Here is a 71,807-nt window from a genome sequence, read left to right on the forward strand (position 1 = left end):
TCCTGGATGAAGCAGAGGTGAAGGATCGATATCTCCCCAATGTCCATAGGGCAATAGGAGAGTGTCTGCAAATTTAGGGAGATAAGAGCCCTCATAGTGGTGGGAAGCACCCTAAAAGGAAGTAGGCCATAGTTAAAGGTGGTTGAGGCATGGTTGAGGATGGGGAGAGGCTATCTGAAGAAATTGGGTGGTGGTGACTCGGACATTTGAGTCCTGAGAACATCTTTTAACTTCATGGCCCTGATACTTTCCATCCTCATTATTTCCTGTTCACAGATCAAACATTGTACCTTAGTTACTGAAATAAAATGACTTAGTTATGCAGTCACTGTGAGCTAGAAGAAGGGTTTGCCTCTTCCTCAAGAATTTTCTTCTAGGTAGTTAATTTTTTAAACTTGGTTTTCTCATATATACATACATACATATATATATATATATATATATATATATATATATATATATATATATTTTAAAGATTTATTTATTTTATGCATGTGAGTACACTCTAGCTGTCAGACATACCAGAAGAAAACATCCAGATTCCATTACAGATGGTTGTGAGCCACCATGTGGGTGCTGGGAATTGAACTCAGGACCTCTGGAAGAGCAGTCAGTGCTCTTAACCACTGAGCCATCTCTACGGCCCCAACAGATTTTTTTTTTTTTTTTGGTTTAAATTTTAAAATTATACTTATATATTTTATGTGGGAAGGTTTTGTTTTCATGTATGTCTATGTACCATATGTGTGCCTAACGCCCATGGAGGTTAGAGGAGGATATCAGATCCTCTGGAATTGGAGTTACAGATGGTTGTGAACTACCTTGTGGGTGCTGGAATTGAATCAGGCTCTCTGAAAGAGCAACATGTGTTCTTAACCAGTGAGCCATCTCTCCAGGCCACGGATACACAGTCCGTGGATGGCAGAAATAACTTAGCCGGTGGGGGTGTATACTGTTATGCCTCCCCAGTCCTGTTGATGGTCACTACTGCCACCCTAGGGTTCAGCCACCAAAACTGACAGCACAGTGGAAATCTCAAATTCTATACGTAATATAGAGTTACATATATGCATTTACATATGTATATATAAATGTATTCAGGACTAGTAACAGTATCATGTTCTGAATTAACATCAGCAATAGCTTTTCCAGGTTCTTAAGTAATGTGAACCAAATTGAAGAGACAAAAATATATGGGACAGATTTGCATGCCATCCTTCTGATCTCTGCTAATCTCTGAGTCCTCCCATTTTAATTTATGTGCCGCCAAATCAGGCAGAGGAGCTTGAAATTCTGACCCTCCTGCCTTACCTGTCAAGTTGGGAGATTTACAGTCCTATCAGCCCCTTTCACTGAACTATCAATCCCACCACGTTGAGGATTGAACTAAAAGGTCTCTCACAAGCTAGGCAAGCCCTCTCTGAGTGAGCTATATCCCCAGCTTAACAGCCTCCTTCTGAAACACAAGGAGACATTTAGGGAGTTAACTCTTGCTTTCACTCCCAGCTTTTAACTTCTTCTTCCTCTTCTTCTTCTTCTTCTTTTTTTCTTTTAACTTCTATCACTGGCTTTAGTCTTGGAGATCCAAAGAGTTTGTTGGGGGTGGGGTGGTAGGATTGGAGAGGTGCTCAGCAGTCAAAAGCACTTGATGTTCTCCCAGAGTTCTAGAACCAATGGACCAGTTACATCTCTGCTCCAAGAGGTGCCCTGGTAATCAGGCAACCACACAACAAACCTCACAGAATGGATTTATTGGGAAGGAAAAACCCTGGAGTGCGGCTGCCTCTGCTGGGGAAGGGGGCGGAGACAAGGAGCAGCAGGGAACTGACAGGACCTCTGTAGGGTTTCTTGGGGGGTGCTGTGTGTGGGATTGGTGATATTTTTATGGCCTGATCATAGGTGTTGGTGGGAATTTTGTGCTCAGGGATTGGTGGGACTCTTTTCTTGACCCTGGCTCGGGCTTTTACCCTACACTCATGATTGGCAGCTTATAACTAACTGCCTTTAACTCTAGCTCCAGGGATCCGTCACCCTCTTCTGGCCTCAACAGCACCAGCACAGGAATCATATACTCACAAACACATTCAGAAAATAAAGAGAAAAACATTAATAATTGTTTGGTTTCAGACTCCAGTGTTAGGAAAAGGATGAAGAGAGTTGGGGGGGGGGATATGGTCCCTGGAGGTGCAGCGAGGCCTGGGGGCAAGGAAGATGCCTCTGGGAGGCCCATGTTGGGAATCCCTTCCCCTGAGGGACCAGCCACATGACAGTATAGTACAGAAAAAAGTTTATTCAAGTCATGGGAGAGTTAAGAGGGTAGTAAAGATGGGGGGTTGGGGGGGATAGAGTAGTAGAGAAGAGGCCAGCCATGAGCACGTGGAGAGAGAGGGGGGAAGAGAAGGGAAAGAGGAGGGGTAAGGATGGGGGGAGAGCAAGGCTGCAAGAGAGCAAGAGGCCAAGATGGGGGGGGGGGGCAAGCAGCCTCTTTTATAGTGTCAGGTCACTGGGACAGAGCATACCTGGTTACTGTCAGGTAACTGAGGGGTGGGGTTTACAGAATCCCAATACCCAGGACAAGGGGTTGAGGTGATTTTTAACATACAAAAGCACACCTAGCCTCCTGGTTCTCCCAGAATCCCTCAGTTCCTACTGGTAAACAAAGCCCTCAACCCTGAACTTTCCAGCCCATGGGCTGGGCTTCCCTTCCCCCAGAGGCTCCTCCCTATATAATCCAGGCAATTTGTTCTCTCCTCTCTCCTTCTCTTTCTCTGTACATGTCCTTTTTCTTTCTCTTCCCCTTCTCCTCGTTCTCTTTCTTCTTATGGCGACTTCTCTGGCTTCCTTCCTTGGGGACCAGAGAACTCATTCTAGAACAGCTATCCAATAAACTGCATTTAACATAATCTAATCTGACTTGTATTGGCTCATTTTACAGGCAGAGAAATAACTTGTCAACAACAACAATAATAATAATAACAACAACAACAACTAATTTATTATTTCAATAATAATGAACTATTATTCTCCAAATAACTATTTCTTCTCCAAATAAACCTGGATGAACAAACTCATTTGATCCCGTTAAATGAATCAACCTTAGTTCTACAAAGTCTTTCCCAAGACTGTAACTTAGCTTTAAATCATTTCCTGCCTCATGTTTCCTGGAAGGTGAGTTTCAAAGCCCAAGTCTAGTTTTGTTCACCTTTGACAGACTTCTATTTTGGCAGGCTTTCTCTGGGGTGTGTTGGGGGCCTTGAGCAGAGTCTTGCACTAGCTACTAAGAACTTTCCTGTTGCGTCTCATCTCTAGCTCCCAGGCTGTGTGTGTGCGTGTGCGTGTGTGGTATTCCACGGGAGCCAGCTCTGTCTGTCCTCAGAGCACAGTGGCTTCCTTCTCTACTCCATTTCTTTCTGTTCTCTCACTTTGCTGGGGCCTTGCTTCCCTGTTGGCAGGTGAACTATTTCTGTTATAGTGAGCTCTACCCTTCCCTGAAAACTGGCAGATTCTATCTCCTTTAGGAATCTCCCCTCCTCTCTGTTCCTGGTAGACTGCCCCTGGACTGGATATACATGCTCTGACCATAGGAATCTAGTTACTCTTTAACAGTTAGACTGATCCTCATACCTGCAGGCTCCACACAGCTCCTAAGTGCTAAGCTCACCACCTCACATTCCTCCATGTGGTGTTGCTTTGCTTGTTGCTGACTCATCTAAACTTTGTAGCAGGAGCTCCTCATGATCTCACCTAAGCTCAGACATCTCCTAGCTTAGTTCCCAAAGAACTTAGACCAGTAATTCTCAAATCAAATTCCAAGTTAAGTGGTTTCTTCTCTCCAATTTCTGTAATGATCAAAATTTCAGCCCCTACTCCTTTTTTTGGTTGACCTTGTTTGTACCAGTGACCTAGCTGAAAATAGTTTTCTTCTATATCTTCACTTACCTCATTTTTCATAACTGAAAACTGATGTATATTACAAGACTCTTCTCTTGTTGGGAATGTCCACTAGGCAATGTCCACCCTGATCCCTTGCTAAAGTTCCAATGACAAGGAGTTTGGTTCTATTTATTGGACTTACATACTGAGCATGGGTGGGTGGTTACTGATGGGAGAGAAGATACAAAGATGCCTTGGAAAGTCTTTACCTAGTGGGGATGATGGCTCCCAACTAGCCACATGGATGGAGCCCCCTATCTTAGTCTTCCTTAGCACATACACTTTAGGTCCTCCCTCAGATCACTAGACAACATGCAATTAGGGAAAAATTGCATACGAGTAGGTTGTAAGTGTCTGGATACTCGACACTTAGACCCATGAGCCATCTTACTCATCCTAGTTTATATTTTTTGGATGTGAGTTATTTTGGTGATGTTGGGACTCAAATGACCTGGGTTTTGACAAGCATATATAGTTATATAATTAGTTATCATTACAATGAAGATACAAGCTATTTCCATCCAATCAAAGACATACATCCTTTGTGTCTCTTTTCAGACAATCCCTTCCTCCCATTCCTCATCCTTAGCAGTCTCTAAAGGACACACCCTTTATGTTTACTTTTGTACTTTCCCCTGCAGGGTCTTGTCTGTATTCTCAGAATTTTCTAACTGAATGGTAATTTCCTTAAAGACAAAGAGTTGTAGTCATTCAATTTTATATTGTTTAAGCATACATTCCAAGTGAAGCTGGGCAGGCTTGGTAGGGCTTGTTAGAAATCACAGAACAGGGAGCTGAGGAGTTCAAAGCCATCCTCAACTATATAGTGAATGTGTGGCCAGCCCGAGTTTCATGAGAACCTACCTCAAAATACCAAAACAAACCTAGCCTTCTCTCCCCAAACCCAGATCAAGGTCCACAGATTTATTAAGTACCAGGTCATATATATCTGAAAAAGAGAGTGAAAATGAGGGAGAAAAAAAGGGAAAAACTAGAAGGGCTGGAGAGACTCAGTAGGTAAGGGTGTTTGTTGCCAAGCCTGGTATTATGAGTTAAATATCAGAATCCATTGGCTGAGACAATCAAGTCCTGAAACTTGTTCTCTGCCCTCACATGGTGTGCCCTGACACGTACCTCCTATCCCCACACATCTCTGCCCCCGAATGTGTGCCCTGACATGTACATCTCCCCAGGCCCTCCCCCATGTAGATTTATGTTAAGGCAATACATGATAGACAGGGAGAGGAGGTGGGAAAAAGGAGAGGAAACGGAAGAGGTGGAGTCAGGGAGTAAATCGGAAGAGGAGGAGTCAGTGGAGAAGGAGAGGACAGAACAGGAACAGGAGAACCCCAAGTGAGAGGAATTTCTTAGGAGGGGAATAGAGAGTGTAACAAATTGGCGATTGGGTTGAAAAGGATATTGCAACACCCCCAGGATATAAATAAATGTAAAAAAGGAGGAAGAGGAAGAGGTGGTGCTGGAGAGATAGTTCAGTGGTTAAAAGTAATCATTGTCTTGCAGATTGTGAGAATTCTATTCCAAGGACCCTCTGTAACTTTAGCTCCAGGGGATTCCAATGCCCTCTTCTGGTGTTCCCTGGGTACCAGCACACACATGTAAATACCTACACATAGACACATACAAACATAAAAACAAATCATTTTTTCTTTCTCCTTTTTAAAGAAAGAGCTCCCTAGGAGGGTCATTCTGCTTTGTGTGTAATGCCGAGACTCAAACCCAAGTTTCACCGTGTGTCAGTGCTCAGCAGCTGATCAAACCTCCACCCTCAGACAGGCTCGGATTCAACTACCGGGCAGTTAGCAGAGTACATAGCATTTTAATGAATTAGTCTGAGACTGTAAGAGCATTTTGTTTTTGAGTGAGTTTCATATGAAGCTTAGGTTAGAACTCACTCTGTAGCTCAGACTCCCCTCAAATTTCCATCAACCCACCTGTCTCAGCCTTTCCCGTGCTAGGATTACAAATGTGAGCCACCAATGTTTCAACTATTTTGAGTTACTAATCTGAACTATAGGTATAAACTTAACCATGAAATATATTAAAGTTTGCGCCGGCAAAACTTGTTCTGGGTATGTTTGGGGGCTGGGGAGATGGTTTGGTGGGTAAAGTGTTGTATATGAACTTTACTCGAGGATCCGGCGTCCCACGTGGAAGCCGGTGATGCTCATCTAATGCTCTCATGCTGGAGGAAGGGTGGACGGATCCAGGAGGTCACCAGCCAGACAGGCTAGCCAACTGGAGAGTGAGCTCCAGCTTCAGAGAGAGAACTGCTCTCAAAAAGCAAGGTAGAGAATGGCAGAGGAAGAAAGGCATGTGAGGTTTATCTTTAGCCTTTTTATAAAAACAAACCATTTATCTATTTTATGTATAAGTACACTGTAGCTGTCTTCAGACACATCAGAAGAGGACACTGAATTCTATTACAGATGGTTGTGATCCACCATGTGGTTTCTGGGAATTGAACTCAGGACTCCCGGAAGAGCAGTCAGTGCACTTAACTGCTGAGCCACCTCTCCAGCCCCAATCTAGCCTTTCTATAGGGACATCTGCTCACACATAATGTCCACAGACACACATACATGCGTACATACACAGGTAAAGCTTTGGGAGTGTCAAGGAAGAACTGTGCCATATACAGACACTGCCCTGTTTGTCACTGAGGTTAAAGGTTACTAGAAGATAATTTGTTGGCAAATTAAATAGTTAATGAAAGAACGTTGAGCAAATTTACCTCCAAGGAGACAGACAGATTAAAAAATGGAGTTTTGGTGGTAGTATCTCTGTATGGTAGTAGTACGCTCTGTAGTATTTTTCTGTCTGAGAGTATGCTTTCTTCCTTAACCTTTATGTTTAAGCCTATATTAAAATATCATCAATTAGCTTGGGCTGGAGAGCTGGCTTATCCAGTAAGGACACTTTTTATTTTGCTGAGGATCCATGTTCAGTTCCCAGCACCCACCACAACCAACTGTAACTCAAGTTTTAGCATATCAAATGCCCTATTCTGGCCTTTGAGGCCAAGAGGCACATGCATGACACACACACATACATACATACATACATACATACATACATACATGTAAGACACTCATATACATAAAATTAAATGGTAGATTTGGGGGTGGATGTTGAGACAGAGGTTCACTATGTAGCTCTGACCTGGAACTTACTATGTAGAACAGGCTGGCCTCAAACTCAGAGAGAAGCACCTATCTCTGCCTCCCAAGGGCTGGAATCAAAGGCATGCTTCACAATGTCTGACTTAAATGATAAATCCTAAGACAAAACTAAACAATAATAACAACAAAATCTTTGCTTGAAAACAAGTTTGAGGACACTTTGGAGTCTTTATTCTGTGAAATGATCAGAGGAAGTATGGTGGGCTTCAGGGTCCAGGGTTCTAAACACGTGCTTCATTCATCCATCTTGGGTCATTTCAGAAGTTAACACGGAAAAGGGCCTTACAGGATGGGATCATGGCCACAGCACTCAGAAGGTAGAGTCCTCTGAGTCTGAGGGCAGCCAGGGCTACTCAGAGAAACCCTGTCTCAAAAAACAAAACAAAACAAAACACAAAAACCCAAAACAACAACGATAACACCCCTCCCTTGTATCTATCGTCTGATGAGGTTGTCAAGACACATGAAAGAACTCCAGAGGGATGTGTGAAGATGTACCGAGTATATGGTTAGAAGTGAGAAGAGCCTCTTTTGCATATTTTTGTGTTAGTGAAATTGGCCTCAGGAGATATTCTTGCTTAGAACATGTTGGAAGATAAACTTTGGACAGTGTATTATACTATGCCCTTTGTAATAAATAACCCAAGATAATGTGTTAAAGTTTAGTGGAGATTTAAATTCCTGAGCTGATTAAAGTTAAGGTCTAAAAAATGTATTAATATTCGTTTTGGAGTCCATACTAAAGTTTCATGACTTAAAAAATTACTTATTATTCACCAATTTTGCAGGCGGACACAGAATTAGTACTAATAAAAAACAAACAGCAGCAACAATAACATCAAAAAACCCCAAATTTAACAATCCAAAAACCAAGTCAACTTTAAGTCTAGGTCTCAAGTAGGAAGACTGGTTAAAGCTTATTTTAGCCTGTGTCTCAACAAAACAATGCGGAGCTTTTGGCGGTTGGGAGGTCGAGGTGGAGGAGCAGTTTCAGACTGGTAAATCTGGCTGTGTGTGCAAATGGACGGGGGTGGGGGTGCAGAAGAGAGACTAGAGCAGGGTACATTTGCAGCTATTGCAACATCACCTTGCTAGAGTAAGACGTTTTAAAAAAAAGTCAGACGAGGAGTCGGGTGAATGAGAGAAAGCACACGGTCTACAGAGGCTGCTTGACTTTCCTTCTGTTCTTAGAGCAGCCCCAGACTCTGATGGTGTTGGTCCCTGGGTTCTTGCCAGCTCGTCAAACTGTCCCCACCCCGCCTCACTTTGTCCCTGGGAACCTCCTCCCCCTCGGCTGCAGCACCGCCCTCCGCCGGGTTCCTTCCTCCTCCCCTCCCCGTGGGGCACCGACTCGCCCTTCTGCCACGTCTCACTGATGACATCAACTCAGCCCGCTCGGCCATAGCCAATCCGCTAGGGGGAGTCCGAGCGAAGTCCTAGCCAGCAGGCCAGCGGGGAGGGGAGCAGGAAGGGTGTGGGGTGAGGGAATCGGGACGGGGCGGGCGACAAGCTCGCAAGTACGCATGCGTACAGGGCGCGGGGCCTGGTGGGAAGCTGAGTGCGGGCTGCCCTCGACCTCGTCAGGCTACCCAGCGCGCGGTGTGCTCATGACTCTCTTTCCCAGCGTGCCCCGCGACGCTGCCGCCCTCTGGGCCGCGACAGGCCCCTTGGCCTAGGCTTCCCCAGTTCCTGGTTCGCCGGCGGCCATTTTGGGTGGAAGCGATCACTGAGTGGCGGCGGCTGCTGATTGTGTTCTAAGGGTCGGAGTGGGGTCGACGTTTGCGCTGCCGGGACAGCTTAGCTCATCCCTCCTCTTCCATTACCCGTGGCGCGGAGGCTTGGGGAGGCGGCTGCGTCAGCAAGGGCGGTGGCGGCGGCGGCAGCTGCAGTGACATGTCCAGCATGAATCCCGAATAGTGAGTGCAGGAGAGCCGGGCCGGGCCGGGATGAGGGCGTCCGGTCGGGGTTGAGGGCCGCCGGGCGGCTCGCTGCGCAGCACTGGGAAGGTCGGCAGGGTGAACGGGACCGAGCCGCCCGAGGGCCTCATTGTCTGACGGCCGAGGGCCACAGCGGGGAGGGGTCGGGCCTCCTGGTCGGGTCCCGGGCGCTGCCGGCGGGGAACTAGGTGCGGCTGCGGGGCGTTGGGGAATGGGCCTCGGACAGCGGCCAAGAGGGGCGCGTCTCTGGAGGCAGTGACGGCTGGAGGAGGACTTGTTTTTAAGGGGAGGTAGGTGGGAGAGCTGTGCTAGAGGGCACTGTCAGACCCTGCGCCGGCTCTGCGGAGCTGTCAGCGTCGGCAGGGAGGAAACCAGCTTTACTTGTAAATCCCGAGCTTGTTAGGGCTCTCTCCCGGTTGGGTTTTAGGTAATATGGATGCTTCTTGGGATTGCGTGGACTTGAGGGGAATGAGGAGATGGTGAGAAGCTATTTACAATGTTTAGTTTCTTTTTGGGCTTGTCTCCTGGAAGAGTTCTGTAAGAATTGTGAGATCTGACCCTTCTAAAATCCCGGACGTGTGTGAAATTTTTGTTTTAGGGGACACATGAATCTCCCAGTCACCTTTTGTCTCTAGCAGATTAATAGCAACAACAAAACAACTAAAAATGAACTAGAAATGTCTTCCTGGTACCACCAAGTTAAAGTACAAGTTTTCAGACAATTTTGAGAAGAAACTAATGGGGCCTTTGATGGTAGAGCTGTAGGTTTTAGATTACCTGGTTGAATGCTTGTAGATAGGGAATGAGGTTCCATGACGTGTCATGAAAAGTTAATGCATTCCTTTTTCTTGCTTACTCAAGAAGTCACCATAGCAGATGTGACACACCTGCCACCTTTCATGGGAACTGCTCTTCTCTTTTCTTGGATAGACATTGTTGGGCTCTCTCTTTGAATTTAAATTCTCCTATGGTTTCCATATATGAAAATACCTTGAAGAGATGTCATTTTAATTACACTTTAGTGTCAGAAATCTTTAAGGGAGAGAGGTTTTTTTGTTTTTGTTTTTGTTTTTAATAAGAGAAATTAGTACTGCCCTAAAAGCTGGGCTTATTTGTTGCTTTGGTCAGTTGCCACTAAGTGTGTCCCCCATGAAAGGTCCATCCATCAGCTCAGCTGACTTGTCATGTGTATGTCACATGGCTCTTGCAAAAGACATTCTAAGTTCAAGTTTTCTAAGACTGGTTTAATGCTGAAATGCTTTTTTCATTTATGGTCAGCAAAAGTCTTAGTATCTTGGTAGAATTTTACATACTTTATTTTTATTGTGTGATTGTGTGTGTGATGCAAGCGATTGCAGGTGCACAGGTGCCATGGTGCTTTCTTCAGAGGTCAGGGGACAACTTTTGGAAGCTTGTTCTTCCTTCCTTTGTGGCTTCAGGGGATTGAACTTAGATAAGCACTTTATCCACAGAGCTATGTGGTTGCCCAGGCTTTTGTACTTCTTTAAGAAGTTGGGAACAGTTTATATGGTGACACACTTGCTGTGGTGGTAACCCCTCTCCATGTTCAAAGTTAGTTTAGTTAAGCAAGCTAGATTTTAGGGAAACAGAAAAGAACATGGATTTGTTAGGAAGGTTTCCAATTTCTATTTGAGATTCGTGTTCTAGTTGAGAAGATTCCTATATTTGTTACATATATATTTAAATATTTTTATTCTACTTCTCAAAATTCCTAATGCTACGACCCTTCAATACAGTTCTTCATGTTGTGGTGACATTTTTATCGCTACTTCAAAACTGTAATTTTGCTAGTTAAGAATTGTAATATAAATATCTTATATGTAGGATATCTGGTATGTGACCTCTGTGAAAGGGTCCTTTGACCCCCAGAGGGATTGCCACTCACAGGTTGAGGACTGCTGGGCTAGAGACATTCCCTGGAGCTGGAGTTAGAGTACTTGTGACCAGCTTATATGGGTGCTGGGAGTGGAACTAGAGTTTTCTGCAAGAACAATACATATTCTTAACTACTAAGTGATCTCTCCAGCCCTTGTTATATGTGTATTTTTTAATACTGTAAGAGATTTAAGTAAATGACAAAAAATTGGATACTCAGACTTAGTTTCTCTTTTTATAAAGTAGTATAAAAACAGTCATTTTTACTATCTATTAAGGTTCATGAATTTGTAAACTTTTTTTTGGACAGCTATCCAGATGATGCTGTAAGCAGTGTAAATCATTTTAAAGTAAGCTAGGACTTAGGAGTGTAAGCCTTAACCTCAAGGGGCCTGTAACATAACATACAAAATAGGTTCTATATATGTCAGATACTAGGAGATAGAGCATGCAGATGTGCAGCATGGGTCAGAAGAATGTGGTTTTAGGGCAGAGTCACTTCTGGTTGGATGCTGGGCTTTGGAAGACTGTTAAGAAGACACGTAAGAAAATTACCAGTGTACCAGTAAGGAGGTTCAGCAGATGAAGGCATCTGCCACCTACCTTTATGAGTTCCATCCTTACGACTTACATGGTGGAAGGAGAGAACTGGTACCTGAAGGTTGTTCTCTGGTCTCTCCACATGTGTCCCTTTCCCCCCAGTAATCTAAATATATGGTGTAAAAAAGAGAGTTATTAGTACACAAGTGAGGCAGGGAGGACTTTTCAGGAGGGAAAAGGAAGAGGAATAGCTAATAAATAGCAAGGATAATAATTTTTTTCCTTCCTCCCTTAGTTTTAAGACAAGATCTCATTGTTATGTAGGCTTTCCTGAAACACCCTGTGTAAATGAGGCTGACTTTGTATTTACAAGTCTTCCTGTTTCTGCCTCTCAAGTGCTGACATTACAGATTGGAGTCACCATGCCCTGAATGGACAGTCATTTAGTCATTCTTTCTGAGTTCTCAAGTATGCCAATATCTGGCTTATGTTTGCATTCTATACTATGTAATAAGTTGTCCAAGAGTTTGAGGAAAGGATTTATGAAACTTGCTTAATATTAGAGGTGATGATAGATATTTTATTACTATCATAAGTGTAAGCAATATATGATTAAATTACAATTTGTCTCATTGTACTTTCTCTCTGTTTTTATGATCTGAAGAAAAGCTAATTAGAAAAACTAATTTGGAGGAAACAAAGAACCTGTTATCTTCATGGTATGAATTAAGGGTGATATCTGAGTCACTAGTATTTAGCTGAAAGTGTGACCTGAACTGTGTGGTAAAGTATATGGAAAGGGCCAAAACCTTTTTCCTTGGAGATCTGAAGAAAGCTTTGACTTTTTACACTTATCGTATGTTTGGAGAGGGGGCACATGACTACTATAGTGAGTGTTTGGAGGGCAAAGGTCAACTTGCAGGAATCATTTCTCTTTGTCTACTATTTGGTCCTGGGGATCGATGGTAGTAAAGGCACTGAGATATGTTGCTGGCCTGAGATTTGATTTTTCAGAGTTAGATACTGAAGCAGGCAGTGATTATTCCAACATACTGATTGAAAATATTTAGCAGTGCCAGGAGTGTAGGAGTCTGTACTCTCAGCACTTGAGGCAGTGGTAGGAGGGTCTTTGAAGGTTCCAGGCCACCCCATCTACATTATCAAATTTCAGACTGTCAACAGCTACATAGGGATTTTGTCTTGAAAGAGAGATAGACAGACATAAACACAGACTTAATATCCTCATACAAGAAGTAGTCGTCGTAATCTATTAGCTTCTAGGGAAGTTTTATTTATTTTTTATTAAGAGACAGAGTCTCAAGGATCCCAACCCAGACTCATTTTATAACTGAGGATGACCTTCAACTTTTAATCCTGTCTCTACCTGCTGAGTGCTAAGATGGGAGGTACTGGTGATTGAACCTAGAGCTTTGTGTGTTAAAGGTCAGCATTCTACTAGCTAAGCTCTGTCACTGGCCTTAAACTTTGTGTGTGCATATGTGTCCTCGAACATGAATATGTATGAGTGTTGGGTGTGTGTAGGCGTGTGTTTGTGTATTTGGTGGTCAAAGGTCAACCTTAGGTTTTATTCCTTAGGAGATATCCATTTTTTTAACCTTTTATTATTTTTTATGTGTGTGTTTCCCCTTATTGTGTGTATGCAGAAGAGGCTGTCTGAATTACAGCCAGTTGTGGGCTCTCATGTGGTTGCTAGGAAACAACCTAGGGTCTTCTGGAAGGACAACCAGTGTTATTAACAACAACTGAGCCACTTCTCCAGCCCCTATTTATTTATTTTTTTGAGACAAGGTTTCTCATTGGGACCCGGGGTTCACAGAAATGACTAGGTTGGCTAGCCAGCTAGCTTCAGGGATCTTCCTATATCTACTTGCCTGGTATTGAGATGACAGGTATAGGACACCTCACTAGTTTTTTTGTTTGTTTGTTTTTTAAAGATTTATTTATCTATTATATGTAAGTACACTGTAGCTGTTTCAGACACACCAGAAGAGTGCATCAAATCTCGTTACAGATGGTTGTAAGCCACCATGTGGTTGCTGGGATTTGAACTCAGGACCTCTGGAAGAGCAGTCAGTGCTCTTAACCACTGAGCCATCTCTCCAGCCCCACACCAGTTTTTTTTGTTTGTTTTGTTTTTGTTTTTTAAATAAAGTGGGTGCTTTGGATCTAAACCCGGTCCCCATGCTTGTCAGACATACAATGAAGCATCTCCTAGTGACCAAAGTTTAACGAATTTATATTTACCGTGTGTGTGTGTGTGTGTGTGTGTGTGTGTGTGTGTGTGTGTGTGTGTATGTATGTGTGTGTGTGTGTGTGTGTGTGTGTGTGTGTGTGTAAGACAGCCTTTGGGAGTATGTTCTCTCCTTATACCATGTGGGCCCTAAGGATTAAGCTAAAGTCATCAGGATGGTTTATTAATTAAAGTGACAAAGTAGTATAGTGTGGTAGTTCATCATGTGATTCTAGTTCTTGGGAGGTTGAAGCAGGAAGATTGCCTGAAGTTTGAGGCCAGGCTGGTCTACATAGTGAAGTCCAGACCAGCTTAGGCTTTGTTTTAAATAGCTAACCTAAACCAAATCTCACTGTGTAGATGGCAATGACTGAATACCCATTTTTCAGATGCTCAGATTAAAAGTGAGCAAACTTCTCTGGGCTTGTGTAGAACAGTTTAATGATGGTGATCTTTTCTTCCCATCCTTCCTCCACTTTAAAATGAGACTTTAGATTCCCTGAAAATGTTAGCAGTCTTTCATACTTCACTTTTCTGAAATAATTAGAGCTGTTTCAGTTAAGTGTCTCTCCCTTTTAACTATTTGATAATAAAATTGGGCTAATCAGTTGTCTGTCTGATAGTGTATTAATATCATTCCTGGCTTTCATGTAGTTTTCATTGGAGTGTTGTTTTTTATTTTTACTGTTTGTTTGTGAGTGTGTTTGTGGCTGCCAATCAAATCTAGTACTTGCACATGCCAGGCAGATGGCCTCTGTCATTCTATACTCCAACCATTGTAAAGAAATTGGAAGAAAGAATTGATTTTTTTTTTAAGTGTCTAGAACATCACTATCTGTAATTCTCAGACAGACAGGCAGCTGTTTGGAATCTTTACAAAATGTTCAGGCTGCAAATCTCAGTACCAGGAGAATCAGGAGTTTAAAGCCAGTCTTGGTTCCAGGGCAGCCTGGCCTACAAACTTGTCTCAGAGAAAGAGTAGCAGGAAGGAAGAGAAAAAAAAAACCTGAGTGCCATCATTTGAGCTATTTTAGATGTGACTTTTTATTACTCTCTGTCTGAATTTCACATTGGATTTTTTTTAGTAAGAGACATTAGCAAATTGCTTCCACTGCCTCTTGAGAAGGGAGTGGTCAGCCTATTCTTGTTTTCCTAAGAAGTTGGGGCTGAAATTGCTGCTTTTGTACTATAATATGGTTAAATTTTTTAAAAATTAGTATTTATGTTTATGGGTGTTTTTTCTTCATAGTTGTCTGCACCTAATGGATCCCTGTGTCAGAGTAAGCTAGAAAAGAGAATTGAATCCCTTGGAACTGGAATTACTATATTTGAACCCTGGATCCTCTGGATCCCGAGCTCTTAAATGCTGGGCTATCTTCAGCACTCCTAGAATATAATTTAAAGGAAAAAACTCTGCTTTTTGTGCCAATAGGGATTGAATTTATGGCCTCCAAGTGCATCCCCCACAACTGTAAAATTTTTAAGTTTAAGTCAGATAACATTTAGATAAACATCTACTTTAAATATTCATGGAGTTTTTAATTACACACAAAACTTGTAAAAAAATTATTTTTAATTTATGTGTATTGGTATATACATGTCTGGGAAGGTGTCATATCTGCTGGAGCTGGAGTTATAGGCAGTGGTGAGCTGCCATGTGGGTGCTGTGAATTGAACTGAGTCCTCTGTAAAAACAGCCAATGCTCTTGTGCATCTCCAGTCCCAACACACTTCCCCCAAAACCTTTTTTTTTAAGATTTATTTATTTTATGTATGTGAGTGCACTGTAGCTGTCTTCAGACACACCAGAAGAGGGTATCAGATCCTATTATAGATAGTTGTGAGCCACCATGTGGTTGCTGGGAATTGAATTCAGGACCTCTGGAAGGGCAGTCAGTGCTCTTAACCGTTGTGCCATCGCTCCAGTCCCGCCCCCAACACTTTTGTACTGGGGATTTTACTAGGTCATTTTTCTATGCTAGGCATATATACTCTACACTGAGCTTTGTCCCCAGCTCCCTTTTTTATTTTGACACAGGGTCAAAAGGGGAGTTCAGGCTGGCCTTGAACTCCCTTTGTAGCTGGGTAGGCCTTGAATTTGTGATTCTCCTGTTTTAGCTTTCCAGGTAACTTGAGATTAAATGCCTGCCACCAGGCTCCAATAGAGGGACTTAAAAACAGGAAAGAGGGTGTCGGAGTAGGGACTGATGTTCCTGTACTTTTAGAGTAGGCAGAGGAAGTTTGGGAGTCTTAGGTACATAGTTCTGACAAGAAAGGTTTGTGAAGTTTACATGGTGGTGGTCCATGTCTATAATTGTAGGCTACTGAAAAGGCTGAGGCAGAATTGTAAATTCCAGTTCTAAGTCTTAAAATGTGGAGATGGCAACAGCCACAGAATATGATTTTATAGTAAGGTCTGGGTAGCCTTTGATCTTTCTTAAATATTTTGTATCTGTTTTGTTTTTCTTATCAATTGGCTGAGCGGGAAAAGCCATAGAAACCATTTCACTCTTGAACTCGGAGCAGCTATGAGAACTTATGCAAGACCTTCCCAAGCTTGAACCATTGACTTCATGGGTTACTGAGGGGCTCCCAACACTGCCCTCCCTGAGAATCCTCAGGACTAATGGTTGCTGAAGGAGGGGGTTCATTTTTTTTCCTCTGTGGTGTAAGGCAAAGTGCCTGCCTGTGCTCCTGTAAACAACCCTAATGAAATTCATTGCCACCTCCACCTCCTGTGGCAGTAGAGGGAAGATTAGTTGAAGAGAAGAGGATCCTTGGACCCTTGGGAGTAGGACAAGAAGGGGCCATGTGAATATGACCAAAATAGATGTGAAATGCTGTACTAAAATCCATAATGTGTAATTAATAGATGCTAGTAAGTATTTTTGAAAAGTCAGTCTCCGTTCCAAAGACTTAGTGTCAACATGGTATTCACAATTTCATGTAAAGAAAAGAACTGATTTGGCTAGATTGGCTGGTAAAAAGCCAAAGTGATTCTCCAGTTTCCCAGTTGGGATTGCAAGTGTGCTGTGCTGTGTCTAGCAGTTTTTGTTTGGTTGGTTTGGTGTTGTTTTTTTTTTTTTTTTTTTTTTTCTTTTTGGTTTTTCAAAGCAAGTTTTCTCTATGTATCCCTTATCATACTGAAACTTGCTTTGTAGACCACCAGGCTGGCCTCAAATTCAGAGCTTCCCAAGTGTTGGGATTAAAGGCATGAGCCTCCACCACCGGCTATTTTTTTTATTTTTACTTTTTAATTGAAAATTTTTTATTTTGATTCATTCTTGTTTCCACTAATGTTCCCTTTCTGGTCTAGGATTCAATCCAGATTACTGTGCTTTATTTATATTAGTTGCCTTTGTTCTCTGAGGTCTCTCCTTTTTCGTGGTCTTGGCACTTGTTAGTTAGCTTTTGTCTTTCTGAGACAGAATCTTGCTTATGTAGCCATTGTTGACCTGAAGCAGACTGGCATTTGAAGGAGAACATTCTTTTGCTGTCTCTAGAGTACTAGGATTACAGGCGTGTGCTACTATGCTTGGCTTAATGAGTTTTGACAGTTCTTTATTCAGCCCTTGTTTCTTTCGTTTGTTTTCTTTTTGAGACAGGGTTTCTCTGTGTAGCTCTGGCTGTCCTGGAACTCATTCTGTAGACTAGGCTGGCCTTGAATTCACAGAGATCCTCCTGCCTTGCTTCCTGAGTGCTGGGATTAAAAAGGCATGTGCCAGCATCACCTTGTCAACAATTATTATTTGAGACAGGTTTCTCTTTTTAAAATTTATTTATCTGTTTTTTATGTGGATGGGTGTGTTACCTGTACACACATCTACATCGTGTGTGGCTGGTGTCTATGGAGGCCATAAAAGTTGGATCCACTGGAAGTAGAGTTATTGATAGTTGTGAGTTGCAGTGTAGGTACTGAAAATTGAACCCAGGTCTTCTGGTACAGCAGCCAATGCTCTTAACTACTAAGATATCTCTACAGCCCCATAAGTTTATTTATTTGTTTTGTTTTAGTTTATCTGTATATATATGTATATCTGTGTGGAAGTGTTTGAATGTTAATGCAGGTGCTTGTGGAGGTCTGAGGCATGGGATCTCCCTGGAGCTAGAGTTATGGGTGGTTGTGAGCCAATTTCAAATCCTCTGAAAAAGCAGTATGTGCTATTAATCCCTGAGCCTTTTCTCTAGCCCCAAAATAGGTTTCTTGTACTCAGGGCTGGCCTTAACTCACAAGTTAGCTGAGCATGCCCTTGAGTTTATGGTCCTCTTTTATCTTCTGCAGGCTGGGATTACAGTATGGGCATGTTTCTTTAGGCTGGGTTTATGTAGTAACATTAAAGCCAGGGCTTCATGCATGCCAGGCAGGCATTCTTCCTACTGAGCTATGTTCAGCCTCTTTATGTTGTCTGTGGTGTTTTTCTTTTTTAAGGATTTGTTTATACTTTATGTATATGTTTTTCATCTTCATGTATGTATGTGCACCACATGTGTTGGCGATGTCAGCACAGGCCAGAATAGAGTGTTGGATCCCCTAGAAGTGGAGTTACAGATTATTGTGAGCTGCCCTGTAGGTGCTGGGAACAGAGTCTTAGTCTTCTTCAAGAACAGTGACTGCTGGGCCACCTTCCAGCCACAACCACTTTCCCCTTCTTTGAAACAGGGTCTTACTGTGTAGCACTCTCTGATCTGGAGCTGATTAGATTGCTTTTATCTTATATTGATCCTTGTCTCCTGTCTCTCAAGTGTTGGAATTACAAGTGTAATTAAGACTAAGGTTATAGATTTTTGGGAAAATGCCACAGAAGTCAGTACTTTCTCTATTCATTGCATTGTATCAGAAGTCTTATGATAACCAGTATGGTATTTTACTCATTATTCTGGTGATGCTGTTATTGGAACATTGTTGTATTTGTACCTGGCTGCACTGGAAATGACTTTACCTTGGGAGAACTGCTAATGCTCTTTAACGCTTGTGCCCTTCTGGAGTGCCTTTCCCCTTCTCTGTTTTATTAGACACTGACCAGATTTGCTCCATCTCCCAGGGAAGAAGGGTTTAAAGCAATTATTGGACAGAGTATGCTAAAACCAGCAATGTAATGCCAGGTGTGGTACATAGCTGAAAAACCAGCTCTTGGGCAGGATGGGTGAACAAGAGGTCTTGGGCAGCCTTTGCTTCATTTGGAGTCAGAGACTAGCCTGGGCTACATGAGTCCCCATTTCATAAGAAATTCCTCCAAAACAACAACAAAACCCACCTAATTTGAAGCCACACAAATACCTTATTTTTCTCTTAAGTTTTACCTACTAATTTTAACTTTGCCTGCAGGTTTTCCTCTTGGTGATCTACTTGTTTTCTGTTTTCCTTCTGTTTGTGCAGAGACACAAATTCTATAAGGAGTTGTTTGTCCAATTTATTTAATTAGCCATTTATACCACAATGGAACAATTTATATAGTTACTATTGAGTTATAATCCAAAACATGGTTATATATACTTTGTGGCTCAAAGTTTTCTGGCTTTGCCTTTGAGAGAGCCTTAAAGTTTGTTCTTGTATATTTTTTAAAAACCTGAGTTAAGATGATCTGTTGCCTTTAGGTAGTGGAAGATATCTTTTAGTGATTTTTTTTTTCTTTTCTTATTTTTCTTTTTCGAGTTAGTTTTAGCAGTGGTGATACTGGAATCAAAATCAGAGCCTGTAACATAGGTGGCTCTAACAAGTTTGGTCATCTATCTTTGGTAAGCCAGTCAAAAGAGCCAAATTAGTAGCAAAAAGCAGTAAGGGGGGACATTTATTCAGTGTGACACATTGGGAAGAAGGGCAAAGAGATCCAGCAACACTTTTTAGGGTTCTGACATGAGAGTGAGGTCTAAGTAGAGGACCAGAGTTCTCTATGCAACCAATCTGTCTCTGTGAAGGTGAATTCTTGCCTATCGTTGTCTGGTTTTAATCTCATCCTATAAGGTGGTCTGAGAAATTGAACTATGTCCTCACAGCAGGCTCCAGAGCTTTTCTTTTCCTAGCATGAGATTCCCGGGGGAATCTTTGAATTCCCTGGGATCTGTTATTTCCAGTAGTGGCATAGCTAGAGGGAAGCTAAAGTTTCTCTTTGAAATATTCTCATTTCTGGGCCAGGAAGTTGGTTCAGTGCATAATGACTTGTCTATCAAGTTTGACAACTTCAGTTAACTTTCTAGAATGTGCATGGTAGAGAGGACTAACTCCTGCAAGGTGTCCTCTGACACAGTTAATGTAAAGAGAAAGCTGGATGTAGTGTCACCTGCCTTTCATCCCAGTACTTAGGAGTCAGAGTCAGGATGTGTCTCTTCTGAGTTGGAGAACAGCCTGATCTACATAGCAAGCTTCAGGACATCCAGGGATACAGAGTGATAAAAAACAAAGCCAAATCAAAGCAGCACCAACAAAAAATGTTAGAAAGGTTTCTCTTCCATTTTAGGCATTATGGTTACACTGATGAATATATGTATAATCAGAATCTAGCAAGTTTTCCTCCTACCCTTTTTGATAGGGTCTTAACCCTGTAGCCAAGGCTGGCTTGGAGCTCTCCATGTAGATTAGCAGTCTTAACTTGACCCCTTAGAGGCATATCACCATGACTAGCTTCAGAGCCAACATGGCCCCCCCCCAAACTCCCAGCTTGGGGATTTAAAATAGAGTGTATATGCTAGGTGAGCTCTCTACCCATAGCTATTATCTCTAGCTCTAGAACCTACTTGTCCAGGTCTCTGAAGACTTACTTCAATAAGCTTAAAATGTTGATGGCATTTTTATTATGTTTCTAGAGTTCAACATTAAAAATAGAGGCTTTCAGATACTTTAAATGTGTTTATGGGTGTTTTGCCTGCATGTATGTCTGTGCACCATGTAATGCAGTACCATGGAAGGCCAGAAGAGAGCATCAGAACTCCTGGGACTGAATGGAGTTCTTAGGAGTACTGGGATTCAAACCTGGGTCCTCTGCTAGAAAAGCCTGTTCACACTATTGAGCCGTATGAGGGGACATTAGACCTAGTTCTAGGAAAGGATCATAGAAATTATTTCATTGGAGGATTACTCTGCATAGTGAGTCTTTTGGTTTTCTAATTTGGAAGAGAGATTTTTGTTGTTGAGAGAGGGTCTCATGTATTCTAGGCTAGCCCTCTAACTTGTTATGTAGCCAAGGCTGACCTAAAGCTCATGGTTCTCCAATCTCCACCTCTCAAGTGCTTGCTGAGATTATAGGGGTGGGCCGGTGAGCCAGGAGAGGCTAATTTTACTGGGTGGAACATAACTTCTGGTCTGATAGAGTAGAAGGCTGGAATTTGATTAGCATAAGTCTTTTCAGTCTTCTCAGAACAGGAATCATGAGATTCCTGTTGTTCTTTCTTTGGAAGAGGAAGTCCACTCATCTGAGAGACCATGGTGGCATTGCCTACCTGACTTGAGTAAGTCACATGTTCAGCTGTGCACCAAGAGCTGCTATTTAGCCTTTTTAGGACCTGGAGTCTTCATAACAAGCTGCTTATTAGCTTTGCTTTCTTGTAGAACTTACAATGCAACATGCTTTTTATTAATACGATTTTCCTTCTCTTTTTGCAGTGATTATTTATTCAAGTTACTTCTGATTGGCGATTCTGGGGTTGGAAAGTCTTGCCTTCTCCTTAGGTTTGCAGTAAGTTGAAATTAAAATACTTTTTACAAATAATGCTGTGCTTTAGTTGTACAAATAATGCAGTGCTTTTATTTGTTTTGTTTTAGTTAGACAAGTCAATTTTATATAGTTAATTCTTTCAGAGTTTATATATCTAAGTGCTCTCAGACAACAAGTCCCCATTCCCAGTAGTATCTTGGACTGTTAATTAAATGTTGTTTTTAAAAGAAATTGAAGGGAAAGCTGGGTGTGGTAGTGCATACCTGAAATCTTTCCACTTGGGAGGTGAAGGAGAGGCATCACTTTGGGCTTGAAGTCAGTTGTAAAGAAAGAAAGAAATTCGGTGCAGTATGATGATAAAGTCATATCTAGGTTGTTGGACGGCTGGTGAGTCCCATACAGGTGAGTAAGGCGCGATCCTTGGCCTGTATTGAAAGTGACCTGAGAAGACAGACTCAAGCCATATTTTAATAAAGAGAAACACTGCCAGCTGTCAGAGCATGGTGTCTGATAGTGTTTTACTTTAAATTAATTGAAATTTGAAAAGGATCTTTAAATTTTAGTTTCTCATTTCATAAGCCATTTGGGGCTAGTGACCTAGCAGTTTATGTCCTATGCTGCTCTTACTAGAGTCTGTCTTGACTAAGTTGAGATCTGTCACTGTTGCAGAATACTCTTAGGTATTGTCTTGCAGTTCTTTGATTAGTCTTTCTATTCTGGGTTTTTTTTTTTTTTTTTAAAGTTATTTATTTTATGTATGTGAGTACCCTATCTGCATATACACCATTGTGCCAGAAGAAGGCATTAGATCCTATTATAAGATTGTTGTAAGCTACCATGTGGTTGCTGGGAGTTGAACTCTGGCCCTCTGGAAAAGGCCACCAGGCTCTTAACTGCTGAGCCATCTCTCCAGCCCCAATTCTGGAGTTGTTTTTTTTTTTTTTTTTTTTTTTTTAATGAAAGCCTTTAAAAAGTTACTTACGCTGGATGATGGCACAGGCCTTTAATCCCAGCACTTGGGAGGCAGAGGCAGGTAGATCTCTGTGAATTTGAGGTCACCCTGGTCTACAGAGAATTCAGGACAGCCCGGGCTATACAGAGAAACCCTGTCTCAGGGGGGAAAAAAGCAGAAAAAGCTCTAATCAGGTACTTGTTTTTCTGTGTGTGTTTACATGGGTGGGAACACACACAAAGACAGTATCAGGCTGAAGGTCAGAAGACAACCTGCAGGAGTTGGTCTCCCCTTTTATTTTTTTGGGCCCCAGGGGTTTAACCTCAAGTTATTAAGATTGGTGGCAGGCAACTTTATTCTCTGAGCCATCTCGGGCCCTCATGAATTCTTTCATTTGAAATAGAGCCTCACTGTGTATCTTGCCTGGCCTTTAATTTCCTAGACCAGGATGGGCTCAGATTTTCAGTGACCTTTCTGCCCCAGACTCCCAAGTGCTAAGATTACTGGCATGTCCCAAAAACATGAGTTAAAAAATTGACAAGCATCATGATGAGAAAGGATCACTTATTATAATGTCCTCCAAGTAGAAACTACCCAATTCTATCATAAACAAAATGTATCAATGGGCTTGTATTCATCTGGAGGGGGGGAGCACAGCTGTTGAAATGAATCAACAGGTAAAAATGCCTGTTGCCAGGCCTGATGACTTGAGCTTTGTCCCCAGGACTAAGGGTGGAAGGAGAAAGCTGACTATCAAAGATTGTCCTATGACCTCCACATATACATACTAGGCATGCACATGTCTACACACATACATTGAGTAATATTTTGAGACAGGGTCTTACTATGTATCCTTTGCTGAACTCACTATTTTAGTCCAGGCTGGCCTTGAATTCACAGAGATCTGTTTATCCCTGCTTCCTTCATGCAGGATTAAACGTGTGTGCCACCATGCCCAACTTAATAAAGTAATACATTTTTAAAAACCAACTGTTGATCAGAGTAAGGTTTGGTATGCCTATAATCTCAGCATCCCAAAGTCTGAAGTAGGAGACCTTATTTGAGGCCAGCCAGAAGGAGCTGCCAGCAAAACTTTCATGTCTAAGAAATGTTCTCTAAGCAAGTCTCCAGATAATAAATAGTTTGGTTGCCATGATCTGAAAGAGAAAAAGAAGTAGAAACTGCTAATGAGTTTTCTTTTGGGGTAGTAAAATATTCTGGAATTAAGCTGGTTGTATAACTTTATGTGTATACTAAAAACCACTGAGTTAGCTGCACACTAAATGAGGGGTCCTTACATGCATTAAGTTTTAATTTAAAAACTCAACTAGGATGTAAAACAGACTCAAATATATCCTTAAGAGGAAAATGAAATGAACTTGTTTTCTGGTTAATAAATTGGATGTTTGAAGTACAAGAGGTTTACTGATTGGTAGAGTTAGGAAAATTCATGGGGGGTTGGGGAACTCTGATGGTTACAAAATCTTTTTCTGCCATATGTAAAGAATTTACTAAGAGATGTTTTCTTAGTTAGGGTTTTACTGCTGTGAACAGACACCGTGACCAAAGCAAGTCTTATAAGGACAACATTTAATTGGAGCTAGCTGACAGGTTCAGAGGTTCAGTCCATTATCATCAAGGTGGGAGCATGGCAGTGTCCAGGAGGAGCTGAGAGTTCTACATCTTCATCTGGGGCTGCTAGCAGGATACTCACTTACAGGCAGCTAGGATGAGGGTCTTAAAGCCCACAGTGACACACCTACTCCAAAAAGGCCACACCTACTCGAACAGGGCCACACTTTCTAGTAGTGCCACTCCCTGGGCAGAGCATATACAAAAGAAGTATGAAAAAAAATAAAGAACACTTGAGAAATATCTCAAAGTAAAAAGAAACTTTCTAACTAGTTGGTATTTTGTAATGAGATAATTAGACCACAAAACAAGATGGACTCAGATGTTAAAAACCTCATTTATGGGCTGGAGAGATGGCTCAGCAGTTAAGAGCACTGACTGCTCCAGAAATCCTTAATTCTCAACAACCACATGGTGGTTCACAATCATCTATAATGGGATCTGATGCCCTCTTCTGGTGTCTGAAGACAGCAACAGTATACCCACATACATGAAATAAATCTTTTTTAAAAAAACTTCATTTATAATGCAAGTAAACTTTAAGCAATTTTCTCTGTTAAACATTGATTTCATGAACTGTTCCTCCTTCAGGATGACACGTATACGGAAAGCTACATCAGCACAATTGGTGTGGATTTCAAGATACGAACTATAGAGTTAGATGGGAAAACAATCAAGCTTCAGATAGTAAGTGGTCTTGGATATTATTTTGGTAAATGTACAGTGTATATGTATTTAGTATGCTAACAAAGTTGAATGTAAAGTTTCTTAAGAGTCTGAATTGATACAGATTTTAGACCAAAAGGCATTTCCCAGGCTACTTTTCTCACTGAAATTCCTTCTTCCTTTTGTTTATCATCTATTTTGAGGATTGAACCTGAGGTCTCCCCTATGTTATGTCTACACTGTTAACCTGCAGCTATGTTAGGTCCTCTTTGTTGAGATTCTGTTTGTAAAGCAGACTTAATTAAAGCAGACTACTTAATAATCACATTAAGTCAGCCTTTTCTCCTATGAAGTCAGAAGTTTGAGTTTCCTTTTCTCACGGTGAGTGTTACTAGGCATCTTCTGTGTGTCTTCTATTGTCCTGAGTGCTAGTGCATGTTAGAAGGGACCTGGGGGAGCCTCTTTGCTTATGCTTTAAAGACAACTATTTAGTTCTGTGGGTGTTTCCTTTTTTAGGATCATATATTCCAGCTGTAGAAACACAGAATTTTATTGGAAAGAAACTCTTAAATATGCTTGTTTTACTCTCAAAAAAAAAAAAAAAAAAAAAAAAAAAGATACTCAAAGAATTGTCTAGGAGAACCAAGATAGAAAACCATAGCTCTTCATCTTTAACATGTATCCCTGTGCTATCTTAAGTACCTTATCTGTCCTTCACTCACACCTCCAACTGAATGCTGCTGTGTCTTTAGTATGAGTCTAGGTACTGCCAGCATGTCTGTGATCTTAAAGAAGAAAAAAGTAATCTCCGTGTGCCTGCCATGGCAAGGGTATTCTCAATATAAGTATCATCTCTTCCCCTCTCTCTCTCTCTCTCTCTCTCTCTCTCTCTCTCTCTCTCTCTCTCATGCACACACACACAGACACACAAATAGACATTTGAGTGTACATGCACATACAGTTAAGTAAATAGAGTTTATTTGTTTTAATTTTAAGTCAGTATATTGTAGAGCAGGCTTAGTGTAAAGGAACGTTGAAGACTGACTATTGCTCTTTTCATAGAATTGGGTGTTTCCTTGTGCTGAAAAAAAAGCTCTCAATTTTGAGTCAGAATTATTATTTTGATTTTGATATTAATTTTTCTTTTTCTCTTGGGTTTTTGAGGCAGGGTTTCTCTGTGTAGGCTGTTCTGGAATTCATTTCGTAGATCAGTCTGGCCTCTAACTCAGAGATCTGCTTGCCTCTGCCTCTACTGTGCTGAGGTTATGGGGGTATGCCAAGCCTTTTGATGTTGACTTAGAAAAATAACAAGTTTGCTCCGTTCCAGCCCTAGCACTGTCTCCTGGTTTACTAGTTTATGAAGTAGTTTTGAGGATCACATGGCTCTTGCTATATGTGTACCTTTCTGACCTTGAAGAAGCAGATCAGTGGGTTCTGTAATATGCTATTGTATGATATGCTTTGTAGAAAAGATTCACTCAAGCCTGCAGCCTAGGTATCAATAGCATATGTGGTCATTAATCTATACAGGATTTGTATATTTGAAATATTTTAATTTTGTCACTTTGTCTGGAAAGGATCTTGCAGGTTACTCTCAGTTTCATCTTCAATAGAAATTTTCTTTCCTTTTCTGGTGTTACATAAATATATTTAGGAAATTCACCATTTTCAAAAGCAGCTGCTTTCACTTTACAAATGGCTCTAGCTATCCATTCTTTATATTGGGCTGGAACCAGTGTCTTTTAACCTCTATGGAATTCTTCTGCAGTTTGAAGCTATGTGAATCAGGTTAATTAATTTCTGTTGGCATCAGACCTTCATGTTGAAGTGATCACGCCATTCTTCCTGTTCAGATAATCATTCCTTCTTGGAGTTGTTTTTAGAACCTTTTAAATTCTGGTTAGTCTTGCATTTTCAAGTATCTTTTATAAAAAGGGATTTCTAAAACATAGTACAATACAGTATGTGAGCCAAACTTTTTTGAATTTCTTGAAATTTTTCTCCCTTTGTGTGTGAAGTGGCTCAGTGCACTGGGGGTCCCAGCACCATGCTTTACACACAGTGATTTCAGTACTATAAAGTCCGATGCTTGCCTCTGTGGCCAACATGCATAGACATATATACAGGCAAAACTGTTAAGTTAAGCACATAAAAATAAAATACAATTGAGACTTAGGGGATTCAATGCTCATTGTTAATCTACCAAAGAATATAAAAGGAAAGCATGAGTTTTCCTTTGTTGTTACATTAACTACATTCCCTAGTAGTCTGTATATTAAAATTTAGGTTTGCTTGCTTTCTAATTTGGGGTACTGTGTATATAAAGGGTATATATGGCTGCAGATAGAGTCCAGTAGATAAAGTACTTATAAATGTAAGGACCTGAATTCATCCATAAAAAGGCTGTGTAGGGGTGGGGACCCACCTGTAATACATGGAAGGCAGAGACAATGGATTAAAGGAGCAAGGGGTAGCTTTGCTAGCCACTCAGCGAGCTCTGTGTTCAACGTGTGATCTTACCTCAGTGAGTAAGGTGGAGTATAATTCAGGAATTTAGCCTTAGGTAGGTCTCTACCTACACATACATACACACAAAAAAAATGTGTACAGGTGTGTGTGTGCTCTCGATTGTGTGTGCTCGTGCATGTGACAGAGAAAGAGAGAATCTGAATTGCTGTTATAAATATTTTAACGCAAAATTGTGTGTCCAACCAATTGCATTTCAACTTCTTTGGCTGTTGTTTTTTCTTCCAAGTGCTCTAAGTCTTTTCCTTTCATGTTTTATGTTTAGTCATAATGGCCAGGTCTTCACTGATAGAGTCAGGTTGGAAAACTCCACGGGGGCGGGGGGTATGAAATGAAGCCAGTATTGATTTTATTTTGGATTTTAGATAAATAGCTGCTAACCTTGAATATAATTTTCTTTCTTTTTCTTTTCTCTGTCTCCATCTCTCTACCTTTTTTTTTTTTTTTTTTTTTTGAGACACAGTAACAGACCTGGCTGTCCTGGAAACTGCTTTGTAGACTAAGCTGGCCCTGAACTCACAGACCCACTTGCTTCTGCCTCCCAAGTGCTAGGATTAAAGGTGTATGCTTCCACATCTGGCCGCTTTCTTTTTCATCTGGAAATTAATTCATGTTAAATGCTTTGGCGGTGTATTGAGATAGGCTTACTATGTAGCCTTGGCTGGCTTTGAATTTGTAGTAATCCTGCTTTTGCTTCCTCCCTGCTGCTGAGACTGCAGTTACGCACTGCTATGCCCAATTTTACAAAAAATATGACTTACTATAATTAATATGCATCTGCCTTTTATTATTTGTTGCACATTATCATTAATTATCGTCATTAATATCTTATATCTAGTTCTCACATTTCCCCAAACGTGTGTGTGTGTGTGTGTGTGTGTGTGTGTGTGTGTGTGTGTGTGTATGTGTGTGTGTACATGCATGCCTAGATGGTAACGTAGTCTTAAAATGAGTTATGAATTTCTTTAAAAACATAATTAATAATTATCAGCCAGGCATGATGGCAGACACATTTAATTTCAGTATTGGGGAGGCAGAGGTGGGTGGATTTCTAAGTTGGAGGATAGCTTAGTCTACAAAATTAGTTTCTTCCAGGACAGCCAGGAATACTCAGAAAAAACAAAACTAAATGTAAAAAGCTCTATTAATATTATCATGTGTGTTATGTGAGTGAGTTGATGTTAAAAGTTCCACCTGCCTTTGCAGGGACTATAGGCGTTAACCACCATACTTGGCAAGAGGACAACCTTTTATACTTCCTTTTGTCCTGGGTTCTAGGGATCAACTTCAGGCTGTCAGGTTTGCATCACTTTTGCTGGCCTATCCTGCCTGCCTTTCCCCATTAAAACATTTTATAAAGTTTGTGTATATTAATGCATGTGCCCAAAGAAACCAGAGGCATTGGATGCCCTTGATGCTAGAGTTACAAGCATTGGCCAACCACTTAATATGGGTACTAGGAATTGAACTCAGGTACTCTGGAAGACTAATATATCCTCATAATCGTTAGGGCATCTCTCCATGCCCCTTATTCACTTAGAAGAAATGACTTTTCTTTTAAAGGTGTCTAGAAACATCTTCCTTACGTTATTTGTACTCAGACTGAGAAACCACGCCATGCCTGGTCTGTGACAAGTAGCTGCAGCCAAGAAGTAAGCTGTGGGCTCTGGACAGCATAGCATAGCTTATGTTCTCAAAGAATTTAGAATTTGGGCATCAATACTACCTGCTAAACCGTAGTCATTATCTTCTATTCTGGGCTTTAACATATTTGATACTTGTAATGCAATTTAATAATATAAGCATTAAATACTGGTCTTTCAAATCCTAATAATCCATAATTTTCTCCTGTACTTTCTCCCAAGTATGTTTTAATTGTTTGCCTTCCCTGATTGTTTTCTATAGTGGGACACAGCAGGCCAGGAAAGATTTCGAACAATCACTTCCAGTTATTACAGAGGAGCCCATGGCATCATAGTTGTGTATGATGTGACAGATCAGGTAAGTTTCTAGAGAATAGAGAGTATTATGTGTCACCAACAAAGTAGGAAGTTACTTTTTGTGTATGTGTCTGGATTTTGACAATCTCACTATGTAGTTATGGCAAACCTGAACTTACTGTGTGGTCTGACTGCCTTTGAATACTTTTGAACAGCCCTATAACTTTTGGTCAGAAATTTATTTTTACTATTCGAGAAATAAAAACAAGGGCTGGAGAGATGGCTCAGCAGTTAAATGCACTGAGTACTCTTCCAGAGGTCCTGAGTCCAATTCCCAGCACCCACATAGTGGCTCACAACCATTTGTAATGGTGTATCTGAAGACAGCAACAATGTACTTATATAAACAATATAAATGAATCTTTTTAAAAAATCTCAAATGTTAACTCATTTTCTTGTAGCAAATGTTAAATCTGAACTATCTGAATTATATAGTTAATTTGGAGATAACTTAGGAGATTTATATTAAATGCCATTATAAGCAAATGATGACTCTTTCCCACCCTGTATCTGGTAGAGTTGAAGATCAAAACTTTCTGTATGCCCAGCAAATTATCAGCCATTGAGGTGCAAATAGACTAAATAATAGTAGTGACACTGTTCTTCAGAACCAGATTTTTGTTTTTTGTTTTTTTTTTTTTTTTGTTTGTTTTGTTTTTTTTTTTGAGTCAGGATCTCACTTTGTAGTCCTGGTTAACATGCAACTGCTTTTGTAGCTTGGGCTAGCCTGTAACTCAAGAACTGGAGCTAAAGCTGTACCACTGCCCCCAGCTTGTAAACCAGAGTTTTACTGTTTCAGAAACTAGGTCTTGTCAATTTTTTAAATTTCAATTTGAAATTGGGCTTTCCTGTCATTAAACTTCAACTGTTTCCCCTTCCAAATAAGCTATTTTCACTTCAGGCCTGAGTCCTTACCATTGACTAGGTGTGCTCTGTTGTGCTAGTTGACTTTTCCCTAGTTACAGCTAACAGTGGCCTCCAGCCATTTCGAGGTTGATCTTTTGCTGCATCCAAAGCTGCATCATCTTTTCTCCTCTCCTTAGGAGTCCTTCAATAATGTTAAACAGTGGCTGCAGGAGATAGATCGCTATGCCAGTGAAAATGTCAACAAGTTGTTGGTAGGGAACAAATGTGACCTGACCACAAAGAAAGTAGTAGACTACACAACAGCAAAGGTATGTATGAGGTTAGACTTTGAAACTGAATTTTAATTACAGGGACTGCCTCACCCTTTAAAAGCCAGTGAGCTTAGTCCCCCATTCCCATTTCAGAAGGCAGTAACAGATAAGTCAGAAAGATTTTTCATTGTTCACTGTGCCTTATTATTCTCTCAGGAATTTGCAGATTCCCTTGGAATTCCATTTTTGGAAACCAGTGCTAAGAACGCAACGAATGTAGAACAGTCTTTCATGACGATGGCAGCGGAGATTAAAAAGCGAATGGGTCCTGGAGCAACAGCTGGTGGTGCAGAGAAGTCCAATGTTAAAATCCAGAGCACTCCAGTCAAGCAGTCAGGTGGAGGCTGCTGCTAAAACCCGCCTCCGTCCTTTTCTCACAGCAATGAATTCGCAATCTGAACCCAAGTGAAAAAACAAATTGCCTGAATTGTACTGTATGTAGCTGCACTACAACAGATTCTTACCGTTTCCACAAGGTCAGAGATTGTAAATGGTCAATACTGACTTTTTTTTTTATTCCCTTGACTCAAGACAGCTAACTTCATTTTCAGAACTGTTTTAAACCTTTGTGTGCTGGTTTATAAAATAATGTGTGTAATCCTTGTTGCTTTCCTGATACCAGATCGTTTCCCGTGGTTGGTTAGAATATATTTTGTTTTGATGTTTATATTGGCATGTTTAGATGTTGGGTTTAGTCTTCTGAAGATGAAGTTCAGCCATTTTGTATCAAACAGCACAACCAGTGTCTGTCAGTTTCCATGCATAAAGTTTAGTGAGACGTTATATGTAAGATCTGATTTGCTAGTTCTTCCCGGTAGAGTTATAAATGGAAAGATTACACTATCTGATTAATAGTTTCTTCATACTCTGCATATAATTTGTGGCTGCAGAATATTGTAATTTGTTGCACACTATGTAACAAAACTGAAGATATGTTTAATAAATATTGTACTTATTGGAAGTAATATCAAACTGTATGGTGATAAGTATTGTTTTAATTTCTGTGGTTGAAGGGAAATAGAGCTTTGCAGTATACTCAACAGCCGTGTGTGCAGCACGGGCACTGTAGGCCTGTCTATCTTAATATGCAGTATCCAGGGTTTGCTTTCCAGTAACAGGTCTGATGAGTGACCTAGAAGCTTCTTGTGCTGTGTAGAGACTTCGCCAACTTCATTGGTTCAAGGAACAGAAACTGTATGGATTGTTTCCTAGTGCTTCATCTCCAGCCCAAACCATCTGACCTGGCTCCACCAGCAACACTTTCTCATGCCCCTGTGGTAGAGATGGAGAGCAGCACATGCTTCTTCACAGTGATCTGGTAATATGTGCTGTTGTTTCCTCACGCTCAGTCTGATGACACACACACCCTTTTTTTTTTTATTTTGGCTTTTGGAGACAGGGTTTCTCTGTGTATCCCTGCTGTCCTGGAACTCTCTCTGTAGACTAGGCTGGCCTTGAACTCAGGGATCCATATGTCTCTGTATCTGAGTGCTGAGATTAAAGGTGTGTGCCACCACACCTGGCTCTTTTCCCCCCTTTCTTTTTGAGACAGGGTCTCACTATGTAGCCCTGGCTAGCCTGGAACTTAAGTATACACAACAGGCTGGCCACCCACAGAGATTCACCTGGCCTTTTCCCCAGAAGTGCTGGGATTAAAGGCATATTCCAGACTGCACCAATTTTTTTTGAGACAATGTCTCACATAACTCAAGAGGCCTCAAATTTACTTGTAACCAAGGATGGCCTTGAACTGATTCTCCTGCCTCTACTTTGAGGTGTCACCTTTATCCTTTCCAATTATATAACTCATGTTGGAGGAGAGAGGTTAAGCATTAGAATAGAAAGCAGGAAATGCTGATTGCCCTAATTGTAGAAATTCTATTCCCAAATTAACTGAAAACATGAACACTAGAAGAGAATGATGGGAGAAATATATTTATTTCAGTAAAATTTTGCATGTGTAAAAGTTTTGTTAACTAGGACTTTCGAGATCCTAGACTTTGCTTTTGTCCTACTATGGGAAACAACGTCTCTTGTAGACACTAGCATTTTAAGGTGACAAAGGTCAGAGATTTTTTTTTTTTTTTTGGTTTAAGCAGCAGCCAAGCATTCTTCAATTGGGGGCTTAGGGTGTGGCTGTTGACAACACATTTTATTATGGGGTCTTTAATGATAAAATATCAAACTAAAAATAAGCCAAAAATTACAGGTTTATTTTTCACTAAACAGACAATTGAAATACATGGTACAAAAATAAGTGGTAAGATTATTGTAAAATGAAAAATGGACAGAATAAATATTCAATTTAATTTTCCATCTATGAGAATTTCACAATAAAATCATAGTTTACTTTGTATTATAGATGCGCTTGTTGGGTCTATTCATCCTTATATATAAAAAAGGTTAACTGGAAATTCCTCAAGTCACCAGTAATTGGTTCAATATCTTTATTTTTTTTTTGTAGTTTTTTTTTTCCTTGTCAGTACAAAAGGAGTTGATAAACTGTTTTTTATTATAAGTAAATGGTACAAAACCAATATAAGATGAAATGATGCCAAGCACTTTAATTTTACACAGCAAAAGTTGTTCAAACTGTCACTTATTCTGTTAGCAGAAAACATTACATGAATTTATTTTTAATATAAACATATTTACAGACTTTGTAAAATTCTAGTGCTCTTTCCCCACTGGCAGCAAGACTAGGGCTTCCCAGACCATTTCAGCATACTTCACTATTTGCTCTATATATGTGTAGATAATTGCTGTTTTGGAGGAGGAAATTACCCATTTCTCAAGTATAAACATTTCAAGACTGTTGGGGGCTCTAATTTGTTCACATAATACAAAATTATTCCTTGATGTATTTCAAAAATTGACAGCCATAGAGTACCCTGCAGAATGAAGAACATTCTCTCAGTGGCCATGGCTCACCACAGCTTACTTGGATACAAGTTCACTCAGGCATATATTTGGCCATACCTTGTTACCACTATGTCTCCTTTGGGTTTCACCTGAATTGAAAACAGCCTGTGCTTGAATTCTCGTTTTGTGCTATAGCTGAGCTGCAGACCTGTAAGAACCCTGTCTCAAGATGCCACTTCACTGTGAACTCAATGAACTTTAAGGGGCCATTTATATATTCTAAAAAGGCTATTTGAGTCTAGCCTGGTCACATTTGCACATGGAAATGGTCGTGACATCTGAGGAGACAATTTTAGCTCAAGCATAACACACACTAGAAGATATAATTAACAATTGTGTTGATATTTCTAATGGCATTCACAGCCAAGGTCAGTTACACCCTTTAGTTACAAAAAAGTCTTTCTATAATAAAGGAGCCAAAGCACAGACCATGTTCAGGCAAGTACTCTGTTGAGGAACCATGTTCACTGTCAGTTGACTGGATGGTAATTATACAGTGAAAGAAGAGGAGTGCCCCATTTTGCATTCAGTTGTTGCAGCTGGCTAGCTCTTTTCTATGAGTCCCCTGACTTTGATGTTTGTCAAATGTGTTTAATACTCGAGGGCTCCTCTAACATACTGGGGGAAGGCAGTTTAAAGCCACATCAAAGAGGTACGATTTGCTTTTGACCAATTCTAGGCTTTATAGAATGTTTTACACTTAATTGCTAGAAAAGCTTTGTTTTTGCCTTTTGAAAGCACTTTATGCACCATGTACAGTATAAGAAATCTTAAGAGATGGCAGAATAATACTAATTTGAGCTGGGCAGTGGTGGTACATGACTTTAATCCTAACATTTGGGAGGCACAGGCAGGTGACTCTCTGAGTTTGAGGCCAGCTGGTCTACAGAGGGAGTCCTAGGACAGCCAGGGTTTTGTTACACAGAGAAACCTTGCCTCAAAAAGCCAAAAACAAACCAGTAACAACAAAAATCTTTAATTTGGATCATGCCCATAAACATGGTAAGCAGCAGGCATGTGGAAATACTGTATTTTCTGTATGCTATCTATTTTATGAATAGCTAATCTCTTTTTCTTTATAAAGCCCTGGCCACCTTGGACTCTAATTAACATAAACCTGGCTAGCTTCAAACACAAAGAACTACTTTCAAGTGCTAGGATTAAAGTCATGTACACACTTATCCAAAGCTGAAAAGCCCACCTTTGGTACTTTGTGGAATTTGTGGTACCCAGCATACAAACACTTTTCCTCAAAAGCTACAGTAACTGATGCTTTGAACAACTCATAGATAGATGTGGACCTATGATAGGCCTGAAGAATTTTTTTCTTTCTGACAAGGCACTACCTGTTGACTCCCAAACCACAAAGACTCCCCACTTTCATCACCAATGGCTGCTTTCATTTAGACTGATCAGACTATGTGGCTTCTCTACTCATTTCCTTCCTTTGACTAATCATTCAAGGGAAAGAGGAGTATCGGATTCAGTGCCCCAGAGGTCAGCAAAAGCTTGCAGTTCAGAAGCATGATGGCAGGCCAACTCATTTTCTCAATGTGGCTGGAGACTGATCACTACAGGTGGCAGGTGATAGGATGCTGCCAAAGGACGCTGTACGGTTCTCCTGGCTGCCTGTGGACTAAGGGCTAAGTTTCACTTCACAGGTTTGGCCACTAACATTTTTCCACTCTCAGATCCCATCCCCCTGTATGCCTGAGAATCTCAAGTACTTGGAACCTTTCTCCAGCAGCTTTCTGTAAATGGCCACAACACATTTTATCTGCTGGTTTTTAAATGGGGAGGGGGGAGATGAGACCCACAAGTCTTAGTAGTTTATCAAATAATTATAAAGCCACATTTTTTTTTTTAATAGAGAAGCACCAAAAGAAAAGGCCTTGGTTTGGAGGGATTCATAGTAAATGAAAAACAGTAACTCAAGAACCCTTCAGATGTGAGAAAGGCATCTTAAAGGATGTTAAAATTGAATTTCTCCCCTGCCTTGTTAAATGGCCCTTACAAGGAGTTCTTGAGTTTTCTTCCCAACTGCCAACTTAGCTGATGACTCCAGTTCTGCCAGAAAGAGAGAGAACAGCAAGGGTTATAGTCATGTTGCAGAGGCAGAAATGGAGCTAATTTCATCACTTTGATGCAAACACAAGTCCCCATTACTTTTTTTTTTAAACATGGTCTTGGTATGTAGCCTAGGCTGTCTTCTGTGGATTCTATGCTTCAGCCTCTAGAAGGCGGAGATTACAGGTTTGTGCCACCATCTTCCCTCTGCTAGACTCTCTGCTCTTTACATTTCCAGCATTTGCTCACTGAGATTTATTTGATAAACATTTTGTAATAGGGAAAAATGCAGTACAATGTGAGAATCTTAAGTGTGAGGTAGTAGAGATCCCAGGATAGGCACCAGGTAACCCTGCTTTTCTCCTGGCTTTTTCCTATCTCATTCCCAGTTTCACTTTCTAAAAGTTGCATTTAACAAGTAGTATTAGTTAAGTCTCTAAGATATGTCATTCCCCAGTCTTTGGGGAATGATGTGCTATAGGAGATCTACAAAGGTCCTTTGTAGCATAGAGATCCAGCAGGTAACTGGGGTTTTGTAGATGTTGTATTGTCAGAGGTGCTTAGAGACAGGTGCTAAGTGAGTTGGGCAAGAGTCTACAGGACAGGGACAGTCTGATCACAGTCCCACACTGGAGAAAGATGCACTGTAATGATCACTGCTGTTGACAGTGGGTAGCAGTAGAGGTAGAGAGAAGACAGGTCTGGGAATGCGGGATGCTGCTCAGCAAGCACATGTAAACAGATACTGGAAACAAAGTGAGTTCTATCACAGTGACTCCTTAAGTACCACGGGCAGACCTCCTTCAGAACTACATTTATTCTAATAAGTATTACCCTAGCCAAGTATTTAAGAATTGCTTACTAGGACAGCCTTGTACCCTTATTATTAGCAGTGGTTGGACAAGTTCTCTTGGGTTTCTCTACTTACTGAGTTAAAGCCCTTCATGAGGGTGTTTTTCTGTTGCTGTTGGCCTGTTGTCAGGGATGAGGGTGCAGCCAGCCAACATGTCCAAAGAAGCCAGGATAGAGTCATAAAGGTGATCTGCATGGCTCTCCAGCTCACCGGACTGCTTTGCGATCCTCCCGAGGACATCCTTTAAAACTAAAGGTATAGCATTTTGCTTAGATAGGGACTACAATAGTTTCACAGTGACTCCTCCCTACTCCAGCAGGGTCTCATGTAGCTCAGACTAAGCTCTAACCTTTCTAGATGAGTATGATCTTGAACTTTTGATACAGGTATATACCACTACATAAACTACAGTACCAACTGAGCCACACACCCAGCCCATTTAATCTTCCTTTAAACAGTAACGGTCCAGAGGTTTATGTAATGTTCTATTGGAGAAGTTTGTGGATTTTGGGGGCAAGAATCAGTGACCAAAACTGGAGGAATGGTTTGAGAATAGGCTAAGATTCAGTCCTGTACCTCTGAAGGAGAAAAGGGAGGTGCTAGGGTTAGAGTACTCACAAATGGCTAGCTGTTTTCTTTTGTTAAATAAAAAGCAGCTTGCTTCCTGTGCTTTATCAGCTGTATTAAAAGCTCCCTAGCTTCCTGTCAGGGAGCAACATCTGCCAGCCTAGGATAAGAAAGGGGAAGCCTTTGTTCTGCTCACAATGTGGACTAGATGGGGCCGGAAGGGAAGGAGCAGCTGGTGTGTTGAGTTCAGCCCCTTAGGAAGCCACATCGGGGCAAAGTGCTGGCCTAACAATTCTTGGAGCTGGTGGCAGAGGAATGCTGTTGGGTGGCTAAGCCAAGCTCTGTTCGGTCTTCCTGTGTGTCAGTGAAATCCTGGGGCTTTTTATTTGAAACTTTAAACAAGTCATGGAAGAAAGGCTAGAGAGGGTGCATATAGAGCAGGTTTCTTTTTCTTAAGATTAACTTATTATGTAGACAGTGTTCTGCCTGCACTATGTACACAGGCCAGAAGGGGGCACCAGATCTCATTGTAGATGCTTGTGAGCTACCACATGATAGCTGGGAGTTGAACTCAGAACCTCTGGAAGGGCAGACAATGCTCTAATCTCTCTAGCTCTTCTCCTGTTTTTGTCCCCTCCCCCCCTTTTTCATGTTTTAATTGCAAACATACATAAGGGGGCCTCATTTGGTGTAATTCTCTTGAGTCCCGGTCACATGACTCATAAGCAGTTGGAATGTAAAACAAGAGGTCAGCCTGTATTTCTGTAACTAGGTCAAACTTCCTTTGGCAGGGTGCTGACATAGGGACCTCTTGGCGGCAGGGGCAAACCTTAGTCACTCCTGCAGTTATACTTGGAGCCAAGCAAGAAAGTAGGCTCTAAAGAAGCAGGATGGTATGGGGTGAGTGTGTGTGTGTGTGCGTGCACACACGCACTGGCAGGAGGCTTTTGGGACAAGGAAGTAGGAAGCCTCAAGAGTAACTTGAACAAAACAGTTAAGCTTTCCAATTATTCCAGGCAGAGGGCTAGGAGTGGTTAAAGTACCAATTTGAAGGTGTCTGAATTCATCTCTGAGATTCAAAGAAAACCAAAAGCCTCTTCTGACCAGTTTGATCCCTAAGTCTCTTAGAGTAGGACAAAGTGGTGTGTTTTTGTTAAGCTTACTCATTTCAGTATTAATGGACTTATTTCAGAGTGAAAGTCATAATAGTTTTAGGCAACTTATTACACATGGCCTCTATAAAGAGAAGGCCGATACTGAGTTCTGCCTACCCAGGGCCTGTGTCTTCAGACCCTAGACAGCGGCTGCAGGGTTTTTCTAGTCCCATGCTAAGCTTAGTGGTAAACACCAGTGTAGTCAGAAGCAATAAAGCTTCCTGTATCAAATTTCTGCCCCAATATAAAACCAAAAACTTGAGGCTTAGCAAGTTAAGGCATTTACTACAAAAGCTTGCAACCTAAATTCAATCTTTAAAATATATATAAGGGTAGAAAAGAACTAACTACACAGGTTATCACCTGACCACCTCCACACACTTGGGATGGCAGACACAGAAACACAGACACACACAATCACATACCATTCATATACAAAACAAAGGTTTTGTTAAACCATTAAGGCTAAGCCACAAAAACAACACCTAAAAATTCTACTTAAGAGAACATAAGAGGAGTTTCAGAACAGGCCTTCAGAGGCAGGGGAGGCAGAGGGCTCACCAGTTCACACTGCTGGAGACAATGGAGTGGTTGCTCTCCATTGAAACCTCTCCACAGGTTCACTTCCCAGGGTACAATTGGGACTGCCTGGAAATGTTTTAGGGTGTTATTGCAGGGGTATGAGGGCTTCTGTGCTGCAGTGTACAGGACACCCCTACAACAGAGAGCTACATAGTTCTGTAACTTTCCAGTAGGCACCTGGTCATCACCTCTCAAGGTTCAATCATGGACATGTTTATGCCATTTAGTTCCCATGTAAATCCCCCTCTCGTGAGGCACAATATAACTGGATTCTTCCAGCACCCGCCTGTATAACACCTATATAACACTAGTGGCTACTAATCAATCAATTTAAGGCTTTAAGGCTATGGGTATCAGTTCTTGGCATCATTTTGTTAAATTTGGAACTTATCCTGTGAATGGGTTGGAGTCTGGCTGGTGTGTGTCTAACCCTGACCTTATCACTTCAGTTCTCTATGCCCTCACCCCCCACAGTGTACTCACATAGATTAAATAAATAAATCTTTTTTTAAAAAGGCCAACAATTTATAATGAGTAAATTATATGTTTATAAACATAAAGCTGCTCTAGGTTACCCACCTGGAGTGTTATCCAACAGGCACTGAAGAAGAATCTCCCCCTTCTCCAAGACGCTCTCCGTCAGGAACTGATGTTCGTCTACATCTTTCTTAAATTGCTTAAGACATCAGGAAAAGGAAAGTTTTAATACTAGTGCCTGTAGAAGCTGTCTAATATGGACACTGTACCCCTGGGTTACACTGGACCTCTCTAACATGGAAGACAGGCAACATGCTCTCAGGAATCCCTCAGCGGTCTAGTGTCAAGCATCTTTGAGCCTACAGAACACATTCATTGTTTTTTGAGACAGGGTTTTGATTTAGCTCAGGCTGATTTTATAGAGGCTCTTTACTCTCCCTAGTGGTCAGATTATAAACCTGCACCATCTAGCCCAGCTCAATAGATTTTCCCCAGAAGAGGCTGTCTCTTGAAGAGGTGATTCCATTTTGTATCCTACTTGATGGTGTTCTGTAATTCAGAGGTATGGGGTTGACAAGGTAAGCCACACCCTTAAGATGAACATGGCAGGTGAGAACTACAACAGCAGCAGTTTACTACTGCACTGACCATGCAGAGCGGGACCTCTGTGCCCCCTGTTGACCTCCATGCAAACCCTTGACATCAGGGTAGCTGCAGTTTTCCCCTCCCAGCTACAAGACCTTTATGACTCTTACTCTTTCTTTAAAGATGGGGGTTTCATTGTGCAGTCCAGGCTGTCCTTGAACTCACTGTGTAGACTGAGCAGACCACAGACTCATAGAGCCATGCTTGCCCGTTTCCTCAGGGCTGAGATTAAAGGCAAGGGTCATCACTGTCAGCTATAGCTTTTTTTTTTTTTTTTTTTAAAGATCTTCCTTTAGCCACTAAGAACTGTATAAAATGGAATCCATGGCATAGAAAGATGTCACTGTTAGTGTTTTTATTCTTGGATTTGTTTTCCTGTCTTTTATTCTCCGGTGCTTAGAAGTTTAGACGTTGCCTCATGCCTGGTGCATTAAGATGAAGTTTCAGTGTAAGAGGAGAGGGGATGAGTGACAGCTAAAATGTGAGCACACATGTCTGAGCACCCAGAGAGTCGTGCAGTGAAGAGTCCTCTCACTGCCACAGCTGTGTACATACAGAGGCCTAAGCTGAAACTATGTGCAGGAGTAACTCCTGGCTCAGATCCTAGATGGCTAGTCAGGGAGTTGAGTCACAGAGGGTGTTATGAGGGCTAACATGGAGAATGGTGTAAGTCTATCTGACTTGTTCAGCTAGGCCTGGAAAAGCTACTGAGATGAGTCAGAGAAGGTCCTGTCCTGGGACTCTCTGGGTACACTCTCAATGCACACAGGCAGTGTGTGAGCAGAGAGCCTCCAGATTCAGCCCTCCTTGTGTTTCTCTCTATCTCTACACTGTATCTAACAGCATACTTACCAGGGTGGGACAGCTGGCTAGCCCAGGCTAGACTTCAGTTGATTCTAAGACAGAACAAAGGCCCTCCCCATGATGCTGAGTCAGAGCCTGGCAGTAAACTGATTAAGCTGAAGAAGTAAATCTCCTCCTCTGCAGCTTGAAGAAGTGTTAGGTTATAGACATCTGTGTTCTTCCCTTCCCCTCCAGATTAGCAGCAGGCCTGGGCCATAAACACTACACACCAACATGTGATCAAAGTCAGCCAAGGTTAATTGAGGTAGCAGTTATTGACTTACCTTCCAATTCAATATACTTTTAACTAAAATTCACAGGTGTGAAATAACAGACATTAGTAACAAAAAGGCAGAAATACAACCTGAAGTCCCAAATACAGGTACAAACTGATGTCAGATTCTGGGGTAAATCTGGCATCAATCTATCCTATCACATCACCTTGCCTGTACCTGGATCCAGTATAGTTTCAGCTCAGCTCCATAAACACCATAAAGTCCAAAAGACCTTTCAGTGGGGTTGCTATGTTCTGTGTCTACACTGCCTGGTGAGGCAGCCACTGCAAAGCTGTGGTGCACATGTATCTTAACTAATTGTCATACTTGATTAGTGTCTGCAAACCAAAGCCTAGGATTCTAACCCAGAGATACCTGCTAGAATCCCATGCAAACTCCTCTACAGTACTTCTAGTTCCAATGGATGTAATTAACTTCTTACCTCACTTAGAAGTTACCTTGTACTTTATATTGTTCAACACTGAGAATTAGATTTATCAGATAAAATAGTCAACTGAGCTACAAAATTCTAGTTACTTGAGATTTTATTTTGTAAAAGTACTCTATCTCCCATCTCTGTGGGTGAACAATGCAGGACTACACATTACCCGGTAAAGCTGCAGAGAAGACTTGAGACCTGCAAGGCTGGCCCTGGGTGGTGCACTGAGGTCAGCAACGTCTGTGACATTATACAACCAGCAGATCAGCTCTTCCAGCTGACAGCAAAATGTCTGTGGAGAAAAGAACAAGTGGTGGGCTGGACTGAGCTCAGTGATGTAGTCTGTCTACTTGAGGCATGTTCAGGACCAGTACAAAAGAAGTCTACTCGATACACCTGACTGAGCTGCTATTTACCTTGTCTGAAGGCTAAAATACTAAAATACCAGCATTTTACCATCCAAACTTCCTAGAGTTTTCTTTCACATGGTCATTTGTCTCCACCTCTGCCAGGATAATGAATGCCATGCTTGGTTCTGTCTCAGTGAGATGTGATACCAGAACCAGGCTCAGAATACAGTCCTGAAGGCGAGAGTGGAACTACCTAGGAGCAAGGACCGTTACCAACCATTGAACGTTCTCTGCAGAGAAGCAGATGCATGAGAGAGTAAATTACAACTATCTGAGCTATAGTGAACACTGTCAGCTTCTACCAAAGCGCAGGGACACTGCTGCTACACGTTACCTAATGTCTCTGCCAGTTTCCTGCAATCATTAAAGGAGAACGATACCTATAGTTTGGGGTCATACATGTTGAGAGTGCTGAGACATGCTGTTGGTGGGCTGGGGAAAGATTGCTTCTTTGAGAAGCTTTTCCATGAACATTTTTACCTGCACACACTGCACTAGAGAAGCTTTCTCCTGCTCTTCTCTTTTCCTGGGAAGCTTCTCTCCAGCTACTGGCTCTGACAACAGCAACCTGTCTGACACAGCTTTTGAGGAGGGGTGAGTTTTCAGTTGTTTTGAAGAGACCCTGAGGGTCTGGCTGCTCAACAGACTACTTTTGCCTCTAGAATCCTGGGGCTGGATAGAATGCCTGAAGGAGGGGTTCTGGCCCACTTGAAAGGTAGTACCAGAAGGATGCTGCCTTTGGCTGGAGTCCAGTGTTGGGGAAGCTGGCTCATCACTGTCTGAGACTTGCAGTGTCCTGTGTTCCTCAGCAGCTCCAGTGGGTAGGTTCACAAAGGAGGGCCTGACACCTGAGGAGGATACCAAACTAGAGACCTGAGTCAGCCTTGTGGGCAGAGCAAGGTACTCCTCATCACTTCCCATCTCTTCTTCTGATGTCCATCCGTGCTTCACACTGGCCGGACACCCAACATTCTGTTTGTCTTTCTTCTCCCTCTCTTGTCGTGGAAAAGGTTGCTCTTTCTCCTTCGTCTTCAGCTGGGGAGAGCCCACACTGAGGTTCATGCCTATAGGGAGACAGTCCTCTGTTGTGCCCTTCAGGGCTGCCTCTTTGTTCTCCCAAGAAGCACCTTCAGTGCCTGGGGCTCTAGGGGTAGATGCAAGCTGGTTCCAGGACGCTACATTTGTGCCAACCTGTTTCTGAGATATTCCCAAGGGCCAGTGCTTAAGACATGGTTCTCTGTCTCCAGAAAATGGCAGAGTAGGCATTTCCACTGATGAGCAATTGTGGGAGACATTAGTGGGTGACTTGAGAGTACTTGCTGGGGAAACAGAGAAACTGTCCAGGTCTACTCCTGAGTCCTGCATGACAGGGTCAGTCAGCACATGACTTTCAAGTGGCTTTGGGAGCTGAGGTCCAGGCCTCAGTGGATAAGTGTAGTCAAGCAAATCTTCATACTCTTTATTTGGGTTCCACAGTGGGGAGTGGCGGTTAGGGGAAGGAGGCAGAGAATTTGGCAGCACACAGGCCCAGTACTCTGCCTGAAAGGACAGGTGTCTCTTACCCAGGCCTGTAGCATCACCGCCAGAGGCCACAGGCTGTGTTGACCACTGGAGCTGAGGCCCTGCCCCCACCACAGAGTGGGTTCCCTGGGGTACAGTCATCTCCTGAGAGACGTTGGCAAAGGAGCCACTCTGAGGTTCTGCCTTCTCTTGGTGACCCTGGAGACTGCTGCCCACTGAGGAGGCAGAGATGCTTCTGCTAGAGAGCTGAGGAGCACCTGGGCTCACCGTGGACTTCCACTGTGAAAGGAGAGGGAGATCTGAGATGTGTGGCTGCTGGCTGAGGCCCAACACCTGAGATGGATCAACTGTGGACTGGAAGTGTTCACTGTCAGCCTCAAGTCCTGAGCAAACAGTTATAGTTCCAAGGACTTTAACAGTTGGAAGTAGGTCCTGGGAGGCAGGAAGCTTGTTTTCCTCCATCTATAATAACAAGGGGGAAAGGGGACTGTGATGAAAATAAGCAGACTTCTTGTTTTTAAAAGAACAGTTGTCTTCACACGATTGAGGGGCAGGAGGGGAGAGGAACTCGGGATGAATATCAGTGAAAACAAAGTCGGTCTCCATCATCATTAACCGAGGGGATGGGGTGGGTGCACCCTGTTCAGTTCCTGCACTGGTACACTCTGGCAAAATGAGTCCCTCAGCAAAAACCAGTCCCTCTTCACTCTGGATTTTTAATCTTCAGTGAGTAACAAAGGAAGATAGGGCAACTAACGTAAGGACTTCAGAACCAGACTGACCTGACGTTAATGAACTGTTCCTACTCCTTCTGTAAGGACTCTGGGCACTATTCTCTCCCAGGCATGTTTAGAGCCTTCTCACAGGATGGGTCTCCAAGGACAGAGGGAGCAGCCACACTGCTCAAATCTAAGCTGTTCTTGGGCTGTGGAAGGCTGAACATAATAGGTTGCCAGAGCCAGAAGAAGCAGATCTCTCTCCCACTACATGGGCTTAAAAGATTCAGAGCCTTGCATTGGCCTTAGAACATGGGGGATCCCGTCCCACATGGCTCACTAGAGAGGGTGCTGCCTTGTCCTTCACAGTCATGGAGGTCAGAGACAGCTGCCCATGAAAGGAGCTTCAGGTTCTGGCCAGTCCCAAGAGGATTTGGTCTGGGAACACACAGCCATCTACCAAGTACATCCTAACAGGCTCTCCTAGAAGAAGCTTCAGACCATTAAACAGAAACAGAATGGAGGTAGGGGGTTCCCTTGTTAAGAGACCCCGATCCTAGTCCTCCAGACAGTAGGCTCCTGATGAACCTGTTACTGTCCTTAAGAGGTCCTTAGTGACTCTTTGGGAACAGGAGATAATCACAGAACCCTCTGCCAACTTCAAGGTCCAACTCTCCAAGAGAGCCTGAAAAATAATGCATACCTGGACGACACAGCTCCTACCTTACAGTGACTCGGGCAGAGGGTAACAGTCAAGGAAATGGACACCCCCAAACAACAGCCCTAGCTCAGCTCCAGTCTCAGCAGCCTCCATACTCACTTGGCTTCCCACAGAGTATAAAAGGTCTCCAACATCGGCAGAAGGAAGTGGGCCACTGAGGGGAGGCTTAATCCTATCTGTTACTGGTTCTTTGCTGGCAGTGTGGGTCTGTGAAAAGAAAGCTCCAGAGATGCAGCCAGGCTCAGCCTCAGCCCTCCACAGTGGCCCTCCCTCAACTTCCAGATGTATGGGCTTCTCTGGTTCAAGCCCTGGGGGCAGCAGCTTCCCAGAGTTCCACCTGCCAGAGAATGTGACTTTTGTGTTGACAGACACTTCTGCCTCAGCCTCATCTTCACCCAGGGCCATTGAGCCTCTCCTATCAGGTTTCCTTTGAAGCCTTCAGGAACCTACAAAACCAGGGAAGAAAAGAGAAAAATAGATTTTCTTGAAGTGTGCATCAAAATCTTGATTTTTTAGTGAAGATAAACTTTTCTGGCCAAAGGAACAGTGACTATTTCCATGGTCCAGTACCAATGACTGGCTCTTCCTCAGCCCCAGACCCTTTCAAAGGGAATGCCCAAGTCTGACTTTGCCCTCTGTTGTGGTGCTGTCTCCCAAGAGTCAGGACAGGTGTGACAAAACAAAAAGACTTGGCCAGCCTGTGCTGCATAGGCTACAAAAAACAAGGTAACAGAAGAAAAAAAAATAGTGTAAAGCAGCTGATCTGGGAGGAAGACACACATCCCAAGGCCATGTTCCTTGCCTGGAAGCTGAAGGGAAAGGAAGTACACAAAGAAGGTAAGCGCGGGCTAATGGGTACCTTCCCACAGGTGGAGGTGTGTGACTAAGACACTTCTGACCCTGTCTGCTCACAGATGCTTTTCAGTTCTGTGCACCTCAGAACAGACCACTATGTCTTAGGGCTGCTCTTCTCACTGATTAAAGTTTCCCATGTGCTGCTCTGGACATCACACATGGACAGACTAAAGAGGTGGCCACTGAACTCAGGTGGATGGAACAGGGAGTTAATGGCAAAGCTGTGCTCCCGAGGGCAGCTCCATGGATGCAGTTCAGAGAAAAGGCTTGGGCCCTTGTGTGTGTGTTCCCTCTTTACCCCAAGCTCACTAAGATGTCCAGCTGCTCTTTGCTAGGCACAGCCTGGTTCTCTTCAGCCAATGGCTTATTGGTTAGCAGCCTGAGTCTGGTTCTGTCCTTTCTACCCCAGAGGATAGCAAGTTCAGGTACACCTAGACCTTCACTGGGCTCAAGAGAATGCTTCTAACTATTTTTGGTGGGAGGAGACAACCAGATTATGGACCAGATGGGGCTTCTCAATGACCAGAAACAGATCAGCTCCCCTTCTCAGGCTGCCTTGGTGTATGCTGACCTTGGCAGCCCCAGGAAGCCATAGAAAGCTGAGTGATAACAGTGAGTTCATGTGAGAAAGCAGAGCTACCCAGGCAGACTGGTGAAGGAGCTGGGGGAAGAAGAAAAGAATCAGCGGGGTCTACAGAACATGAGCTCTAGACAGAGGGAAAGTAGGTTGGCCTACAAGCCAGCTAGTGCTCCTCCTGGCACTGGTGGGATGACAGGAACAAGTCTAACCTGAAGGACATGGAATTGGGTACAAGGTGACAGTGAGCACCTGAGTGTGTGCAGTCACCTGAAGATTACAAGCTGACAAGGTGGGAAGGAGTGGCTTCTTCAGGCTCTTCCTGTTTGGCTTTCACACCACGGAATGCAACTTAGGTAGACTATGAAATTTCTGCTCACCCTTCCCTGGGCCCATGGGCTCAGGGCATTCTGACATGACTTCATACAGTCTAAACGCAACTAGCTCACTCTTGTAAGCACCAGATCCTTCAGGGCTAATTAGAGCCCATCTGTTTTCTATTAGTAACAGCACCTAATCTTTCATATAACAAGCCAAGAGTCCGACAAACATAGGCAAGCAGTACTGTTTAGTTTTTGTATGACTCCTATCATATGATACACAAATACAAGTATCTTCCCACAATACACTTTAAAACTGCTGAACAGGGCAAGACATACCATTCAAAACCTTGTCTCTCCCCACCTCAAAACAAAACAAACCACCTCCTCCCTCAAAAGAAAACCCCCCAAAAAAGCAGTAATAGGGATTGAACCTAGAATCTTAGAGCTCATCTGGAGATCTAAGGGCAGCATAGCTCCTGGTATATCCATAATTAATGACCAATCCTCTGTTAAGAAAAGTCATTCTCTTCAACTGTGGTGACTTCCCTACAGGCTTTACAGCCAGCAGGAAAAAAAACTGAAGGGTGAGGTGAGAATGAAACTGGAAACGACCGGCATTAGACCAGGACTTTAGAGTCTAGCCTACATCAATTTTTCGTTAGCACAGCACAATTTTAGAAAAAGTTTTCTGATAACAATTAACTTCAGCCCCCTGACTATAATACGGCTTAACGAAGTTTCACACTGAAGCTCTTTACAGAGTCCATATGGCTTCATCCATAAGATGGGCTCTTGTTGACTTAGAAACAGTGCTTAGATTAAACATAATAATTTTTAAATACCAAAAATAGTTTTATGCTAAAATGCTTTTAAAAATCTGTACTTGTATCTCTCTCTCTCTCTCTCTCTCTCTCTCTCTCTCTCTCTCTCTCTCTCTCTTTTTAAAATAAAGTTGTAAGGAAAAAAAAGGAAACAGTGCTCAGAATAAGGGTCTGGGGAGAATAACAGGCAAACATAATGCCTGTGGGCGTCAGGCCTGGCCCTAAGATAACACAGAAGTCACTTAGGCTGTTGTAATGCACAAGTGACATCACTGATAAGAATGGGTTTTATGGACTGAAAGCAATGTTCAAGATTTTTGGGAAAGGGTCTGGAAATAAAAATAGAAGTTCTGGAAGAACAGCAAGGGATCACCAGGCTATAAAATCCCATTACACCTGGCATTCTAGGAAGAGTAGCTATACAACTCATTCCATTGAAGAGGTGAGCTGTGTGTGTTTAACTCTCCTGCCTTCTCCAGTGTTTATCTGTGTGCACAGGCCTCTGTACCCTCTACATACAGCCAGGTTAAAAACACACGGGCCTGAAGAAGAAAGGGGTATCTGCCTCACCAGCCAGAGCCACTAAATCAACTCTGGCTTTTAATGGGAAGACAGTTGAAGCTATTTCCCTCTCACACCCCGAATCTAGAATTTTGTGCATGCTAAGAAGTCACGTCCAGAACCCAGCTCTTGATGAACCCAACAAATATCAGTAAGGAAACATGTCCAAAGGCACCCAGCACCAAAGAGGGTGGGCATAGACGGAGAGAGGGCAAGAGGCCAAGTTCTGATGAGAGATTTTCATGGTGCCACATCCTCACCTTGTGGCTTCTTAAAAAACTGCACATACTACTTGTGTGTGTATTTTTCTTACTGTGGTACAGGCAAAACACTCACACACATATAAAAAAGTACAGCCACCACCAAGTCTCTTCTGAAACAGAATCAATCTCTGATCGTAAGCTCCTGTACAATCTAAACAAAGTTACATACTTCCAGCACACAAAGGGTTAGCATATACATTCCCATTCCCAAAGGGAAGAAGATCAAAGCAAGGCAAACACCAACTCTTGCAGCTCCATGGGAGCTGGCATCTGGGACCCACAGGGGAATACTCTGGGTTCCAAAGGGCTTGTACAGATGCTTGTACAGCCTCTGAGGCCCCAGTCCACACATGCAGCTTTCCTTTATAAATATACTATGCATGATCTTAGCCATTGCCAGCCCAGAAAATAAACAATGCCATCTGCTCCTTTTCTGAGAAAGGCCTGAGCATAGAACTGCTAATCAAGGGACTACCTATGCTCTAGCATCTTCCAGAGCACACCAGAAACCATTAAATCTTAGTTCTCAGAACCTGCAAAGGCTACATGATCCATTAGCATCACTAGGTGTGATCAAGTGGCCTTCTCTTGTCCCACAGTAAAACCGTGCTCAGTGTTATATATATATATTAACACCAGGGGACACCTGATCTTTCCTGGTATCTGGTGAGTCACCCTCAAGCAAGCTTGTCCCAGCTGCCTGGCTTCTTCCCACACATTCCCATTTAGAGCAATGGAGAGGACTGGCAAGTGGGGGAAGGGGCACTTTCACTTCTAACTCATTCAAATAGAAGGAGCAAATCTCTGAACAACAAGAAATTCCCCTGCATGATTCTTTAAGTAGCAACTCCCTTGGAAACAAATGCATCTATCCCAACTGTCAACAGTTCTGTTAAGTGCTGTCTCTGTAGCCATGGCCACTGACAGCCACCTGTCCCTTTCAGTTTGGGACCTCAATAATGAAATGTCACAGTACTCACAGGTACAGAGAGAAATGTCATAAATACCCAATGGCAGATCTTGTCTAGTAAGCAAGAAAGAGGAAAGGAGTGGGTGGGAGATGGAGCTCAGCAAGCATGTGGCTTCAAGGCTTCTGGGAGCAGCGCAGTGGAGACCAAGCTAGGCAGGAGGGCAACGCACAAGGAGTAAATCCACAGTGACAAAAGAGAAGACAGGCTTGAGATGGCCCTGAGGATCCATGCATGCAGTGTGGATGGATATCAGGGAAACTGTGGTCAGATTTTAGAAAAGGAGACCCTGAGGAAGGAGAGAAACATTCTCATGAACAGTCCTATCCTCACCACATGCCCATGTGCTGCCTCTGACCTCCACACGAAGTAACTGAGGAGAGCTATGGTGAGGGATAGATAGGATCAACACCACTGCACAAACATAAGAAATTTCCCTTTTTAGAATTGCTGACGTTTTATTTTTGTCTAAGTACATGTATGCTGCACCTACAGAAGCCACACAGGATGGATCCCCTGGAACTGGAGTTGCAGACAACTGTAGAGGCCATGTGGGTGTTGGGAACTGAACCTGGGTCCTTTTTTAGCATGTAACTGCTAAGCCATCTCTCCACCCCCCCCCCCATATGTAACATTCAAAAATTAACATTTAAAAAAAGTTTCAACCTTGTGGTCCTAGTGGCCTTGTGGGTAGATGGTGGTAGTGTTCTGGTGCTGCCCTGACATAGGGGTAGGCAGTGGCAGGCCAGGGCCTGGAACATACTTTCAGAGCCTCTTCCTGTCATGACAGGGTTAAGGACTTTAAAAACACAAATCTATAAATACTTTCCCATGTCAGAGCAGCAATCACAAAAGGCATGAGGGATTGCCTCAAGATCGATAGGACAGAGACCCTGAAGAAGCAAGAATTAGACAGATGTTTGGTACTGGAATTTGTGCAGGGGGCACTATGGGCCAGGGTCTCTGTGTTATATAGCTCTGGCTATCCTGGACAACTATGTAGGTCAGGATGGCCTCAGTCTCAGTGAGACCTGCGTCTCTCTCCTGAGCACTCTGGCATGTCTTTTCAAGTATCTCTTTTCATCTTAGGTATTTTATATCAGAACTTTATAACCCATGGAATCTGCACTAACCAACTACCTAACCAACTTTCTTTTCCCTCATCGTGCTAGGGCCTGAATTCCACTTTATAGATGAGAAAACTAAGGCACAGAGAAACGAACTTATCCTGAATTAGTAGTATGGAAGAGACTGAAGTCTGATTCAATCCAGAGAGCCCAGGTGCTTCCCTAACCTGTAAAAATAACCCAACAATTTAAACGCTTTTAAAGGTTCCGGTTTTCTCAACTTTTGTCTTCACTTGTTTTCTTTTAGCTTCCTTCCCTTGCAGACCTTTCATCCTGTTAGAGGATGGGGAAACCACTTCAGTGCCAACAGAGGCCCGTAAAGGCTGCCCAGAAAAGGGTATGTTTTTCAGTTGTGAAGAACTTTTAAAAATCTTTCGTGATGTTGTGAAGCTGGGTTCCTTACACTATTCCTAAGTGATCCAGAATTTAATTTGCTGGAAAGAACAAGATGAGGAATGGCTTGTATTTTAACCAAGCCCAAACCATTAAAAAGTGTTGCAAGCTGTATACCAGACTACCTCTTTCTCGGACCCCATCAATTCCCAGTGAGGTTTACTCTCTCGGACACTGGCAGGTTTTCGCGGATTATTATTATTATTTTTTTTTAGTAATAACGCATTGAATAGAACATGGTAATTATAAAATTACTAGGTTTGGGGCATATGCCCCCGGGCTGCGGAGATTGTCTAACAGGTGACAGATGACAAGGGTAGATCTTAGAGATAAAAAGTGAGCCGCTTTGCTTTCCTCCTCGGATGCGTTCACTGTGCCAGGGAAGCAGCGGCCGCCCGGAGGCGAGCGGCTGTGACCCGCCGATTCCCCACGACCAAGGTCGACCCGCGCACAGCGGCCAGAGGTGCGGCCCCATGCGCTCTGCAGGCCGCGCCGGCCCTCCACAGCCCGCCTCGCCGCTCGCCTCCACCCCGCAAGGCCCCCAAGATGGAGGCGAAGGAGCGAGGCGCCCCCACCGCGGCCAGCCTTTGTGCCCTCCGGGCCGCGGGCCTCCCACAGGGTCCCCAAGGCGGAGCCCCGGGCACGCAGGGAATGCCCGGTCTCGAGTCTCCGCGCCCCGACACTCGCGCGGGCCACAGCCTTTTTACCTCACTCCGCACCGCCGCGCGTCCCGAGAGCGGCCCGCGTAGCTGGGCCGGGGTCCCAGGCGGCGACGACAGCCTCCCGCGGGCGCCCGCACTCTTGGGGAGGGAGGGCCGAGTGCCCGCCACGCCCTCCGCTCGTGCCGCTTCTCTGCGGAGGACGCCCGATGAAGCAGCCAATCCAAACCCTCGGTTCAGATGCTTCGCCAATCCGCAGCCCGCTGCTGCTATGAGAGCCCGCCCCCTTCAGGGCTCTGGCCTATGGGAGGCCGGAGCCTCTTTCCCCCGCTGCTCCGACCTGCGGGCCAGCGGGGTGTTTGCAGTCCTGGCGCCCACGCGGACCCACGCGGGCGGCAAGGTTGTGCTTTCCGCGGATCGACTGCAGGGAGAGGGGGAGCGCCGTGGGCTCCGGCTTGCGTTTGGGCTGACGTGCTCTCCGCCGCAGAGAGGATGGTTCCAGGCCCGTTTTACATTGCGTAGAAACTCCAGAGGCGTGCCCGAAGCAGGGCATCTGGCGGGAGTCGGGCGAGGACCAGCTGTGGGTCAAGCATCCCCCTTGCCCTTCGTCACGGTACAGAGACTCCGGGGCACAGGAGGCCCAGGCTGTCACACCAATAGTTGGAGAAGGGACTTCCACAGTGTCCTGGGCCTGTGTGGTTACAGAAGGAGCTGGACTGATTCCAACATGACAGAGACTTAGTCCAACTTGATCACAAACTTGACTGCCAGACTGGCCTGATTTTGGTACTTCTGCCTCGGCCTCCCCAGTGCAGGGAGTACATGACAAGTCCCATCATATCCAGCTTTTTATTTGGCTTTGTTTTTTTCGGTTTTTTGTTCTGCTTTGTTTTTGTTTTTTTGAGAGTAAATTTCATCGTATCCCAGGCTGATTTTGAATGCCTGATCTTTTGTCTCTGTCTTCCAAGTACTGGGTGTTTTTAAGTAAAAGTGTATTGCTATATGCCAAGCCTTGAGTTCCCTCTTCAACCCAGAAGGAAAAAGTTAAAAAGGAATTCAGAACCGAAATATGTCAAGTGGATAATTTGCATTTACCAGTGTGTATCCAGTTACTTGTTTAAAGGAAAAAAAAAAAAAATAAAGGTCTCATCAAGTTGTTTAACAGTAAATACAGTGAAATTGTATTTACTGACTGAGCATCCGGATGGTCTCAACAAGATGTGTTTTGTACTCTTCTTTGACCTTGGCCCACTGTCCTTTTGTAAGTGTTCTTGCTCAGTTGAAAGGGCACCATGAAACTCAGAAGTCCAGGAACCACACAGCTCTGAGACGAAGCCTCCTCAGCAGAGGTGTGGCAGCTCCCAGGGGAGAGTAACCACAGCTGAGCTGAGGAACCTGGGAGCCTCAGCCCTGCTCCAGTTCTTCAGTTCCTTCTTCATTGCTTCTTGGCTCCTGATCACAGTCCTACCAGGCAGCAAGTCTCATAAAATAGATTTACTGTAAGATCCAGGGTGTGGAGAAATGAATCCATGGCTGGCCACCTCTGCTCCCAGGAGCAGACAACAGGGAATGAACAATGGCGGGATTATATAGGGTTTCTTAGGGGGTGGAACTTTTCCAGATTAAGGATTGGTGGGATTTCAAGTCATGAGTTTGGGGGAGCTCAGGAATTGGTGAGTGTTTGAAGTTCAGTGATTGGCGAGTTTTCTGTGCAGGGATTGGTGGCTTTTTTCTACCCTCTTTTCCTTGCATTGGGCCTATGGGTTGGGATTAGAAGACCTTCCCAGCCACAGGCAGCGTTGGCTGAGGCACCATCACGGCTGAGTTGCTTGGGGAGGCTGGAGGAGGTGTTGCCATCTGTGGTGGTATTTCACGAAGGCTATAAGCTGAGATGGGAAAAGTGCTGTCAGCTCCTGTGGGGTACCTTCTGCAGGCTGAGGAGACGGAGCTGCTTTGACAGTTGCTGTTTTCTGATAACTCCTGTGGTGGTATTTTACTGTGGCCACCATTTTGACAGGTCTACACCACCTTCTTCTCACCTTCTACCCTATAAGCTCCCTCTCCTCTTCCTCTTTCTCCCCATCTCTTTCCCTCCCTCTCTTCCCTCATCCTCCTCTTTTCCCTCTTCTCTCTCCTTCCCTTCCCCTCCTTCCCCTCTCCTCTCCTCCTCCCTTACTCCCTCTCTCCCCTTCCCTCCCCATTCTCCCCCTCCACTCCCCCTCCCTTCCCCTCTTTCCTCCCCCTTTTCCTCCCTCCTCTTCCCTTACTCCCTCCCTCCCCCCTCCACTCCCCATTCCTCTTCCCTTCCCTCCCCCTCCTTCCCCTCTCTTCTCCACTCCCCCTCCTTTTCCACTTCCTTCCCCTTTTCCTCCCCTCTTCCACCCTCCTCTTATTGAGATAAGGTTTCATGTATCCTAGGCTACACTGGAATCACTTTGAACATCTGAGGTCTCCCTGCCACTACATCCCCAGTGCAGAGGCTGGAGATCTGTGCCACCACACCTGGTTGATGTGCTGGAACAGTTAACCCAGAGCCTGGAGTGTGCTCAGCAAGTGCTCAAACAACTGCACTCCATCATATCACCAGACCCCTCCTCTTTTTAATCCTTGGCACAAGAAAGAACCTACTATAGTTTCATTTGTTGTCTTAATAAGGGAAGTAGATTTTTCCGGGCCTTTTAGAAATTACTGCAGAGTAAATTAGTGATTACCAGGATTTACACATGATCACACCAAAACAGTAAAAAACAGTAAAGTGTATCAGTGAATGAAACTTTGACATTCTCCAAAACAGGACGTTGCCGTTTCTAGTGAGATATTTCTACGACATATCCATCTTGACCCCTTACTTCCGTTTTATTCATTGATACTTTCTGAATATAGGTACAAATAGTATTTTGCATTATCCCCCACGTCTTTTAAAGTTTTATTTTATTCTTTGTGGCATTTATTATTTGTGTGTGGGGTCACACGCCACAGCGGGAGTGTAGATAGCAGAGTACAGCTTGTGAGAGTCCATCCTCTTTTCTTATTTATTTATTTATTTATTTATTTATTTTATGTGGGTACACTGTTGCTATCTTCAGATACCAGAAGAGGGCATCAGATCCCATTACAGATGGTTGTGAGCCGCCATGTGGTTGCTGGGAATTGAACTCAGGACCTCTGGAAGAGCAGTCGGTGCTCTTAACCGCTGAGCCATCTCTCCAGCCCCCATTCTCTCTTTTCACAGTGTGGCCCCAGGGACTGAATTCGGGTTATCAGGATTGGAGCAATGGTCTTCACTGCCGACAAGACGGCAATGGTGTCCTTAGAAGGAATTCCGGCCCTACAGTCTGCCAGATTCCTGCGATGGGCATTACTTCTCCATCCGGGACATTCTGCAGCTACTTGGAAAATACATAAATAAATGACAAATAAACAAAAAAAAAAAAAGGGGAAGGAAAAGGAGAAACACCTGCATTCACTATTAGTTCTCTACCACCTACGTGGAGAGCCAATTGCCTTGTGAAGATTAAGATAAACAGAGCTCCTGCTGGGAATCCAGCTATTATCTGTCCCTCGGTGGCCAGCCCATATGCCCCTCCTCATCTCCCGAAAGTCCCAGGGACGATCTGAAGATCTGAAGTAGCTCTAGACCAGTCCAACATTCAGATCTTCCTGGATACCCTTGGAATTGCTGGCTCCCCCCACCCATAAATTTGACTTCTGCATAGTAGTCCCACGTTAAGATCTTCAGCAGATCTGTTGAAGCTTCTAAAAGAGGACAGTATAAAGGAGTAAACTTGGCGTGAACTTCACTCTGTCTCACTGACAAGGAAATGTGTATAGAGACAGCCGTCTGAGTAAAAGTGAAGGCGTTGGGACACAACCGTGAGATGCTCGGTGGCTCTGCTCTGCCTTGTGAAGTCATGGCTGCAGAAGTAAAGGTGAGTGTCCTGTTGCACCGATGCAGTAGAACTGTAGTCAGGAAAGAGGTCCCTTGGGTGCAGAGAAGGATGTAAAGCTGAAAGGCCAAGAGCAGGTGCTGTCATAATCTATTCAGCCATCTTCTGTTTTTCTAAAAGTTTCATTACATGTTTGTGTGTGTGTGTGTGTGTGTGTGTGTGTGTGTGTGTGTTGTGCCAGGGCACATATGTGGAGATCAGAGTTGGTTCTTCAAGGGACTGAACCTCATTCATCAGACTTGGCAGCAAACACCTTCACCCACTGAATTGTCCTTATTCAACCATTTTTTTTTTAATGATAACTTTAGAATTTGAAATCTGGGGCAAACTGAATTGGTTTTGCCAAATGATTGGTGTCAGACTGTTGGAATTCATGTTCAGCCCACAGACTGCATCTTAACATCCATGACTCACAATATCATGTTATTAAGCTTCTTGAGTTTGAGCAATGTTTTGGGCTACAAATGGAATTCTCCCCAAGTTTCTCCCATTCCCCTCCTCAAGCAGACAGCAGGTTTGTTTTACATTCCTTAGGGGAAATAGTTATGGCAGGCTGAAAGCTAAAGGTGCCTGCAAATCACCTTCCTTTCTGCCTCTCTCCTGCCCCCTTTCTCTCTCTTAAAAGATTTATCTATTTATTATGTATATGAGTACACTGTAGCTTTCTTCAGACACTCCAGAAGAGGGCATTAGATCTCATTGCAGATGGTTGTGAAGAGCAGTCAGTGCTCTTAACTGCTGAGCCATCTCTCCAACGTGCCCTCTCTCTCTCTCTCTCTCTCTCTCTCTCTCTCTCTCTCTCTCTCTCTCTCTCTCTCTCTCTGTCTCTCTTAGAGGAGGGTTTATTTCAGCTCATGGTTTCAGAAGTGTCAGTCCATCTAGGTGTGAAGGGCATGTCAGAGCAAGAAAGGCAGCCAGGAAGGAGGAAGGGAATGGCAGTGCCCAGTTGGCTTGCTCCTTTCCCCCTTTTATTCAGTATGGGCCCCAACTCATGGGATAGTGCAGCCTGCTATCTGTCCCCTCAGACACACCTAAAGGTATGTCTCAATACCCTTTTAAAGTGGTTCTAAATCCAGCCAGGTTAATAATCGAGATGAACCATTGTGGATTCAGTTGGTAAAGAGCCTACTGTGCAAACATGAGGACCCAAGTACAACCCCTAGAACCCCCAGACTAAAAAGTTAAAAATAAATCCAGATGTGGCTCTGTATCCTTGCAATCCCAATACTGGGGAGACAGAGACAGACAGATCCCCAGAATTCACTGGCCAGCCAACCTAGCATAATCAGTAAGCCCCAGGTCAAAGAAGGCCATTGTCATAAAATAAAGTGGTGACCCTTAAGGAATGACCCCAAACCTACACATCACACATCACACATCCATGTACATGAACCCACACACAAATGAGCATGCATGCATGTACACACACAACATGCCACAAAGGAATCCATTCTTTAAGAATTACATCACACCTGGGTATCACACCTGTGACTCATGCCTAAACTATCAGCATTCTAAGGGGTCTAAGGGCAAAAGGATTGCTGCAGTGTGAGGTTAACCTGGGCTGTGTAGTGGGTTCTGAAATATCCTGAGTGTATTGTGCCTTCCAGATTTGGCTTTTAAAACTAGAACCCTCTCAAAAGCCTGAGGAAGATCTGGAATTCAAGACCAGCATGAACTACATGTTATGATCCTGTCTCCAAAAGTTAAAACAATAAATATAAATAAAACCAGAATACTCTCTTTGGTGGGATGGTGGCAGGCAGGGGGACTGAGAACCTGTCAATTAAGAGTTAATGTCCCATTGAACCCGGAGTGATAGCTCTTACCTGTGATTCCAGCACTGTCAAGGAAAGGCAATCGGATTAGGAAGGAGTTCAAAGACAGAGCCAGTTGTGCAGTAAGTTCCAGATCAACCTGGGCTCTATGACTCTCAAAAATCTTCACATCCATGGATATGATAGTAAAATGGTCAAGTGGGTGGAGACACTTGTCACCAATGCTGACAACTTGAGTTTGATTTCTGTCTTAGGATTTTGATTGTTGTAATAAAACACCATGACCTAAAGGAACTGGCTTGGGGAAGGAAGGGTTTACTTCATCCTCCAGCTTCAGTCCATCATCCGGGGAAGTCAAGGCCGGAACTCTGGCAGGAATCTTCTGGCGTGAACTGATAGACCATGGAATGAAGCTACTTATGGCCTTGCTTCTATAATAGGAGGACCACAGCTTTTGGTGAGGGGGTTCTCCAGGGCTCAGTGACAATCAGAATCAGCAGCCAATAAGTCACCCAGAATCCTTTTCCCCAGTGTACAGTTACTCTGGTAAAACACTTTTCCCCAGTGTACAGTTACTCTGGGTGGGATGGAGAAAAGCCAACAGGAAACCCTCTAGGTATTGGGAAGGTCCTTCCACTGGGGAATTACCCCTTAAACTGCCTCCAGTCTGGAAATTATTTGTCTGTAATTTTCTGTTTCTATGATCAAGTGTAGGCTTTCCTTTGTTCTAGAATTTTCTCTACATGTCTATACATCGAACACACACACACACACACACACACACACACACATACACACACACACACAGAGAGAGAGAGAGAGAGAGAGAGAGAGAGAGAGAGAGAGAGTAATCTTATCTGTTCCATTCCAGAAAACCATGATTGATTAGCCAGTCCTAAAGTCCCATATGAACTAGGATTATAACCATGGTTTTACATGGACTGTCTGTATGGTAATTGCTTGCCTTGCCTATGGGAAGTCAATGATGCCACTTGGCCCCTGCTACTCTGAGGCACAATTAAACCTATTATATTTAATTCTTCCATTTGAGCATTGGCATCTCCCCCTCTAAGGTCTGGCACAAAGAAAGGGATGATGACAGAAGTCTTCAAATGTACTGGTGCCCTCTCATTATCTTTCATCTTACAGTATTAGTGAAAGGGATGGCTTATGGGCCCCCTACACACATATACACATATGTAATATAAATATATACATATTACACATGTATATTACATTGGTGTTTTGCCTGCTTGTATGAGGGTGTCAGATCCCATGGAACTGGAATTACAGACAGTTGTGAGCTGTCATGTGGGTGCTGAGATTTAAACCCAGGTCCTCTGGAAGAGCAGCTGGTGCTCTTAATCACTGAGCCATCTCTCAGGCCCCATGTATTAGGTTTTAAGCAAAAAACTCACTCCAGCATCCCAGTTTCTTTAAACTTTAAAAATATCTCCATCAACGTGAAATCAGTGAATACTAGGGACCTCTAGCTCATTTTCAGTAGGCCATCTTTCCACAAACACTTCAAACTCTTGGTATCTGTTGTCATTTTTTAACTTGCCAGTTTCAATATCAAGCTTGGAATCTCTGCTCAGTGACCCCTTGATGACAAACTCAGCCAGATCCAGTTTTATGTTCTTTGCACCACTATCCCATGCCCGTAAACTCTGATGCCATTCGAATTACCCAGACTTCTGCTTGAATAAATAGAAACTCCTCTGGTTCTTTAGTAGTGAACTGTGGCTTCTATAGCATCATACTTTCTACTTCCCCACTAGAGGCTTAATCCCGAGTCTAGTTAGAGATCTAAAGGTGACAATAGGTGGCTCCTGAGGGACAGCTACATTGTTGTGTCTTATGTCTTTAGGGAAGGTCATTGCCTGCTCTACATAGGGGACAGGATTAATTAAGTTAGGCAAAGGCAGAATGGGCACCAGTACAGGGGCTGCAATGCATCTTCTGCTAATAGTGGACAGACTATTTCCAGGCAGAAGGGGGCCCTCAGAGTCTGATTAGCACCTTCAACCTAGGGTCCTTCCACACCTTAAGATGGTGGTCTTAGAATCCTATTCTTTTTTTTTTTTTTAAATATTTATTTATTATAAGTACACTGTAGCTGTCATCAGACACACCAGAAGAGGACATCAGATCTCATTACAGGTGGTTGTGAGCCACCATGTGGTTGCTGGGAATTGAACTCAGGACCTCTGGAAGAGCAGTCAGTGCTCTAACCACTGAGCCATCTCTCCAGCCCCCCTATTCTTTTAAAACTCAGTGCTGTAGCTGCTGACACTCAACGAAGCTGACAGTTAAATTTATGTTGGAACTCAGCAAATTGTATACTGAGGGCTTGGGCTTGGTTTTCTGAAACCTGAGCTCTATGACTTCAGGAGGAAAGAGTCTCTTCCAGTGCACATTTAGAAACCCTTGGAATGTTCATGTGCGTCTGGAGCCAGTCAGTTTTATTACTCAGCGCAGTGTCTTTTGTAACTTAGTCCAAAGATGCTAAGAGGAGCCAACTAGCCTTTCCCACAAACATTCAAAATTTTCATATACAGAGTCACTAAATTCTTTACACCTTACAAGAGGTGAGTTGAGATCAAGTGTGTTAATCTAGACAAATTCTTGAAATAATGCACACCATAGATTTTCAGTGCTCCAAATACTATCTGAGGAGTCTTTCGTGATAATAGGTTCCATGTATCCATCTGATTCCAGCCACCACTAAGCCCACTAGAGAAACATCCTTAAAATTCTGTTTCTCCAGAATCACTTTTGGTACTGTACTGGGTGTTTTTGTATCAACTTGACACAAGCTGATGTTATCACCAAGAAAGGAGCCTCAGTTGAGGAAATGCCTCCATGAGATCCAGCTGTAAGGCATTTTCTCAACTAGTGATCAAGGCGGGAGGGCCCAGCCCATTGTGGGTGGTGCCAGCCCTGGGCTGGTAGACCTGGATTCTATAAGAAAGCAGGCTGAGCAAGCCAGGGGAAGCAAGCCAGTAAATGACATCTGTCCATGGCCTCTGCATCAGCTCCTGCTTCCTGACCTGCATGAGTTCCAGTCCTGACTTCCTTTGGTGATAAACAGGAATGTGGAAGTGTAAGCTGAATAAACCCTTTCCTCACTGACTTGCTTCTTGGTTATGATGATTTGTGCAGGAATTGAAACCCTGACTAAGATAGGTACCAACTTATTTTAGTCAGGTTCTCTAAAGGGACAGAATCAAGCAGATGAATATATTTATATATTCATGTGTGTGTGTATGTTATGCTTGTGTGTATTTATATAATATGTGTGTATGCTTATCTATATGTATTTGTGTATATACACATATATACATTTATTAAGGCTTTAAAATAATAATTACACCTGGGATGCTGAGAAACCTGTCATTGAGGTTTGTGCCTCAATGCTCTTGAGTAGTCCCATTGGGTAGAGGATAGTGCTTGACAACCAGTCAACTTAGTCCACAAGGCCTCTGTAGCCCCAACCTGAAAGCCCAGGAAGTTCCTAAAGAGCAACCAGTTCCTATTCTATGGTGAAGACTGATTCTGCTACCAGCAAAGGAATTAGGCCTGGCATCAACACCAGGGTGAAGTCACCCTGCCATTCAGGAGGAAAGATGGAACCAGCCAAGGCCAGAATACTTTTCTCTGAAATATCCTTTTTGTATCTGGTCTGCTCCCCGAGGGTACAGCCCATAGTTTGCCCACATCAGTCAAGGCAATCAGGATAATTCTTCATGTGAGGCTCCCTAATTAGCTGACTCTCATTTTTGGATAGTAGACATTAAAACCAACCATGGTCTCTAGGACCCACAATGGTAGAAGGAAAGAACTTACTTCTCACAAGTTGTTCTCTGAATTACACTCATTTATACATAGAAACGGAATAAAATAAATGTACATTTTTAAAATAAAAAACTCTGTACAGATCCCCCTCCCTATTTTGCATGAGATAGGAGGTAGGGTCAGAGTGAGATTCTGTCTGTAGAAAGAGGGAGTCCACTGTCCTCCAGGGATGATGCCAAGAAGCCATTTCCTTGGGGGATGAAACAGGCAGCAATCAAAGCCCCCTTTATGACATCCTGTGTGTAAATGAGAGAAGGTGAGAATTCTAATGAAGAGGCAGTGTGGTTTGGTAGAGCCTACTTTACGGGTCTAACTGATATCTCTTGGGCCAGTGAGATGATTCAGCAGCTACAGGAATTTGATGTCTGAAGTGGAAATTTCTGGTTTCTTTGGAGACTCAGTTGTGTCATGTGATGTTTTTCTGGAAACTGCCTTATGAGAGGATGTCTTTTCTGAAGCAGACACTTGGGGGGTTGTTTTGCTAAGAACAGACATGTGTTTTTCTTAAGGGAGCCTGGGCAAAGGGCATGTGATGTTTTGCTAGAGTGATGCTTGAGAGAATACATGATGTTTGGAAAGGGTATAAGTATAACCAACAGACAGACAGTGGGTAAAGCTGCGTGGTATTGATTCGCCTTGCCATTTTTTGCTGGTTATTGTTTGTTGTGATCTCATAGAGAGAGATGCACTAAAAACCTGGTGGTGTCCTGCAGCTTCTTGCCACTTCTGCTGACTCAGGCCAATTGGCAGAGCTTTGTGGTTTCTTCTGGACTGACCTGCCACTGCTGATTCATGGATATGGAAGTGGAATATATGGCAGCCGACCTGGAGGATAAGAATATAGGTATGAGCGGTCTAGAGACTACAGTGGCAGTCAGGGTGGTTATGGCTGCTACTCAGGAGGAAATTACAGAGACAATTATGACAACTGAGATGGCATACATTCAAAATACACACAAGGAATAACACTTCTGATCATCCTTGCGAATTGCTGTATTTATAAAGATTTTTGGAGCTGTGCTGAAATGTCTGTTTTAGTACATCAAGTTCTATTTTTGAATTGAGCTTCCAAGGTAGTTTGTTAAGAACCTTTAGAAAGCTCCACGTGCTCTTTAAACATTTTTCCCCTTTAAAAACACATTTTAAGACATTTGTTACAGTCCCAGTATTTTTCCTTTTATCAGAATTTTTTTTAGGCACTCAGGATTATTGTTGCTGGCCAAGAGAAAAAAAGTGGCCAGGCTAAATCAGTTTTTAAAATTAATGTGTATTTAGGGACATTTAAAAAGTTTGTAAACAATGTTTATCACGGCCAGAAAGTAATTTCTGAATGTACCTATGAATAATCTGAATCAAGATCATGTTTACTTAGAGATCTTCTTTATTAAAGATCACCATCCTGATTATATAGAAGAGCTTCTTTAAAATGTTTGTGAATGTCATTTTTTTATACTAGTAGAAAAAAGTATTCTGTTGTGTCTGATGTGTTTAGGATGTCCTTTATCTAGCTAATTAAAAGATGAAACCTGAACACTTACACACACAGGGGAAAAAAAGAAAAGGAAAAGAAAACACAAATGGTAGATACAAAGAAATATCAGACCATTAAAGGTCAGCATCAATAGATGGGTGGATTAGATATACAGTTGATATACCTTGTTTGCCTGATATGACCTTAATAAGACAAGCTGCCACTAGAAGTCTTAAGATGACCCAAAATTTCAAATGTTTTAATTATACTAAGCAGGGTCATTTCAAGATAAACTACAGAGAAAACCAAATTAATCCCAAAGGGAGCCCATGCCTCCTGGAATTTGTGAAAGATGCAGCAAAGGCTGACATTGGACTAGGGACTGTAGCTCAACAGCAGACAAATGAGGTAACACTACCAAAAATCTCCCAGGGAGACTCTTGCAGGCCCCAGTGCCAGGCAGGGAGAGTTCTCTTCCACAGGACAATTAAGCATCACTGCTCTGCAAACAGACATTGTGAGATAACAAGATTTAGGCAAATTCTATAGACAACTCAAAAAACCTAAAAAGGGGCCAAAACAAATATTTTGATAATCACGTATAGAGGATCAAAGGCCCAGGCTAAGAATACTAGTAAACACTATTGAGACTGAAGGAATGGTTGGCACTGGAGCAGATGGTACCATCATCTCTCTAAAATTTGGACCTAAGGTTGGCCACTTCAAGAAGAAGACATCTAATTTCAACAAGTTGGGACTTTATTCCAAATGAAGCAAAGGGTCTGAAGGTCATAAAGGAAAATTAAAGCTGTACACAGCTGCTATAGCCATAAATTTATGGGGAAGAGAACTGTTACAACAGTGGAAAGCACAAATTAATATCCCTTCAGTTTCAGAGGCTGGCCACAAAACTGGGCAGGCTCCTAGTGAAAACATCAAATTAGTTAAGGAATGTTATCAAAGACAGTTGTGTATTGTCCAAGCTGTCCATAAACAAGATACAGCAGGGCTGACAATTCAGCTTTATATCAGGAGCCACTGCTGTTAAATCACCAACAGCCTTACTACTAAGCCAGTTAACTGACCAACTCATTTGGATTGAAAAACGGGCTCTGACAAAGGAACAATTATAGAAATTAGAACAGCTAGTCCAGGAACAGCTGGAGGCTCAACATATAGAAGAGGCCACCAGCCCTTGGAATTCTCCAGTGTTGTCGTTATACATAAGTCTGGCCAGTGGAAGATGCTTACAGATCTCAGAGCAATCAATAAGATTATTTAGCTAATGGGTTCTCTACAGCCTGGAATCCCATTGCCTTTCTTGTTGTCTAAGGAATGGTCTATTACAGTGATTGATCTAAAAGATTGTTTTTCTTTCACAATTCCTTAACATGAACATGATAAGGAAAAGTTTGCTTTCTCAGTACCTACCTATAATAGAAGTTGTCTAATAAAAAGATATCATTGGAAAGTCCTGCCACAAGGAATGTTAAATAGCCCTATCTTGTGTCAATATTTTGTACAACAGCCATTAGAGGTGATTTGTAACAATTTCCTCAATCCATTATTTATCATTATATAGATTATATTATATTGACTGATTCAGATATAAATAGCCTAAAAAATGTTTGATGAAGTAAAACAAAACAAAACGAAGCAACCTCTTGCCTTTCTGGGGATTACAAATTGTCCCTGAGAAAATACAAAGAGGAGATTCTATTAATTATCTAGAATATAAAATAACTCTTCAAAAGATTAGGCCACAAAAGGTACAAATCAGAAAGAAACCAACTAAAGATTCTTAATGATTTTCAAAAGCTTAATGAATTTCAGATATTAACTGGTTGTGGCCTGTGGCTTGACCCCTCAAGAGCTACACAGTTTATTTCAAACCTTACAAGGTGATAAAAATTTAAATAGCCAGAGAAAATTCTCAGCCGGAGCTGAGAAAGTGTTCGATTATATTGATCCAGCAGTGGCCTGCACCTTAGGTATGCTCCCCTACTCATTCCTTTACAGGAATTCTCACACAAAGGGAAGATTATATCTTTTTTTCCCCTAACAACATTATTTTTAAAAAAGAGAGCTGCATGTACAGATTTTTAAAAGCATTGTGACATAAAACTATATGAATATATTTTTGTCAGTACTTGATTTTTTTTAAAGGTTTGATAGTATGTATTGAAATCTTACTAGTTACCATAAGCATAAAGTACATGTAGAACAGAATGTAACATGGAAACAGTCAAAGTTTTCTTGGTGTGTATAGATTAAACGTAATGATTTTTAAACACCAAAAATTGCCACAAGGCTATCTTCTTAGCTCTTGAGTTATTAGTGATTTAAGGTCTAGGTGTACCTCACTCTGAGTGGTTGCTATACATTTGTTGTTGTTGCTGTTGTTGTTTTTTCTACGAAGTACTAAGGCTTCTACTTTTTGGCTTTTCTCTTTTTGAGCTTTATATGATCTGTGAGTTGTTTCTTGGGTATTTAGAGCTTTCTGGGGCTAGTATCCAATTATCAGTGACTGCATATTATGTCTGTTCTTTTGTGATTGGGTTACCTCATTCATTTTCCTAGGATTTCATAAAGTCATTGTTTCTAATAGCTGATTAGTACTACATTATGTAAATATACCACAAATTTCCATCTACTGATGGACATCTGGGTTCTTTCCAGCTTCTGGCTATTATAAATAGGGCTGCTATGAACATTGTGGTGCAGATGTCCTTATTGTGTGTTGGAGCATCTTTGGAATATATGCCCAGAAGTGGAATAACTGGGTCTTCAGGTGGGACTATGTCCAATTTTCTGAGGAACCACCAGACTGATTTCCAGAGTGGTTGTACCAGCTTACAACCCCACCAACAGTGGAGGACTGTTCCTCTTTTTCCACATCCTCACCAGCATCTGCTATCATCTGAATTTTTGATCTTAGCCATTCTGACTGGTGTGAAGTGGAATCTCAGGATTGTTTTGATTTGCATTTCCCTGATGACTAGGGATGTCGAGCACTTCCTTAGATGCTTCTCAGCCATTTGATATTCCTCAATTAAGAATTCTTTGTTTAGCTCTATACCCCATTTTTTTAATAGGATTGTTTGATTCTCTATAGTCTAACTTCTTGAGTTCTTTGTATATATTGGATATTAGACCTCTATCAGATGTAGGATTGGTAAAGATCTTTTCCCAATCTGTTGGCTGCCATTTTGTTTTCTCGACAGTGTCCTTAGCCTTACAGAAACTTTACAATCTCATTAAGTCCCATTTATCGATCCTTGGTCTTAGAGCACAAGCCATTGGTGTTCTGTTCAGAACATTTTCCCCTGTGCCTATGTGTTTTAAGGTTTTCCCCACTTTCTCTTCTAATAGTTTCAGTGTACCTGGTTTAATGTGGAGATCTTTGATCCACTTGCACTTGAGCTTTGTACAAGGAGATAAGAAAGAGTCTATTTTCATTCTTCTGCATATTGAGTGCCAGTTGAGCCAACACCATTTGTTGAAGAGACTGTTCTTTTTCCATTGAATGTTTTCAGCTCCTTTGTCAAAAATCAAGTGACCATATGTGTGAGGGTTCATTTCTGGGTCTTCTATTCTATTCCACTAATCTACCTGCCTATCTCTGTACCAATACCATGCAGTTTTTAAACACAACTGCCTTGTAATATAGCTTGAGATCAGGGATGGTGATTCCCACAAATGTTTTCTTATTGTTGAGAACGGATTTCGATATTCTAGGTTTTTTGTTATTCCAGATGAATTTGCAAGAAAGATTATATCTTAACATGGATATTTAAACACATAAGCAGAATAAGAAATTAAAGACCTACATAGCAAAGGTTTCTAAATTGGTGTTAAAAGGAAAAACGAAACTTCAACAGTTAGCTGGAATGGATCCAGCTAAAATTGTTGTACTTTTTGCTAATATAGAGATTGCCTTGTTATGGGATACAAGATAAAAATTGACAGAGTCCCTATAAATAGGTTTGATTATATACGATAATTATGGTGTTTTCAGATTTCCAAGAGCCTCTTATAGTAACTGACTCTCAATATACAAAAAGATATACATAGAGACTGCTAAACTTGTTCAAGATAACTCTAAATTGACTTCACTGTTTATTCAGATACAGCAAATGATCAGGAATATGTGTCTTCCACTATATATATCCACCAAGATCCCATACAAATCTGCCAGGTCCTCTTGCACAAGGTAATAATATAACTGATCAGCTACTGATAGGGCATGTACTAGAGGCTTCAAAATTTAATAATAACAATAACAATAACAACAACAATAATAAACCCCACCATGTTAACAGCAAAGATTTAAAGAATTCTCTATCACCTTGCCACAAGCCAAGAAAATTGTGAGACAATGTCCTACTTACATTATATAACCAAACTCCATTACCTACAGGAAGTAATCCTAAAGTTACCCAAAGAAATGAAATTTGACAAATATATGTGTTCCATTTTACAGAGTTTAGTAAACTGAGGTGTGTGCATCTTTAAAATAGACACACATTCAAGATTTCAGTGGACAACTGCCTTAACTTCAGAAAAGGCTGATTCTGTAACTACATATTTGTTAGGAGATATGACCATTATGGGACTACCCATACAAATTAAAACAGGCAATGGTCTGACATATGTCTCTAATAAGATAAAAACAGTTCTTTTACATATTATAATATAAAACATGTTACAGACTGTCCCTCAGTCAAACAGCAGGTTCCCCAGGGCACGAGCAAGGATTGAAAAAAAAAAAAAAAAAAAAAGAAGACAGTCAAAATTGTAACATGACTTCGGCCAGTCCTAAGGCTGAAGTGAAGCCTTCTTTATTCAGTCCTCTTTTAAACCACAAGCAGAAAGATAACCTCAGTTCTGAGTCAGGGAACAAGCAAGTTAATAATCAAAAATCCTGTAAACATCTATCTGTAGGCCAGGTGTGAAGATCAGGGACAAAAGGGGCTCCCAAGAGACAAAGAGACTGCCACACCTGAATCTGCCTGAGCTTCAAATGCAAATGTACTGCCCAGGGCTTCAATTCTAAGTGTTCTGATTTGAGTTTCAAATGCCAATGTTTTTAATCTAGACCAGTTTCCTGTGTATTGGACCAGAGTCAGATTCAGGCCTTAACCAGCATCTGATTGTTTTAGTGAAGTAAGAATTCCTGCCACCAACTGTCCAGAGGCGCAAAAAAAAAAAAAAAAAGCTTTCCACAACAGACAAATTACATAATCCTACAAGACAAAGAATTGTGGAGAGATTCAATTGTACCCTAAAAGAGGTAATTAACAGACAAAGGGGCAATGACCATCCAAGATAGATTACATAGTACTTTATTAACCTTAAAATTTTTAAATGCTAATGAACAAACACTATAGCTACTAAAAAACATTAGATTGTGGTAAAATCTACTAAACTAAATCAGCCTGCTTATTTTAAGGATATTCTAATATCAGAATAGAAACTAAGAAATGTGTTATGCTGGGGGAGAAGTTATACCTATATTTCCACAGGAAAAGAACAACTATGGGTTCCTTCCAAGTTCATAAAAATTAGACACGACAAAGAGACCCCCCCTAAAGATCCTGACTATGGACAAGAAGGAGACTGACAAGATCAACAAAATAAGTGATATATATGTCTCTGTACACAGAGACTTAAATGTCTATATATAGCCAATAACTCTTATTTTGGGTACAAAATTCTCATGACTTATTACGTATCATCCTTAAAGATGACATAAATGGAAATTTATATTGTAGTTTGATTATGTGATCAAACCAACCTCTAAAGAAGGGCAGTTGGTTTTTTTTTTCTTTTAATATTTATTTATTTTTATATAGGAGTGCACTGTAGCTCTTTTCAGACACACCAGAAGAGGGCGTCAGATCCCATCACAGATGGTTGTAAGCCACCATGTGGTTGCTGGGATTTGAACTCAGAACCTCTGGCAGAGCAGTCAGTGCTCTTAACCACTGAGCCATCTCTCCAGCCCCCAGTTGTCTTTCTTTATTGATCTTCCTTAATTGATTCATATGCCTATGTATATGTTGCTTGTAAGATTTATACATTACAAAATAGAAAAGGAGAAAGACACTCCTGACAAGATTCACGCTCTGGAATGTGAGATTCTGGGACCTTCCATTCCAGCTCCCTGCTTGATCCTACCTCAACTAAATTGAAATTATTTCCTCTAAAGACTTGTTTCCAAAACGGTTCACCCATCCAGTCTTTCAGACTGTTACAGTCAGGACTTCAGATAAGCCATAACTTTCTCAACACATAGAGACTGGACAGCAGATGACACCAGCTAGCCTTCTTTTGACAAAACAAATTTTTCTAATTTCCTTCAGGCCACCCTAAATTTTTTTGCCTCAATTCAATAAAAAACAAATAAAAAATATCATTCCAGTCCTTTAAGTTGGGACAAACGGTTCTGGTTATTTTATAAATTATAGATAGGTTGTTATTTAAAGAGATAATTTACAAATTTTATAGTTTTGGACAGAGAGGAAACTAGAAAACTTAGACTCAGAGATTTCTATCTTTCCTTTCCTCTCCTCTATCCTTCTTTCTTAGGTTAAAAAAGGGGGAGGGTGGAAAAGAAGAGGGAGATATAATAATATAGAAATTAGAGAAATAGATAAATAGAGATATGATATTAAATTAACTCTTAAACAAAACATTATATAGCCATAATCTTACATTGTTAGAAATCTTTATATTTGATACAAAATTGAAGTTATAATTTCTTACATTGGTACAGAATTTATATATTGATAAAGGTTTAGGGTTTTAATTTATATAAATCTTTGTATGTTGATAACAAATTTAAAATTAATATTGTTACTTTTAAACACTGTGCCTATGCAATTCATTGAAAAACACAAGACTTAGACTCAGTCCTTTTAATAGCTGCTATTACAAACTATTTAAGATGATTAAATAATGCAAATTTATAGTCAGATAGTGAAACTCATGGTTAGATTCTAATTTAGTTAATTATAAGTGTTCTTAAGATTATTCAAATAGTAAGTAGCTAAAATAATCAATTTTCAAACAATTGTTAACAATTCACTTGTTATTCAAAAGCGTCAGATTCACAGAATTAATGTTTCATTATTGAAGATCATTTGACTATGACACGTGTGCTCCTGACAGTATCCCCATTCCACTTCAAGAAAGATATTGAGCATCATTGCCTTCGTGTGGAGTTGCTTCAATCATGGCAAAGTAGCCACTAATTCATCTGCAAACAAAAAATACTGTCCAAAAAAGGACAAATAGATGTGGGATAGTTGACTGCTAAGCTCTGCCAAGACAAGGTAAGCTAGTAATTCATAATTCCTGCTTCACTTAAGGTCTGTCAGATGGCTCTGGGCCAGAAGGCTAAAAGCAGATGCTCCAACATTATAAGAAATTAGGAGACGGGGTAGGCAGTCAGCTGTCTCTACAAATTATATAGTTTTAGAAGCTAGTTCTTTGTGCTTCCTACATATTTATGTAATATTTAATTTCTTCTAGAGCTCTAATGGGGGTTGAAGACTCATAATTGAACTTCAGTTGCTTAGCATTAAAGAGTAAGTTCTAGATTTGAAAAGATAGATTTCACATGGTAATGCAAGTACAAATCAACATATTTTAGGCACAGAATTATAAACTCTTTAAGATAGAGTACTTTCTCTAAATTGACAAATACAACAGACTGGGTGTTAAGTGTATATCATACCTTGTAATTTACATAATTGTTATAGTTGTGCTCAATTTATATCTGAGATAAAGAATCTTTTTAATTGGACAGAAAGGGGGACATGCTGTGGGCTGTCCTGATGTTGTTTGTATTCTGATGTTATTTCTACTTCCTCAAGAGGGGTTGACCATGATGAGCAGTTGATCACGTACTCAGGTGATCTCATGTGAACCTTCTCCCCATTTTAAATGGTAAATAAAAGCTAGAGCCTGTGATTGGGAAGTGGAGGGGAAAGATGTTCTAGAGGTTTTTGAGAATGGGTGCAGGTAGAGAAGAGAGAAGATAAGAGGAGGAGAGGGCTGAGAAAGAGGAGGAGGAAGCCATGATGGAGCAGAACCACATGGCCAGAAGAAACCACAAGTAACAGGGGGTCTTAGAGCAGGGGAATAAGTTGGTACAGTGTCAGATCTAATTTAGGCTTATAGCTTTTAATTATAATAGCTAGATTGTGTGTGTTTTTTTAAGTATGGGCTTATTGGGGTTGGAAATTCTAGCAACATACAGACATGCTTGATGCCCTGAGTTCTACTGTGGGACTTTACATGCTGGAAGTAGAGAATAGATTCCTGAAAGTCATCCTTGACTGCCACATGAGTGCCATGACACGTGCATAGGTAGCCCCACCCCATATGTAAACAAGTGTAAATTTAACAATGCCATACTCAAATCACAACCTGCCCACTACAGACATACAGCCATGGGTCTGTTCCTCAAACTCTGAGCCTATGGGCCTTAATTTCCTTGTTTGGGAAACAAGTATAGTAACATTATCTCCCAGGTAGGATCAAGTTGAAAATGTGTTTAAGGCTGTGCTGGTTACTTTTTGTCCACTTGACATAAACTAGAGACACCTGGGAAGAGGGAACTTCAGTTAAGGACTTGCCTCCATCAGATTGGCCTGTGGGCTTGTCTGGGAGGCATTTTCTTGATTACAGATAGATGTAGGAGAACCCAGCCCACTGTGGGTGGTTCAGCTCCTAGGCAGGTGGTCTTCATTTGTATAATAAAGCTGTATGAACAAGCCAAGAAGTAGCACTTCTCCATGGTCTCTGCTTCAGTTCCTACTTCCATGTGTTTTGCCCTGGCTTCTGTCAAAGATGAACAAAAACACATAAGCCAAAAAAGCCCTTTCCTCTGCATGTTGCTGTTGGTCATGGTGTTTAACAAAGCAACAGAGAAGCAAAGTTGGGTAGTGGTTCATGGGGTGTTGAAGAAATTAATGAAAGCATAATATTATTAGAAGATGTGTACAGTTTAAAGTGGGTGGCTGCCTATAATCCCAAACCAAGGAGGCTGAGGAGATTGCTAAGAGTTTGTGGTTAGTGTGGGATATATAGCAAGACTCTCTATCTATCTATCTATCTATCTATCTATCTATCTATTATATATCTATCACCTATCTATTTATCTATATATCCTCTATCTATCATCTACCTATCTATCATCTACCTATCTATCATCTATTTATCTATATATCATCTATCTATCATCTATCTATCTATCTATCTATCATCTATCTATTTATCTATCTATCATCTATCTATCTATCATCTATCTATCACCTATTTATCTATATATCATCTATCTATCATCTATTTATCTATATATCATCTATCTATCTATCATCTATTTATCTATACATCATCTTTCTATCATCTACCTATCTATCATCTATTTATCTATATATCATCTATCTATCATCTATCTATTTATCTATATATCATCTATCTATCACCTATCTATCTATCATCTACCTATCTATCTATTATCTATCATCTATTTATCATCTATATATCATCTATCTATCTATGTGTGTCCATGTTTGGTTCCAGGTCAGTTGGGTTTAAGGTGCATGAGATTCCATGAAATAGATGGTCTCTTTCTCCCTCCCT

General features: G+C 42.1%; 2 protein-coding genes across 2 annotated transcripts; one reads left to right on the forward strand and one right to left on the reverse strand.

The window, feature by feature from the left end:
• The first annotated feature begins 8,838 nt into the window (after nt 1-8,838).
• On the forward strand, nt 8,839-32,721 carry RAB1A (RAB1A, member RAS oncogene family). Its single transcript, XM_080939661.1, has 6 exons — nt 8,839-9,049; nt 21,355-21,427; nt 24,582-24,677; nt 29,088-29,183; nt 30,226-30,357; nt 30,517-32,721. Exons 1-6 carry the CDS (start codon nt 9,027-9,029, stop codon nt 30,712-30,714), a joined length of 618 nt encoding a protein of 205 aa, XP_080795787.1. The 5' UTR covers nt 8,839-9,026; the 3' UTR covers nt 30,715-32,721.
• A 146-nt stretch (nt 32,722-32,867) lies between these two features.
• CEP68 (centrosomal protein 68) lies at nt 32,868-51,258 on the reverse strand. Its single transcript, XM_080939649.1, has 7 exons — nt 51,148-51,258; nt 44,652-44,998; nt 42,075-43,577; nt 41,354-41,476; nt 39,085-39,181; nt 36,278-36,451; nt 32,868-35,349 (listed from the first exon to the last, which is right to left on the reverse strand). The coding sequence occupies exons 2-6, from the start codon at nt 44,955-44,957 to the stop codon at nt 36,282-36,284; spliced, it is 2,199 nt and encodes a 732-aa protein (XP_080795775.1). The 5' UTR covers nt 44,958-44,998; nt 51,148-51,258; the 3' UTR covers nt 32,868-35,349; nt 36,278-36,281.
• Nucleotides 51,259-71,807: the final 20,549 nt, after the last annotated feature.

Source organism: Micromys minutus (assembly GCF_963924665.1).
Source record: "Micromys minutus genome assembly, chromosome: 1".
Classification (NCBI taxonomy): Eukaryota; Metazoa; Chordata; class Mammalia; order Rodentia; family Muridae; genus Micromys; species Micromys minutus.

Coding starts and splice junctions, on each gene's coding strand:
- CEP68 (XM_080939649.1), bottom strand. CDS start 44,957: ATGGCCCTGGGTGAAGATGAGGCTGAGGCAGAAGTGTCTGTCAACACA. Junction 43,578..44,651: donor TATACTCTGTGGGAAGCCAA/GTGAGTATGGAG, acceptor TTGTTATTATAG/ATGGAGGAAAACAAGCTTCC. Junction 36,452..39,084: donor CCTGTTGGATAACACTCCAG/GTGGGTAACCTA, acceptor CTATACCTTTAG/TTTTAAAGGATGTCCTCGGG.
- RAB1A (XM_080939661.1), top strand. CDS start 9,027: ATGTCCAGCATGAATCCCGAATA. Junction 24,678..29,087: donor AAACAATCAAGCTTCAGATA/GTAAGTGGTCTT, acceptor TGTTTTCTATAG/TGGGACACAGCAGGCCAGGA. Junction 30,358..30,516: donor TAGACTACACAACAGCAAAG/GTATGTATGAGG, acceptor TTATTCTCTCAG/GAATTTGCAGATTCCCTTGG.